Genomic DNA, 70419 nt, shown 5'->3' with positions numbered 1-70419 from the left:
GGGTAGCCGGGTAGCTTCTCTGCTCTGAAATTCCCTCCGGGTGTGGAATAGTCCCAGGGCCGGCGGTTCTCCGTGAACCCGTAGAGCTTCCGGAGCGCCACGCGAGCAGCTTCTTCTTCCGCAGCCAGCACGGTCTCCCCAGGTCCCTCCGCAATCAGCTTTCTATCACTAGACAAAACACCGAGAGTAGTCTGAAATTATCCGCGCATCATAAGACATGGGCCACAAGCCTGTTATGGTTTCTGAACCTTATTTTGGCAAGAATATCTATCAGGAGTAACACAAGAGCTTTGTATGTAGTATCTTTTGAATAGTAGGGTTTTGTACGAATTCCTTATATACAGTAGTTAGAAAAGAAATATTTACATTTCCATAGAAATATCAACAACTTAGTAGGTCCAATATTTTTTTTCAATTTTTTTAAATGTTTATTTTTGAGAGAGAGAGACCGAGAGAGACACAGCACTAACAGGGATGGGGCAGAGAGAGGGGAAGACACAGAATCTGAAGCAGGCTCTAGGCTCTGAGCTGTCAGCACAGAGCCTGACGCAGGGCTTGAACTCACGAGCCACGAGATCATGACCTGAACCAAAGTCAGACGCTTAACTGACTGAGCCACCCAGGTGCACCCAATATTTTTCAAATCAAAAACCAAGGTGCATCTAGGTAAATATGGTTTTGTTCTGTTGTTGTTAGTGATGAAAGAATATATAAAAATCTTCCTACAAAAACTCAAAACTATTAAAACTAAATTCATGGAGGGCGCCTGGTGGCTCAGTCGTTAAGCATCTGACTTCAGTTCAGGTCATGATCTCATGGTTCGTGAGCTCGAGCCCTGCTTTGGGTGAACGTGAGCCCGTTCTGGGTGAGTCCCACTTTTCCGTCTCCCTCTCTCTCTTCTCCTCCTGGGATTCTCTCTCTCTGCCCCTTATTGACTTGTGCCCTCTTTCTCAAAAACAAAAAAAAGACTCTTCATGGAAAATTGACATTATTTTTAATTTATCTTGAACCTGTAATGTGAGGAAAAATTTTACGGAACTAAATTGTGCCTTTCTGGTTTCTCATCTAAACTTTAAAACAAATAAGACAGTAGTTCTATACATATACTTTTTAAAGTTTTATTTATTTTGAGAGTGTGCACACGTTGAGGGGCAGAGAGAGGGAGGGAAACAGAATCCCAACCACAGAGCTTGATCTCATGAACCATGAGATCACGACCTGAGCCAAAATCAAAAGTCAGACGCTCAACTGACTGAGCTACCCCAGTTCTAGATTTTACAATAAGAGCTTTAGATCTTTAAAACTTGCTAAGATCTAAAAAAATTTATATATTATAATCCACTTTAATTTATTCCCAAAGGATACTGAAGTAGCACAGTGAACACTTAAGTCTATTGGTGTTCTATTAAAACCAAATTACAACAAAAATAGGTATTCTGCTTTACTGACATCTGTCTTACTATAACTAGCAATCTCTTCTCCAAAAGTGTAAAAAATGATCCAGCAAGGGAGGAAAGGATGTGCACTGAACAAGTGTGGTATGGATGTGCTACTTCTCAATTATCTTTAACTACTTCCTGGAAATTTCCTGACCCCAAACTGGACCTATCCAACTAAAAGAAGCATCTCTGAAAATTTCATGAACAGCAACTCCACTTAGTAGCTTTGATTCGATATAAATTGACCTGAAAGCTAAGGAAGACTCAAATCAAAGAAAGACAAGCAAGAACTGTGCAGATAAAAGAAAAACAATGTGGAAGGAATTTGCTCAGAAACACTTGCTGTGGTAATAATATGGAATGAAACAAAGCTTAATCATATAAGTTACACTTTACCATAATAATTACACAGCACATATTTGTACAAAATAAAGGATAGAGAAAATCATCTAAGTGAATTTCAACTATACAATGTTTATTTATCATGTTTCTACCTCAATGATGGTGGCAATGTATCACTGTTCATTTTTTTAAAAACCATTATGCAAAATCTAGGTTTTGTCCTAGATAATAATAGTAATTATTAATAATTCTACTACCTGATGACAACAATTTTAGTAACAGGGCAAACTCCTTTTTTTGTTTAAATATAAGAGATCATTCTTCAAACTTTCCATGTATCATTAAAAATCCTTTAAGAACATCACCTGTCCTAGCTGTACTATATTCCGTCATGTGTATCTGTCATTTCCCTCTTGCTGGATACCAAAGTTTATACTAACTTTTTGCCTTATTTAAAAACTATTAGCTCAACAACTGTTTACTGACTATGTCAGTTCCTATGTCTTAGGAACTGTTGTAGGTATGGGGGATAAAGGGTAAGCCACAAATGAACACCTTTGTTTACACATTTTGATGTTCAGAAGGAGACACACCCAAAAGTGAGAACACCAAATCAAAGAACGTGAAAAATTTAAAGACTGTTGGCGTTTTGTCAGAATTCCGAAATATTGCACCACTGTGTTCTTCTGCCAGGAGTATATGAACTGCAGATAAAGGACGTGTTTAAGACTTTTCAATCTGATAAGCAGAAGTATCTCATCGTTGTGCTGTGCACTTCAAGTTGAAACTTTTTACATTATCCATTTTCTCCTTTGTGATGCCTTCCATCGCCTTTAACTTAGAAAATTCTTCGTCACATAAAGATTAGGAAAACATTTACCTAATTTAATCAAGGTCGCTTATTCAATCAGTGTGAGGCAAGTCAACTGTTTACTAACAAAACTAAGACCTGTTCAATGTGGGTTGATTTATATATTTTGATGGACAACTAAACCCTTCCTTTTCCAGTCCTAGGCTCAGCTGAAGCTGTTATAAGTGTGGATTATGGTTCAATCGGTAACACTTTTGAATCAGAACTTTTCTTTTTCTACAGAAATAGTTAGAATAAGATGAAGTTCTTACCTCCAAGTATACAACGTATACTTGGTTAGCATAAAGCTACTATTAGCAAACCCCAGATTACTTGGCTTCCCCTAAGAATAACCAGCAGGAAAAGAAGTAGTAAATAGATAATCGTGGGAATGAGATTTTAAAAATCTTCTAATGCAGGGGTGCCTGGGTGGCTCGGTCGGTTAAGCGTCCGACTTTGGCTCAGGTCATGATCTCACTGCTCGTGAGTTCGAGCCCCGCGTCGGGCTCTGTGCTGACAGCTCAGAGCCTGAAGCCTGCTTTGGATTCTGTGTCTCCCTCTCTCTCTGACCCTCCCCCATTCATGTTCTCTCTGTCTCAAAAATAAATAAACGTTAAAAAAAAAAATTTTAGAAATCTTCCAATGCAATTAGAGGTTATATTAAGGAATTGTGAAGTCAGTTTTTAAGGCTTCCAATCAATGTTATGAAACTAAGATTAAAATTTTACTAACCAGTACAAGCCAACAAAAAACACAGGCAAAGCTGTGGTGCTTCCAGACTGCCTGGTAAGTCTAGATTCAGGAGCTGAAATATTCCTTTTCTTCAGTTCTTCTACCAGTAGCCCCATGGGATTTATTATCTTCCAAATCTCAAAGAGTTCTCTTCCAGTCATCTGAGTAATTAAGAAGTCCTGCGCATAAAAATATAATTTATACATTGAAATTAGTATGATGAAAATAAGGACCATAATTCAAAGTACACTTTTAAGAGAATTTAAAAACTTACTGGGAATTGAAAAAGACAAAATGTACTATTCTTTTTCATTTCTGTGTAGTTTTTCACGTAAGTTTTACTACAAAAATCATAGTTGTCGCAGACGACATGATACTCTATGTAGAAAACCCAATAGATTCCACCAAAAAATTGCTAGAACTGATACACGAATTCAGTAGTCACAGGATACAAAATCAACATATAGAAATGTTACATTTCTATACACCAATAATGAAACGGCAGAAGGATAAATCAAGGAATCGATCCCATTTAAGATTATACCGAAAACCATCAGATATCCAGGAATAAACCTAACCAAAGAGGTAAAAGATCTGTACTCTGAAACCCATAGAACACTTGTGAAAGAAACTGAAGATGACACAAAAAAATGGAAAAACATTCCATGCTATGGGTTGGAATAACAAGCATTGTTAAAACGTCTATGCTACTCAAAGCAATGTACACATTTAATGCGATTCCTATCGAAATACCACCAGCATTTTTCACAGAGCTAGAACAAATAATCCTAAAATTTGTATGGAACCACAAAAGACCCCCCAAAACAAAGCAATTCTGAAAAAGAAAAAGCTGGAAGCATTACAATTCCGGACTTCAAGCTATGTTACAAAGCTGTAGTCATCACGACAATATGGTACTGACACAAAAAGAGACACACGTATCAATGGAATAGAAGAGAAAACCCAGAAATGGACCCACAACTATATGGCCAACTAATCTTAAACAAAGCAGGAAAGAATACCCAATGGAAAAAAGACAGTCTCTTTAACAAATGGTGTTGGGAAAACTGGACAGCAACATGCAGAAGAATGAAACTGGACCACTTTCTTACACTATACACAAAAGTTAAGTACAGGAAACACTAAAAATCCTAGAGAAGATCACAGACAGAAACCTCTTTGAATCTGGCCATAGAGACTTCTTACTAGATACATTTCTGGACGTAAGGGAAACAAAAGTAAAAATAAACTACTGGAACTTCACAAGATAAAAAGCTTCTGGGGCGCCCGGGTTACTCAGTCGTTTAAGTGTCAGACTTCAGCTCAGGTCATGGTCTTGAGGTCCGTGAGCTCAAGCACCGCGTCGGGCTCTGTGCTGACAGCTCGGAGCCTGGAGCCTGCTTCAGATTCTGTGTCTCCCTCTGTCTCTAACCCTCCCTGACTCACTCGTGCACTCGTGCACACGTACGTGCACGCACGCTCTCTCAAAAATAAACATTAAAAAAAATTAAAACAAAAAAGATAAAAAGCTTCCGCACAGCAAAGGGAAATCAACAAAACTAAAAGGCAACCTTCAGAATGAGAGAAAATATTTGCAAATGACATATCTGATAAAGGGTTAGTATCCAAAATCTATAAAGAACTTACCAACAATACCCAAAACACAAATAATCCAGTTAAGAAATGGGCAGAAGACATGAACATTTTTCCAAAGATATATACAGATGGCTAACAGTCACATGAAAAGATGCTCCATATCACTCATCATCAGGGAAATACAAATCGAAACCACAATGAGATACCACCTCACGCCTGTCAGAATGGCTCACATTGACAACTCAGGCGACAGGTGACGGTGAGGATGCGGAGAAAGAGGAACCCTCTTACACTGTTGGTGGGAATGCAAACTGGTACACCTGCTCTGGAAAACAGTGTGGAGCGTCCTCAAAAAATTAAAACTATTACTACCCTACAACCCAGTAATTGCACTACTAGGTATTTACCCAAAGAATACAAAACTGCTGATGTGAAGGGGGACACCCCGATGTTTACAGCAGCACTATCAACATCAGCCGAACTATGGAGAGAGCCCAAGTGTCCCTAGATTGATGAAGATGTGGTATATATCTGCAAAGCAGTATTACTCAGACGTCAAAAACAATAAAATCTTGCCATCTGCAACAACGTGGATGGAGCTAGAGTGTATTATGCTAAGGGAAATGAGTCAGAAAAAAACAAATACCACATGATTTCGCTCATATGTGGAATTTAAGAAACAAAAGAGAAGACCGTACGGGGGACAAAGAGGCAAACCATAAAACACTCTTAACTACAGAGAACTAGCTGACGGTTGCTGGAGGGGAGGTGGAGGAGATGGGTTAAATGAGGGATGGGTAGTAAGGAGGGCACTTGTCAGGATGAACACTGGGTGTCATATGTAAGTAATAAGTCACTAAATTCTACTCCTGAAACTACTATTACACTATATGTTAAATAGAATTTAAATAAAAACTTGAAGAAAAAAATAAAAATAATAGTTGAAGGTGAAATCTTATCTTAGAAATATATCTTTATCAGTAAGAAAAAGATTTTTAAAGCAAATGAATTAATGAATAAATGGTAGAAACTTCCAGCAGAAACTCGTTTAAGAAACTACTATGGGAGGCAGCTAGTGGCTGTTAAGTGATGCTTCAGCTCAGGTTATCATCTCAGGATACTGAGATCAAGCCCTGGGCTCTGCACTGGTTGTGGAGCCTGCTTAAGATTCTCTCTCTCCTAGAGCACCCGGGTGGCTTAGTCGGTTAAGCGTCTGACTTCGGCTCAGGTCACGATCTCATAGTTTGTGGGTTCAAGCCCCGTGTCGGGCTCTGTGCTGACAGCCTGGAGCCTGCTTCAGAGTCTGTGTCTCCCTCTCTCTCTGCCCCTCCCCTGCTCACTTTCTGTTTCTCAAAAATAAATAAATGTTAAAAAAAAAAAACCAAAAAACCTCTAGAGGGTAGTACTTCACTGTCTAAATTTATGATTTAAAAAAATCATTTAAATAATTTCACGTTGTGTCTTTTGAACCTATTTAAGACCTGATATTTTCAATCTATGAGACTAAGAAAACTGAAAAATTATGAACAAAGAATTTTGCCAATAAAACAACTATCAATATTGACAGAAAATAAGGGAACATAAATTTTCATTAAAATATACTGCAAGTAACTCATGTTAACAAACACAGGATAGGGCACCTGGCTAGCTTAGTGGGTTGAGCATCCAAGTCTTGGTTTCGGGCTCAGGTCATGTCGTCACGATTCATGGGTTCAAGCCTCGCATAAGGCTCTGCACTGACAGTGAGAAGTCTGCTTGAGATTCTTTCTTTCCCTCTCTCTGCCCCTCCCCTGCTCACGCTCTCTCTCAAAAAATAAACTTTTTAAAAAAAGATTAAAAAAAACCCAGTATATAATAAACGATGGGTAAATGGGGATAGGAGGGGAGAAACTTAAAAAACACCTTAGTTCATAAAACAGTCAATTTCATTACAACACTTGCCCAAGCACCAGAACTCTATTTCAGCTTCATTAGTAAAAAAATATTCATCACCTGAAACCAACATAACACTGTACATTAATAACACTGGAATTAAAAAAGTTTTTTTTAATTTGTAAGTCCTTATTGGGGATTTTGAATTTTTTAATGTATAGAGTTGCCTTATGAGACACATATGTTAATTACACCTATATATGAATCCCTGGGATTATCTGCAATATAAAATAACCCAACGGTAGGGTAAGGAAAAACAATCTGAATGCCTAAGATATTAGTAGGAATATAAAAAGAAATCTAGATTTTTCTGGTGATTACCTATGCCTCCTATTTTTTCCCGATAGGTTCCTGGTCTTATTAGTTTATTATTAGAACTTCCAGTGGAAGTGGAGGTTGAACATTCCAATCTCACCTCCCCAGAACAGGGAGACAGTATGAAGACATGCTTCTAAAATGCACCTATGATCATGGAAATCTATCAAAACTCCTCCAGGTTTCTCTAGAGCAGTCTTAACAAGACCATCCACTATGTACTCCTCAATACGCTTCCCCACACACAAGCCTGTCCTCAAGGTTTCTTCCTGGAATGTCCTTCCTAGGGGCAAGCATCACTTTCACGAACTTTCCCTAACCCTGTTATAACTGACTGTTGCCTCCCGAGTTCCCTCTGCACCTTTATAACACATCTTTGAGAGCAATGGCCACTCGAGCCGCCTAATGAGCAGACTAGAACCCTGGAGGCAAGGATCATATTCCATGTTGCTCCGGCTCCAGTGCTCAGCAAAGTGTTTAGCACACAGTAAACAACAGATCCTAGGTGGACAAATGAATGGAATAAACACAGATATTTGACCTACTTATCTTTAACAGGATCTATAAATAGAACTGTCAACAGAGTCACTACGACACAGAAAACATGAATTTCCAAAATGGTCTCAGGACTACCTTGTGGAAGTATCAAAGCAAAGCGACCAAAATTTGTTTAGACAGTTCTAAGACTCCACAGAAGCTAAAGGGACAAAGAGAATGGAAATCAAGGGAGGACTCAGTGAGGATTTCTTTAGAAAAAGCTATTTTACTGGGAGAGGAGAGGGCAAAGGAGAGGATTTCCTTTTCACCTCAAGCCGCGAGGACTTCAAAGAGTCCAGTGGCCTCCAAATCTGAGACGAGAAACATACAGTCACCTGGCTGCCAACACACATTCTCTGCTTACAGGCCAACAGGCTGGCAGAGGTTGCCAGTAGCAGAAGCCTGCAACTCATGTCAAAGGTATAAATATCCTTGAGACCTAGTGTGGAACTCACAGAAGGGGTATCATTTGTAAGGGAATCCTATCCAGGAAACCGGAAGCTGATGTGGGAAAAAGAGTCAATACCCAGGTCAAGGAAGATGGCTGGAAGGTTCCAGCCGGGGACACAATGCCCCGTAGAGTCTGTTTTGAACATCAACCAGACTCAGAAAGCACTAGACCAGCTGACGGCCACCAGGTCAAGTAAAAATATTCTGTTCTCCTTTTTCCTTCTCTGAGCTCCCACTCCAGAAGGGCCGTTAATATACCTGCTTCCCAAAGGCAGAGAGGTGGCCCACCTGTTACAGGCCCTAGTTGGGGAAGGAGGAAGACGGATATGAACAAAGCCTGAATGTTGGCCAATGCAGGTATTCTTCTGTATCAAAGTGATCAAAACGAAATGATATCCCAACAGTTAAGGGATGCTGATTTCAAGGACCCGACATTCAGATGTCTGAATCAAGACTGTTTCTTGACTTAAAGTAATTGTGTGGATTTGCCATTATGTAAAGGTGACCAAAAACTCGTGCATTCATCCAATGCAGGGGATAAAAATCCTCCCAGTTAAATTCTAAAAGAACAGGGGGAGTCAAGGAATCCCAATTATGTATTTTCATTAGCTAAGCTACTGGCTAACAAGGAATTAGGTATACATCAACGAGACTCAGAAATCCAAGATTTTACTACTTGTAAAAGTAGAACAGCAGCCGGTGCCTCAGCACGAAGCTCCCTAACCACTCCAGGCCTTTGAATAGTTGGTGTCATTCATTCACTAAACACCTACTGAACATGTACCATGCAGGCACTGCCTGTGGACCTAATGATGGAAAGCTGAAGACAGGCTTGCAGTCCTGGGAACTCACAACCTAGCACTTGATATGCACCTCTGATGATGCCCTCAATAATGAGACACTACCATAAGCTTTAGGGCTTTCTCAGAATTTGGTAGGGAGAAAAATTCACATATAAGCTTCCAAGATCATTTAACAAAGGAACGAATCATGAAACAGTTTTTTCAGGGGCGCCTGGGTGGCTCAGTTGGTTAAGCTCCAAGCTTCTCAGGTCGTGATCTCACGGTTCGTGGGTTTGAGCCCCGAGTCAGGCTCTGTGCTGACAGCTCGGAGCCTGGAGCCTGCTTCGCGTTCTGTGTCCCCCTCTCGCCCCGCCCCTTCCCCCACTTGCGCTCTCTCCCAAAAATAAACATTAAAAAAAATTTTTTTTAAACTTCTTTTTCTTCTGCCCACCTCATGTATGTCCCAGCCTCTGCAATCAAGCATTACCTACCCTGATGAAAAGAGCAGTCCTCTCAGGGCCACTGCTCTGCAGCAAGGCTCCAACTACTGCGAAGAAAGTCTGCTGTAAAACAGGCGGGGGAACTGGAAATTCTGCACTCAGTGTTAACTGCTCCACGGCCAAGTTTCTGGCCACATGACACACCACTTCCTCACCAGTGAGAAAGTCAACGAGACTCTTAATGCCTTCGGTGGGCAAGTCTGGGTATGCATCCTCGAGACATTGTGTGAGGCAAGTTTTTGAAAAAGATGTCCCTTGTTCAGAGAGTTCTTGATTATCTTTAAGATTCAGAAGAACAGCTTCTTTCTCTATTCCAAGGTTTTGGCGCTTGGCCTCCTCACTTTTAATATAGCAGCTATTAACAAATGCAGTTTTGAGAAGATCTAAGGAAAAGGTCTCCTGTAACCGATGTCCAAACGCTTCTATTTCAGCATGGTAATCCCAGTTGGGCTTCTCTGAACTGAAAACATAGAACAGAAGATAGTAAGAGATGGTAAAGAGAACAATAAGATGTTGGAATGATGCAAGAACTTTTCATTGGGATGCAATTTGATTGATTATGTAAAGGAAATTAAAAAGACTGAGTTTCATTTTTTTTTAATTTTTTTTAATTTATTTTTGAGGCAGAGAGAGAGCATCAGCAGGAGAGGGGCAGAGAGAGGGAGAGACACAGAACCCAAAGCGAGCTCCAGGCTCTAAGCTATCAGCACAGAGCCAGATGCAGGGCTCGAACTCACGGAGTGTGAGATCATGACCTGGGCTGAAGTCGGACGCTCAACCGACTGAGCCACCCAGGCGCCCCACGGACTGAGTTTCATTTTAACACAAGGCTTTGATTTTCTAAAAGTTAAAACTTAAGTCAGATGAGTACTTGCGGTTCTTTGCTATATTCACTGGTGCACTCATTCTCCCTTTGAGCCAATGTTAAAGATGTTCTTCAACGTCAGAGACTGAGCCATTACCCTACCTTTTAGAGTCCTCATTTCTCCTATAACCACAGAATTATGCTTTATACCCAGGTATGAAATACACATTATAATTTCACAGGTTCAAGATATAAACAATAAGTACATTATATTCAGCTCTTATTTTATCAAGTTTTACAAACACCCCTTTAAATTAGCAACTAAACAATCTACTATCATAGTAAGTAGGTTAAAAGTTCGTAATCATTCCCAGGAATGACTACAAGGTCTTTCTAAAGAGACACTAAAACCAAAATGAAACTCTTTTAAGTAAAAAAGGATAGGAGGGATGCCTGGGTGGCTCAGTTAGTTAAACGTCTGAAGACTGCCTGGGATTCTCTCTCTCTCCCCTCCCTCTCTGCCTCTACCCTGCTTGCTCTCTCTCTCTCAAAATAAGTAAACTTAAAAAAAATTGTTTTTAAAATAGGAAAAGCTAAAGATTTTGGCTATAAGTCATAAAATGTATATAACCTATATAATGCTTAGTTTCTTCCAACTATAAAAGCTTAACATGACTAACCTCACAATAATCAAAGAAATGTGAATTAAGAAGAGGTAACTATTTTTTTTGCCTATTAGGAAAAGAACTTAATATTGTTTTGAAAGAAGAGAAGAATATGAACTTCTCTTCCTACTGATCTATGTTTAAATTGGTTCACCTTTCGGGGGGGGGGGGCAATATTAAAGCCGCTATGAAATTTCATACTTAATTCCAAAGGAGTAGTAACTTCCAAACTAGTCACTGCTGTAATAGCAATAATATGGAACTCAAATACCTACAGATGGAAGTCAAAAGACTGAGGTGCACACTGCCACGACTGCATGTCAAAGACACCTTATCAGAGACAAGAAGATCCGAGACCTCACGTGCAGCAGATCTCAGGTGGCGCTACCTGTGACTTTCTCTACCAGACCACTGGACTTCTCTGCCAAGCTACTGCCAGACACTATTGCAACAAGGCTAAGAACAAACAAGATAAATTAGGGCAAAACAAAAACAAAAACAAAAAACCCCTAAAGCTCAACTGTTACTGTTTTCCTTTTATTCTGGCGAGTGGACTTGTGCATACACTTAAGTTCGCTCTTGCAACGCTGTGGAACGCTTTCATCCCTCTTATCCGTACCCAAGAATTCCCAGCCATTGCAACACAGGGTCTACAACCCCCCAGGCCCGCATAAAGGTTACACTCGGGAGGCCTCATTTCTCACAACTCGCGGTTGATAGGATCGAAGGGCGAGTGCCGCGGCGCCCCAAGGCAGAAATCCATTCCCTGGGCCTCAGTCCACGCGTCCACGTTCCACCGGTGACTCTACCACACGTGTCCCAGGCTCAGGCCAGGCGCGCTTTAGCGAGGAGCCACCCTCCTCGCCGCCGCCGCCGCCGCCGCCGCCGCCCGGTCCCCCACCGCCAACCCGACCCCTTCCGAGGCGGTTCCTACCGGCGCACGGGCGGCGGCGGGCACCGGAGCAGGCGCCAGCGCTCTAACTCTTTCTGGAAGCGGAAGGCGGCGCGGAATCCCTTCTTCACGCCCCGAACAGGCGGGACGAGAGTGGGGGCGGCCGGGGCCAGGAGGCAGCGAGGCCCCCGCAACAGCAGCCTCCCCAGGCCGGATGCCATTGCTGGGGGGAAAAAAAAAAACTCAACGGAGGGCGGAAGGAAAAAAGCCGGACCGGTGCCTCGGTAACACAGACCCCGGACTTGGACGAGGAGAGCGAAACCGGGGCGGGGCTAGTACGCAGGGGGCGGGGCGGCTGCCGTTGAGTGTTTACTGCGCATGTGCGAGCTCTAGTTCCTGCTCTAGGGTTTACTCGCGGGTGATCCCGGATTGAGGGGCATTTGGCTCCAAAAATTCGTGGAAGCTGGTTCGCCCTGGCGGTTGCTTTCTTGGTCCTTCCTTTCTCATTAACGCAAAAACCTGGTTCACTCTCAGTTTGAAGAAGACACTTAAAGTCTCAGAAAAACCCATTCCTTGTCAATATATATTTAGTCCTAAGAGTTACAGACCATCAATCCAGCCACTATTTATGAACAAATATTTACCCAACGTGTCTCCAAAAGCCTTCGTTTCAGGAGCCCTCCACTAAGGGATTTTGACTTAACCAAAATTTAAATTTCTAACAGTACAAACTTTCTAAAGCATAAAAAAAAAAAAAGGATTGGGAAAAAAATGCATCAAAATGGAACAATGGAATTATGTCTTTTCCCCCTTATCTTCTCTTTGGCAGTATTATTATATTGCTTTCCTACCAAACGGTTAATATAAATGTTAATCTAATATTAATTCACAAAGGAAGACTTTTCTGAATTTCCAAGTTTGAGTTGCCTGCTGAACATCTAGATCCCCAAAGGGCAGGCACCTCTTTCTGTGGTGTCTCTATTTGTTAATGGCATCAGTGTCTCCCTCCCTTGCACCCCCCCCCCCCCAGTAACCCAGATTGGGCTCCGATGTTTTCAGTTATTTCTATTTCCATGAACACCGTCTTTTGTCCAGGAGCCAAGTCCTTTTTCAATTTATTTCCACAGCAGCTACCTGATGGCTATCCTTACCTCCTTGCCAGGCCTTGCACCTTCCTTTCTTCACCTTCATTCATCTCCCTGAAACACAGACCCAGGCATGCCACTACTTAACTCAAGAATCTCTAATATTAGGCTGTGATAAGGATTCTCCCCTTGACCAAACTATAGTCAGGATCCCCTAAGCCCTCTTCTCAACTAGGCTTCAACCTTAGGCTTCATTGTCTTTGTTAGGCCTGCATAGCCCACTTTCAGCAAGAATCCTGAGTCAGTTCAGGAAGAATTCCACACCTTCAATATCTTGATCACCCTTGATAGCTAATCAAATTCATCACCTGCCACTATCCCCACGTTATACCTGATCACCCTGGCCTGCCTTCAGAAGAATCCTGTCAAGAATCCTCGCCCCCCCCCCCCCAGCCCTGCCTTTACCCTTGATGTTTCCACTTAGTTTAATGTTCACGGACACTTCCTAGCCCCCTTGGGTATAAATTCCCACTGGTCCATGCTGTATTTGGAATTGAGCTGAATTCTACATACAGGTCTCTTTTCCCTTATTGCAATAGTTTCCGAGTAAAATCTGTCTTTAACTATTGTCTAGCTCTTGTTTTTCTTTGGCAGATCATACAACTCAATTTGGGGTCTCTTAACCTTTCAAGAGGGAAAGTCTGAATGGTTCATCATAGCCTATAAAAGTGTTCTCTTTGGGGAGGGAGAGAGGAAATGGAGGTTGGCACGTATCATAAAACAAGCTGATGGATTTTTGGGTGAAGCAAATTCTCTCAGAAGGGATGAGAGAAAATCATGATTGGTCTTTGTGTTTCAATAATTTACACTGCATGTGAACAAAATTCACTGAACATTAGTCAAATACATGGGTTAGAAGGAAGCACAGGAACTATTATTTCTGTAACAGTCCATATACTGGGAGAAATAATCTAGTAATCTAGTTGGAGCAAATAATGTTAATAGGACGGGTCTTTGAGAGTTTCTCAGTAAATACAACAATGAGAACGTAATATACAAAGCAAAAATGTAGGGTCTCAAGAAGCTTTTCCCACTAACTCACGGAGTTGAGGTATTAAGCAGTTTTTAAAATTCATTCATGAATTTGTTTATTCAATAAACATATGCTAATGGGACTACTTGGTTCTAGGACCCAGGCTCAGAAAACAGACCCCACCCAGGGTTGCCTGATGCACTTCATTTATGTCCCTTCAAATCCCAAAGTTATGTGTTCAGTCCAGACTTCTCTGCTACCCAGTTGTGTATACACAAAACTCCTGCACATAATCGTCTCCTAACAACTCCAAATGGACATGTCAAGCTTCGTACATCCAAAACTGAACTCCCCATCTTCTCGCCCAAGCATCTTCCCCAGATCGGTAAGAGGCAACTCAATTTCTTCAGTTTGTCATCCCACACACCCCGGTGTCATTCCTGATTCCTCTTTCTTTCATACCCCATATCCAACAAAGTTCATTGGTTCCACCTTCCAGAAATGTCTAGACTCTATTGTCTTCTCACCGCCTGCACTCTGTTCTAAGCCATCACTGTCTCTCGACTGCCTTATTTGATTAGCTTCCCGACTGACACCTTGCCTTTTAAGACTGAAGGCAGATCAAGGTAGTTTTCTGCACTCAAAATCCTCCACTGGCGTCCCATCTCACTTAAAGTAAAAGCCAAACTCCTGACCATGGCCTCCAGGGGCGACGTTATCTGTCCGGTGGCCCTTCTTCCTCATCTCTCTGTACCCCTCACTCACTCTGCTCCAGCCACACCGGCTGCCTTGCCGACCCTAGAAATTCCCAGGCATGCTCTCACCTCAGGGCCTTAGCACTTGCTGTGCCCTTTGGCAGGAGAGGACTTCTTCCACACTTCTGCCTGTTTTACTCCCTGTTCTCCTTCTCGGCTCAAACATCACCCTCTCCGTGAGGCCTTCCCTTGGGTTGCATTCTCTGGAAGCAGACACTGAGACAGAGATTGGTGTGCGGGATATTTATTAGGAATCCACATCTATGAAGAGAGGCGGGTGTAACAGGATTAGGGAGAAGTCGGCTGCAATACAGGCCTGACAAATTCTCATCCAACCCATAAGAGAGCTCTGGAGCAAGTTCTGCCTATTAGTGTGTCCCACACTGGACTGAAATAGCCAGCCCTCTATACTCCTCTCTCATTTAGTTACAGAATTCGGGCTGCCCCGTGAAGGGCATGGTCAAGCCTTGGTGGCTCTCTGCAGCTGAGGCAAACCCTGAAGGAGCTGAAAGCTAGAGAGCATCTGCGGCCCGCCTTCCCTCTATGAAAGTGGATCTATGCAACATATCTTGGAACGTTCCACGCCATCCTGTTTAAAATTGCCATACCCTCTATCACCCCTATCACTGTTCAGTTTTATTTTTTTCACAGCCCTTAACGTCTTCTGATATACTATGTCATCTAGTTATTTCTATTGTTTATCATCCGGTTCTTTCATTGGAATCTAAGTCCTAATGGTAGAGCAACCTTTGTGTCTTTGGAGCACAGCTACATTTAGAATGGTGTCTGGGTCATAGCACGCACTCAATAAGTGTTCGTTGTTTGAAAAAAGTTGTTCAGTCTCTAGTCATCACACTGTAAAAGCCTTGCAAGAACCATGTCTTATTCATCTTGTCAGAATATGGTGCTTGGTCGGTATACAATGCATGTTTGTTGAATAAATAAATCCATGAATAAATGTTATTAACTTCATGTAAGAAAGTACTCGTATAGCACAGTCCAATAGAAATACCAGGTGAAGCACATATGTGATTTAAAATCCATTAGCTGTATTAAATATAGTGACATTAACGTTTTAAATATCTAACTGAATGTATCTAAATTTTATCATTTCAACATGTAATCGACATAAAATTTATTAATGAAATCCCTTATTTTCTTTGTTTTGTTTTGTACTAAGCCTTTAAAATTCGGTGTGTATTTTGAACTCATACCATAACTCAGTTTGGACAAGCCACATTGAAAGTGCTGAATAGCCATGGGTACGGTACATCTCTAGTGCAAGCCTGCAGTTCATGGGTCAGAATAATATGGGGGGGAGTGTGGGTTGGAGAGGGGAGGTCTCGGAGTCAATGATTTTCTGGGTCCCCATCATGACTGTAACTTAGCAGCTCTTGATGTGCTGTAGCCAAAAGCCACCAGGAACGCACCTGTACTTGATCATGTTGGGTTGGTTGCTAACTGGCAGGAGAAGGCGTATCGTGGGAATCATGCAGCCTTAGTGATAGAACTTACTGTAGGATTTAGGTTTGTGTTTGGTGATTTTAGGGAGGATTTAAGGAAGAAGGGCTATCCTCTGGACTGGACTGGATTTTGTCAGGAAATGGGGGCCATTCTATGATTGGAGCTTTTACTAAATCTTGTCTAGAGGAAGGAAGACTAGGCAGAGGCTAAAGCTGGAACTAACTGGTAAAGAAACAGGAGTCACTCTTGTTAGCCAGCATAGAGGGATGTTTGTTCATTTGTGTGGTTTGGACAATTTCATGTTTTGGCTGTGTTTATATATGATTATGGAGTGGCATTGTTTGGTGTTTATGTTCCGCAGGAAGCAGCTGTCAGCGCTGGGCCAGCTCCCGGCAGCACTGACATCTGGATCACAGCACCACGCCATCTCCTGGAGTTTTCTCTTTCTAATAGCCGTGCGCCCTAAAGCAAGTGATTTAACTTCTTCGTGGTCCAGTTTTCTCACGGCTACAAAGAGAATACAAGAGCTCCATCTCTTAAAGTTGTTATCAGCACTAAATAAGATAATCCGTGTCAGGAAATGGGGATAGTGCCTGGTATAGAGTCACCACTCAATGAGTGTCACCGACTGTCTTTCGAGGATTCTAAAAATGGCACTGTATTTTTTCACGCTTGCCACATCTTCGAAATCTTCCAAACAATGGCTTCTAAGAAGAAGCACGACGTAGTATCATTATTTCCAGAAGGCTCTGGTTTGGGGGACAGTTCCTCGTCCCTCCAACGGCTCAATCCACTGCTGGGTGACTGCCTTTACCTTTCAACCTTTGTCACTTTCCCACTTGTTGGGAGACGGCCTCCGGGGCTCTCTCCCGGCTTCGGAGTTTTCGGCTGCGCGGCTTCCCCAGGCAATACGGGCGCGGGCGGCAGCACTCGGGAGCTTACGGCGGCGCGGCGCCCACGCGGCCCCGGGAGCCCGAGCGGAACCGGCGCGTCCCCGCCCGCCCGGCCGTCAGCTGATGGGCTTCCCGCCCGGGAGGCCGCTGCCGCCGCCGCCGTCGTGCGAACATGGCGGCCGAGATCCACTCCAGGCCGCAGAGCAGCCGCCCGGTGCTGCTGAGCAAGATCGAGGGGCACCAGGACGCCGTCACGGCCGCGCTTCTCATCCCCAAGGAGGACGGCGTCATCACGGCCAGCGAGGACAGGTAGGGCCGGCGGGTCGTGCGCCGGCGGAGGCGCGACGGGGGTGGCCCGTACTCCCGCCGGCGGCAGGGTGTGGGGATCGTGGGGTCGGCGGCCTAGTCCCTCTCCGGGAGGGGGCGTCCTCGGCCCCCGGGACCTCGACGCGCCCCTCCGGTCTGGGACCTTCACTGCACCCCTCTGGCTCGGGACCACGGTCTCACCGCCCCCTCCAGCGGGGGACCTCCTCTCGCGGTCCCATAGCGCCCTTCCAACCGAGGACCCCTGTCCCAATGCGCCCCTTCAGTCAGTGACCCCCACCGGGCCATTCTAGCCCAGGATCCACGCCCCTTCCAGCTCGGGACCCCGGACCCTCCGTGCCCATTCCAGCCGGCGACTCCCTCCCGCCGCGCCCCTCCGTAGGGGTAACCCCTTCCCGTCGCGCCTCTCCCGTCGGTGACCCCCACCGTGCCTGTCTAGCCCGGGACCCCCGTCCCTGCCTCTCCTTTGTGGGGTTTTGCTTGCCCCTCGAAAGCGTCGCGACCTCTGGGGGATTTCTTGGCCTTCCGCTGTCAGTTTCAAACCTCTGAGCCAGGAGTATTGGAGGCAGGTGACCGCGGGTCCTGCTGCGAAGGATTCCCTTCTCTCAGCAAACCTCCAGGAGCATTCACTGTCTCCCTTCTGCTTCACAGCTGCTGGGACCCGCTGAACTCTATTTACTACATAGTTTTGTTTTGTTTTTCTTTCCTAAAAGAGACTTATTTTTTAAAAGGTTGGGTGCTTTTATTTTAAAGAAAAATGTGTTTCCCACTATTAACAGAAACCCAGTATTACCTGCCATAAAGAATTAAACTAATGACTAGTGTATGTTATCCTGTGTGCACCTGAAGTCATCTCATTCTTGTACTAAGACAACTGGCATTGAAGAATGCCCTTCACACATTTGGGAAACACTGATCTGGTGCGATTTTGTCATTTTACCCAAGAGGAAGTTGAGGCCCCAGGAAAGCCCCAGAGACACTGCTGAAGCCAGAAATGCAACCCAGGACTCTTACCTTTTTGGTCTGCCCAGGGCTGTGCTATTGGATTGGAGAGATATGGTTTGTTTTAAAACTTTTGTTTTTAAAACCCTGAAAGTTTAGGTTTGTGGCTTTACAATAGGAATTTGGAAGAAATGACGGATGTTTGCTCAGTGAAATTGTGTTTCCTTGCTACAATGAGTGCTCTTAAATGGTGATATTCCAGAAGCCAGAAGGCTTTCTGGAAATGGAAGGTACTGTTCTTTGCTTAGAGCTGACAGCTTTTTGTAGTCCTATCTTTTGAAGTAAGCAACATCTGAGGGCCTGTTCTGGGCACAGAAAACTTGAAGCCTCCTGGGTTGCCTAGTTGACCTTTGTATTTTGCTTTTCGAGTCTTGATGTTATGAGCAGGCAATAGCCTCTCCTGGCTTGTATAATGTAGCCAACCTCAGAGGAGGTGGGGAGTGATTGCAAAAGACCTGGGTGTTGGTGTGCAGAGGCAGGCAGGGAATGGGAGAGAGGGATATGAGGCACAGGGAGACGAAGGGAATGTGAAAAAAAGGCAAAGGGCACAAGAATGATATTTGCGTGATAATCAACTTAGATGCAGACATTTCATAAAACTTAGCTATCTTATTCAGTAAAATATCTTATCCATGACTCATGCATGTTGGGTAAATTGCTGAATATTTGAGATTACTGACCAGGAGCAGTGCTGATAAATGTTTTATGGAAAGTGATTACTTAGCTGCTCTGGGACTGAAATGTTCTGGGGGGAGCCTTAGATCAGCTCTTTTTTTTTTTTTTTTTTTTTTTTTTTTAACTCGTACACAGCAAGGCCTTTGCTGATGACCAGACCAGATGAAGGTTGTTAGAGCCTTGTGTTTCTAATTTGTGTTTCAGGCCATGGAGCTTTCTTGAAGGTAGGACGTTTCTTAGCAGGTGCCTTTATGAGACTTATGAAAGTACGTGGCTATGGGTTTTTGTTGTTGTTGGATGTGGGGGTCTGTCTTTACATTGTCATAAATAGGTGTCTTACTGTTCAATCATTTATTCATTCATGCATTCATATATTTAGAAATACTGTACCTATTGAGTGCCAGGCTTTGGGGAATACAACAGGGATCAAAAGCCACAGCACTTGCCCTCCTAACTTCTGATTCATTGATTTTTATGGCCCTTGACCCGCTGAAACCAGCATATGGAGGAAACAGAACACTGATCGCCCTTATTTATCAAACAAGCATTTATTAGACACTTACTGTGTTGCTGGACCTGTAGTGTAGAGAGACCAGTAATGCCAAAATCTCTTGCTTCCAAAGGACTGGACAGACTGGTTGAAGAGATGCCCTGTGCTCTCGGCTTCTAGGGTGTTGGGGAGACACAGAGGAAAGAGTGTCCCTGAGGGCCAGAGTTCAAGGAAAGTCTCCTAGAGGAGATGTCACTGGATAGAGAAGTGGGCTGTGTGAAGGGAGGAGGACACACATCCCTGTTCCAGGCAGATGGAAAGAACAGGAGGGAATAAAGAACCACCGTCACTTCTAGGTGATCGGAGCAAAGTGGGGATAAGTGGCCATGGCAGGAGAGAGTACTGAGAGCCGGACGGTCCTAGTGTCTCGTTTTGGAAGGGCCTTCTTTGTATGCCACTGTTAGGAATTTGACCTTAGTTCGTAGCTAGTGAGGGACCATCAAAGACTTCAAAGCAAGCGACGTGATCAGAATTTGTACGTTGGAAATAACAATAGCTAACCTTTTAAAAGTCCCTTCTCTCTGGGCAGGGAGAGGGAGAGGGAGAGCAACCACAAGGATTGATGGAGGGAGAGGGATGGGAGGTGGGCTAGATGGGTTTGTGATGGGCACTGGGTGTTGTATGTGAGTGATGAATCACTGAATTCTACTCCTGAAGCCATTGTTGTGCTGTATGTTACTGAACGAAAATTTAAATTTAAAAAAAAAAAAGTTCCTCTCTCTGTTGGTACAGAATTGAACCCATGTATTCGGCGGCATCCAGTCCTCACATCTCCCCTTGAGGTGGGTACTACAGTCACTTCCCTCATCAGGAGCTCCAAAATTCAATACATTCTAAAAGTCAAAAGTGGTTTCTGTTTGTAAACTGGGCCCGAAAACTCACTGGTGCTACCACTTGAATAGATGAGACCGTTTGTAATCTCGGTTTATCCCATGCCGTGTGAGTGTCCCTTTGTTTTGCCGGGGAAACAGCAGTGCATGTCCCTTGCAGGTGCTACCCCGGGCCCTGCTGGGAGCCTCCGAGAACACATAGGGTATGCACCCTACCGCGGAGGGCCTTTGACAGTTTCGAAAACTGGTTCTCAGTGAGGGGTGACTTTGCTGGCCAGGGCACATTTGGCAATATCTGGAGACATTTCAGTTGTCACGACTGTAGGGGGGAATTGGTGGCATCTGGTGGGTAGAGGCCAGAGATGATGCGCCACACCTTGTAATGCACAAGGCAGCACCTCGCAGAAAGAATTACCGGCTCCAGATGTCTGTGGTGCCATGGCTGAGATACCCTGGTTTAGGCTTAATGTACTTCCTTATCTGCTCTCTCTAGACAGTGGTTCTCAAACTTGAGCATGTATCAGAATCAAATGGAGGCCTTGTTAAAACACAGATAGCTGGGCCCTGCCCCAGAGATTCTGCTTCAGCAAGGCTGCACTGGGGCCCGAGAGTTTGCCTCTCTTCCACGTTCCCAGTGCTGTTTTTGCTGCTGGCCCAGGAACCCCACTTTGAGAACCCCGGTTCTGCAAGTTCCGGGTCACGGTGCTTGCTTGTGTAGGCCCACTGGGGGGAACACTGTTTATACCTTGTCTGTCCTCTTTTACGTCAGTCTCTGGGATATATTTGCCTGGAGTCATTTGTTACATGCACGAGTTTATTTCCCATTAAAACCAAACTGTGTATATGACAAAGCTAATGCGAACAATCCGCTCAGAGTATTAAACCGGTGTGGGATACCGAGCTTAATTCCATCATGCTGGGGTCACCCACTGGTCATGGTTTTGGCAGAAACATTCGGGATTACTGGGCCGCAAAGGGTTAACAGAAAACGGCCCTACTCTTTTGTATGCATTCATGTAGATTTTGTTACAGTGGTAATTACCCTAAACTCTTCAGTTTCCAGTTGCCTGCACTTTGGAAAGGGCAGTTCTTGAGCATGCAAAACAGAAGAATGATACATGCGTGGACTTTACAAAGAAAAATTCCTCAGTGAATAAAGTATGATTGTCTCTCTAGTCTGGGAAACTGTAAAAATAAAAGCAATAACCTGAGCGGTAAGTTGAAGGGCTTGAGCTACAGCAGTCATTTTCCTGAGAGTGGAAACAGAAAATGAGACTGCTTTCAGAATAGAACTGCAATGTGGTGAGACAGCGAAAACCCATTCCCTGGACCCACTGGCCTTTTGAACTGTTTTGCTGTGGACTGCATCAAAAATTTAGAGTCAGTTGGAGGATAGAATTAAAAAAAGAAAAAAAAACCTTTGTGATAAAACCTTAGAAATAAGTTAGGGCTGTGGTCCTGAGGTCTTCAATTTTGGGAAACAGTTTGAGGATGAGCGTGCTTATGCTATTGTTGCATCAGGGGCCTGGAGGCCAGGCGATTGATTTCCTGGAGAAGAAATTTTGCTTGGCCTGAGTCAAACAAAGGCAGAGCTCCCGTGTTGTGAAATATTTTAGGATGTTGCGCTTAGGCTGGTAAGCGATAAAAATGACAGAAAACCAACTCGTAGCATATTTTTGGTGGCATCTTCTTGTTATGCCAGCTGTTTACTTTAATATGTGTATTTCCTTTTAGGCATTTCTAAGACTGAAAAGATGGTTTGAGGGAAAGAGTGTATCTTTACTAACTGTTCAGGCAGAAACAATTTCGAATAAACCACTTGATTTTTAAGTGTTATGCTTAGGAGAAAACCTGGCATAGCCGGAAGTTGTTAGCTTATACAGATAACCAGGGCGTTAACTGCTGTGTTTTTGTTGTCATGCAGTGCCTAAAAGTAGACTCTTTGATTTGTGTTAGAAAATAAAAGCAAGAAGTGAGAAGGGAAGAAGCATTTATTCCTCTCTCGTTAGAGTGGCCCTTCTTTGTGACGTTCATTTTCTTTTTATAGCATAGTTAAGAACCGATTCTGGATCCAGAATGCCAGAGTTTGAATCCCAGCCGTGTGACCTTGTGCAGGTTACTTATTCTTTCTGTGCCATAGTTTTCTCATCTGTAAAATGGGAATAGTATCTACCTCACGGTTTTGTGAGATTTAGATGAATTAGTATGCAAAGTACACTGAACAGTGCCCAGCACAGAGAAAGCACCATATATATGTTGGCTGTTATTTCCCATTTAATTACTTTAGTCTCATCAAAAGCTAATGATATCTGCTTACTGTGTGTGTGTGTGTGTGTGTGTGTGTGTGAATAAAATAGTTTTTCCTGTATAAAAGCAATACCATTTTCGGCGTGACTTACAAACCTAAGTTCTTGTAACAGTCTTTGAGTTGTGCCTTCTCATCATTTCCATATTTGGTCATTTACAAGTCATGTCAGTCATTAGTTTTTCCTCATAAAATCTTTGCCCTGCTGTGTTTGGGGGCCCCAAGATCACCCTCTCGGTTCGATGATTCACTAGGAGATGGTTGTCCTCATGGCCATGATTTATTACAAAGGACACAAAACGGAATCAGTGAAAGGAAAGGAATGGTTGAAGTCCAGAGGAAATCAGAGTCACCTTCCATGAGTCCTTGCCCTGTGGAGTCACACAGGAAGTGCTCCTGTGTTATGTCCACATCTGTAAAATATTGTCTACCAGGAAGCTCATTAGAGACTCAGGACCCACTGCTTTTATTGGGGGCTGGCCGTAGCACTTGACAAAATTCTAGACTCACAGAAGGAAAGCAGGCATGCCGTGGTCTCTCAGATGTTAGTATGAGTGAATCACTAAACAGACCTGGTAGGAATAAAGCATGGAACAGAATTGGAAACCAGGCTACTCTTCCTAGTTCCTCAAACTGTGCCTCTCTGGGGTGAGTTTAACCTTGTGTTTCAAGACTAGGCTGGGGATAGAGTTTGAACTTTTTCTTTTTTTTTGAAGTTAAGAAAGCTTTGCACAGCCCCTAAATTGACTGCATCCTGCCTGGATTGCTCCTGTTCCTAGAGGTTCTGATGGCTTTTAGTCTTCTTGATAGCACAGAGGTCACAAGAAATCATCTCGATGCTAATAGTGAACAGGTAACAGCAGGAATGGTTCCTCAAGTGAAAAAGAAAATACCTGCAGGTAGAAAAGCAGCTATCTGGCTTCTGGAGAAGCGTCCTTCCCTCAGGAGCCGGGGGAGATGCCCCACAAGGGGCCTCCCTCTTGGGATAGAGATCTGCCTGTGACAAAATCAGGAGTCATCATCGTGGGCAGTTGAATTCCTTCCCTGGAAAAGGAGATGGAAATTTAAATTTTCCTCAGCCAATCTAATTATCCTCAGTGAAAAGGGGCCGATTTCCCTGCCTTTCCGTTTAGATGGTCAATTCAATAAAAATCTAGTGTTTTCCCCTTTTGTTACCAAAGGAGAAAAGCTTTCTGTGGCAGGAATGAAGAGGGCAGAGTTCAAGAGACTTGGCTGAAAGGAAACTGCTCTTTATTTGATAAAAGCAGATTGCATTGATGACCACATCCTTTTCTTTCTCTTGCAGGCTAACATCCTAATGTTATAGAAAGCATGGAGGCTACCAGAATTACCCATTATGTCTGTAGCCCCTGAAGGTAGTCAGAGTAGGAAAAAATATCCTTTGCTGATGGTAACAGAGATGCTTGGTGGTTTATCAAGATATGAAATAGTATCAGCAGCCTTAAGAGTGACCGGAAAATCAGATTTCCTCAAACTTACTCTTGTAAGAGTTTAAAAGAAGCAGGCCTTGCGCTTAATTTGTAACATATGCTATCGTTTGTATTTTGTGTTTAATTGGTTAATTGAATAATGCTGGTATATCAGTTTATAATATGAAGATGGTTGAATTGCTTTCATTCAGCTGTTTGGGGATGATTAGGGTGTTTTTTGAGAGTTTTCAAAAAAGATCTCGTTTTATAAATGCTGCTGTGTCAAGCGAGACAGAATTTGGCCTTGTGATTTTGCCAAAGCCCTCGTGTGCTCTTTGAATCTATTTATCAAAAGTGTAGGCATGATTTTCAAGGTAATCGTACTGGAAAATAAAATGTATTGGATCCAGATGTGTGTTCTCATGGAGTTTCAGGTTAAAAAATGAAATTAATCACCACTCCCACAAGATGCCTTCTGGCTTGAGATACGTGCTCTTCACAAGGAAAACCATGCTTTGACTCTGTCTGCCTTCCTCCTCTAGTCCAGCTTAAGCAGAGGAGGCTTTATCGACTTGGTGATTTCCTAAACTATATGTTTAACTTGCTTTTTATCACTCTTTGAGGGAATCCGAGGGACCAGAAGTGATAAAAGGAGCCTCTTTACCCATTCTGATCATCAGGCAGGCATATCTTGGAGAAGATCACAGACTAAGTCTTCCTGGAATAAGTACTTCATTCTTAACCAGACTTGTGGTTTTTAGTCTGCGTTTCATGTATCTGCTATAGTAGGGCAAAAGAACATGCAGAATTATGATCCTTAATAGGATGAACAATATTGACTGATACTTAATTAAGAGAAATAACTTCATTTAGCTTTTACAGTAACTTCTTTAGTTTCTTGGGATTCAAATTAACATCTGTGTAAAGTGAAGATCCTGTATTTCAATTAAAAGTTGAAGTGGACTTATTTGTTTATTCAGTACATTTAAATCCTTGGTACTCAGTAAATGCCAAATGCTTTTTTTTTTTTTTTTTTTTTAATTTTTAAGGTCAGAATCCTAAGTATTCTTAAAGGTATTCTATTTTTGGAACAGGTAGGATTGTATCATTGGGTTATTGCTATGAAACAAACCACTTTAAAATTCAGTGGCTTAAAACAGCAAGTACAGGGGCGCCTGGGTGGCGCAGTCGGTTAAGCGTCCGACTTCAGCCAGGTCACCATCTCGCAGTCCGTGAGTTCGAGCCCTGCGTCAGGCTCTGGGCTGATGGCTCAGAGCCTGGAGCCTGTTTCCGATTCTGTGTCTCCCTCTCTCTCTGCCCCTCCCCCGTTCATGCTCTGTCTCTCTCTGTCCCAAAAATAAAATAAACGTTGAAAAAAAAAAAATTAAAAAAAAAAACAAACAGCAAGTACAGTTGACCCTTCCTTGAACAGAACAACATGACTTTGAACTGTGCAGGGCCACTTATATGTGGATTTTCTATAGTATGGTATAAATTATAAATTATTTTATATGTTTCTGGTACATATAGTTTATGGTATAAACTATAAATTATTTTCCTTATGACTTTCTTAACATTTTTTCTTTCTAGCTTATTCTACTGTAAAAATACAGTATATAATAAAATACACAGAATATGTCTTAATCGAGAGAGACTTTGTAAGAATACTGCTCCTGTTTAGCACAGAAGTCAGTGTTTCTTTGAACTACATGAGAGCTTTGAAATTAGATGTAGGCTATTCCACAGTCTGGGTTTGTTTGGAGGAAAAAAAGTAACGCTTCATGTTTCCTTATTGTTTAGGGGTTACTTACTGCTTTGGAGGACAAAATGTGGAATTTTCTGAAAAGCCTTTTTTTTTTTTTTTTTTTTTTTTACTTGTTATTTATCACGTAAAGCCTCTTGGCTTTGAATTATTTACTTTTGTAATGTTTTGAAATGCGAATTTTCATCATCCTCTGACATAAGAGCGATGGAATTGGACAAAACGGCCAAAGAAATTGACGTTGGTTTGTTTGATTTTAGGGCCTGGACTCTCCTTCCTTCTGTCTCCCTAAGTATAAAATGGAGGTCCTGGCTGTCATCTTTGCCATGAGGATGTGGCATCACGTTCTCGACTGACGTCGTCTTTCTCGAATCCGAATGTGTGTCTAGAATACAGGAAGCAGCTTTGTCTGCCGCTACAGTTCACTACTGTGAACTTAGAAGAGGTCAGGCAGGGCCACGTGTTGATCAGGAGGCATGGTTTTTTATTGCCCTGTCTCTTTCAGGCCCGGTGCCCCCGGGCCTTTGGGTGTCTTCTCTTCTCTGCCTTTCTGCATCTGATTCCTTTGTGGGGCTGTGCCCCCTGCTCACCGCTCCCGGGGCGTGACATTCTCTGTTCACCCAGTGTCTCTAACCCTCGTGTCCAGGTCCGAGTCTCCTTATGAGCTCTGGACGTCCTTGGCCCTCTGCACTGGCCTCCTGGATGCATCAGTTCCTTGACCAGACCTGGTGGGGGCATGACACGCTCCAGACTTCAGGGCCTCACCCGTGGCATGACTTCCTGTTGAGGACAGTACCAATCTCCAAGGGAGAACCTCCCGTGAGGGATGACCAGAGCCTCTTAGGATCTGCCTTACGAAAGAAAGAGAAGGCTCTGCACCCTGCTGGAAATTGCTCTGATTCTAGTGCCCGCCCTTGGCACTGGAGCTTCTAATCTGAGGCCTGTTTTACCCCTCAGCCTGGTTGGCGCTTGTTGGGAATGATTTGACAGACACATTCCTGCGGAGTGAGCAGTCTTCACATTTAGATGCTGTCTTGACGTCACACAAGATACCTCCTCCTTGTTTGATTGTTGGCTTGTTCTTCTGCTTATTGAGCGGAGGTGGGGGACCCCGCAGTTCTCTGGATGTCAGGGCTCCAGGACCACCCCCACCCCAACAAGGAGCCATAGGTCTCGGCTGTCTCACAGGTGCGTTCCTTCTCCTCTCCTACCGGTCCTGCTCAGCCCGGTTACGGAAGTTAGCTCTGTCATTTTACATTATGCTTTAAAAAAAAAAAAACTAACATTTCATAAACCTTTTCTCATGGATTCATGGTCTTGGCAACTATTTTTTTTTTTTCAACGTTTATTTATTTTTGGGACAGAGAGAGACAGAGCATGAACGGGGGAGGGGCAGAGAGAGAGGGAGACACAGAATCGGAAACAGGCTCCAGGCTCTAAGCCATCAGCCCAGAGCCTGATGCGGGGCTCGAACTCACGGACCGCGAGATCGTGACCTGGCTGAAGTCGGACGCTTAACCGACTGCGCCACCCAGGCGCCCCTTGGCAACTATTTTTAACGGCTACAACAGCCTCTTAATTCAAGTAGCTTATCACGGACCCATGGTTTTCATAACTATTTGTAATGACTGCGTAAGCCGTTGAATTAATATGCCTGGAGCCCATTTCATTATTTAACATTCCCCCCAGTTCTTACTCCTTTGAATAGTGCTCAGAGTAACTTTTTTTAAATGCGTAATTCTTTTTTTCCTATGAACCAATGTCTTCAGAATCAGTTGCCAAGCATGGAGTGTCTCAATCACTTTGTTGTTGTCATGACTGTTGGTAGCAGAACCAGCAGTGTTAGGCGGGAAATGTTTTTGCTCACCATATGGAACAAATTCTTGCCAAAGAGCTGGTTCTGATTTGCGGTGCTGACACAAAATTATGAGAACCCTAGCAATAGCGTTTTATTATTGTTTTCAGGTGTCCGTTTGCTCACCCCCACATTTTTAAACACGTTTCAGTTCGAAACCTTTAAAACAAGAAAGTACAGGCGAGCGTTGGCTTTTCGTTTGTCTAGAAAATAAGCGGACCGTCCACCTTGCTGAAGACCGGCGGACAAATAAGGCGTGGGTAGCGGCGTGCAGGCAGTGTGGCGATGCGTATGTAACATTACCGTCTCACATAAAAATACCTTTTCTCATCTATGCGCGGAAAATGCCGCAGCTGTATGGAAGTTCCGGCTTCTCTAACTAGGAGGCCGGAGGAGGTAGATGTAGGTAATCTTAGCGGGGAGAAGTCTGAAAAAAATTGTATGCAGACCCTGAAAGAAATGACACATTTCCTTTCTAAGTACCTTTCGGAAAACTGTCAAGCTATTGTTTTAAAATAGCTTAAAAATAGAGCCTCGCAAAGATCAACCTGTTTCTGAGATTTCGGTTGTAAGGAAAGACTTTTTTTTTTCCAGATTGACATGGTCTTGGAATCTCAAAGAAAATCCATCCTCTAGAAAAATGGCTAGAATAAGCAGCAAGCAAAACAGAAAATGAGTTGAGGTGCGTGGGTGTAAACTTGTCAAAATATTAAAGGAAAAGTTAAGCTGTTGTATCTTAACTCAGTAGAGAAAGCAGCTTAGACATTCGTCTAGGCAGGCAATATTGTGGTTTTGTAGAAATAAAACCATCTGATCTTGATACTCTGTGATTATATGGTCTCTTAATAACATCCTGGAGTTTTTAATAGTTTTCTCCTATAAATGTCACAAACTGTATTGTGTTGCTTAGAACTTATTGAATAGATTTTACCTCCAGTTTATTTAATAGTAAGTGTTCTCGGCCTGTGGAATTTGTTGACTTTTTTTTAATTAAAAAAAATTTTTTTTAATATTTTTATTTATTTTTGAGACAGAGAGAGACAGAGCATGAGCAGGGGAGGGGCGGAGAGAGAGGGAGACAGAGAATCCGAAGCAGGCTCCAGGCTCTGAGCTGTCAGCACAGAGCCTGACGCAGGGCTCGAACTCACAGACTGTGAGATCATGACCTGAGCTGAAGTTGGATGCCCAACCGACTGAGCCACCCAGGCGCCCCTAAATTTTTTTTTAATGTTTTATTTACTTTTGAGAGAGAGAGGGGCAGAGTACGAGTGGGGGAGGGGCAGAGAGTGAGGGACACACAGAATCCGAAGCAGGCTCCATGTTGTGAGCTGTCAGCGCAGAGCCCAACATGGGGCTTGAACCCACGGGCTGTGAGATCGTGACCTGAGCTGAAGTCGGACACTTAACCGACTGAGCCACCCACGTGCCCCATTTGTTGACTTTTTTAATAAACAGCCCAACTTAAGCCTGTTTTTGCAGTCATTCTTTAAACCAAATGAGACCTATTCTAAACACCATACAAAACACATTCCTATATTATTTAGTAGAAATTATACAACTTTGTTTAATGCATAGGTTCTTGGGAGTGCGGGAATGTTAGGGGTTAAACCTAGCATTGTCTTGATTTCATCTTGGAAGTGAGAGATTTTAGCGTTGTTGTGGAAGGAAGGGAAAGAGATTGGCTTGAAAAGAGAAGAGGCAGGGTTCCAGAGAGAAGGTGTGACTACAAAGAGACCTTGTCAAGGTCAAGTGCCAATTTTGGAACTTGATTCCCAAGAAAGGATGGGCTTCTTGCAGCCTGGATAAGATCGATTTTCAACCGAAACATCCTATGAGATCATTTAAGTCTTGCCAGTTTCCCAGTGTGTCAGCTGGGTGCAAGCCAAAGTACAGTACTAACGTTTGTCCTCCAAGGGAAATGATACTGCGTTTCACAAAATGCCGGTGTCTAGGTAGGTTCCATTTTGACCTTGGGCTGTTTTGAATATCATTCTGAGCTTTGCAGACTTAAAATTAGACCTTTCCAGGTTAGAGGATTGGCTGGAAGAGATAACCTTTAGGGTTTCCCCTTCTCCGGCCGCCTTTTCTGCCTTTGAGTATCGCTCTTCTCACGAGAGGACCCAAGGAAAAGCCTGTGGCACTGAGTCCTTCCTTCTTTGAGATGCCAGTGTGTCCATGACCCACAACTTTTGGAGTTGATTTGAAGGGTTTTAGAATGTGTCTGTACTCTGTTCTTCTTTAGGCCCTTAAAAAACCTGGCAGGTTTAACCCCTTTGTGATCCGCACGAATGAAGGCCGGTGGACTTGACGGGGCGCTGTGCGACGCTCTGATCTCCCGGTGCCTTGCCTTTTCCTATCCTGTCTTTGGAACTGGAGTAGGACCCTGGGGTAGATTTAAGGCTTCTCAAGGAGTTGGCCTTTAACTTCTTGCAGCTCCTTTGGCTTCATCCCTCATGTTGAACGTAAGTAATGAAATGTATCCGTAAAGCCTTCTGTAGCGAGTGACAGGCTGTGTCATGCTGAGATGGCACCCGTGCTGCGGTATGCCCAGATAAACTATCTGGAGAGGGAAGTTCTTGGTAGAGTGGTGAGGGTGGAGGGCTGAGGGCCTAACTGGAGATCGGGGTACTTGGGGCCCTTGAGGACGGCAGCTCGTTGAGATAGAGGTCTGGGTTGGGAAGTCATAGGCACTAAGTGTCACACGGACCCCTGATTTGAGACCGCCAACTGCTGGTGGGCTCTCAGCACGGGCAACGGAATGCGTGGCTCCTTGGGAGTTGCAGCCGCTGGTCCACCTGCCCCGGGGCGGGCCCACCGTGTCGGAGGGAAGAACCCACCAGGTGATGAGAGGAGCTGACGGAGCCAGACTGTGGTGGGTGTACCGATAACAGAGAGCAAGGGCCAGCATCACATTTTGGAATCACTGCTTACTTCTTAAAAAAACAAATAAGCAAAAATCTGCAACACCATTCTTACACCTAAAGAAATGAACGGTATTTTAATACCGTCAAATATCTAGTCAGTGTTTAGATTCTCAGTTTCACGACGATACACGTGTGTTTAACAGTTTGTTTGAGTGAGGATCCAGATAGGTCTGTGCATTGGGATTGCTAGATATATCTCTTAAAACCTCTTTAATTATAGCCTGATCCTCTATCTCTATTTTTTTCCCCATGCAAATTATTTGTAGAAGGAACTGGGTCATTGTCTGTAGCCTTGCCTGTGGTCTTGAGTTTTGCTGAATGCACCCGTGGGGTGGTGTTTACGTTCCTCTGTATTTCCTGTAAATTGGTAGTTGAATCTAGAGGTTTGATCAGATGGTATCTTCCAACAAAATTGGTATCATACTGCCGTTATTGGTTTTGTAGAGGGCTTTCACTTAACATTATAACGTGAACACTTTCTATGCCACTAGCCATTTTTCATAACTTGATTTAAATGGCTCCAAACTACAAAGGTCTGTATTATGAAAAATTTTTAACTTCTGAGGTTTGGGAAAGAAGAAGGTCGGGTAATCATGAACAGCAACCAAGGACCCCATAACAGAGAAGTCTAAATGTTACCTTGAAAAGTGTTAAATTTTGGTTTAAGATGTGGAATTACAAACTGTAAAAATTAAAGGTCTGTTTCTACATGCTTTAGTCTGTTCTCCCCTCTCTTTTAATTTTGGATGTGAACTTGGATGCTTTAGAACTTCTTTTCACGATACAGGTACCTCAAAAGAAAGTCTGCCTGGTTATCTTGCCTTGTGAACCTCGTTTAATGGCGCTCAGCTGAACAGACGGTGTTTGATATTCTTCTTGGTGTCTCTTCAGACACGGTATATGGTACTTGCTTGATTGCAAACAACAGAAATAAGTCAGACTGACTTAGGCTGCTTGATGAGGGTGTTTCTGGTAAGGATGCTGGGGTGTCTGCCTCGCAAAACCCCAGTCTCGGGAAATAGCTCTGCTTTGGGCATGAGGGACTCTCACCTGGACCGTCTGCAGCTCGTTTCTCCTTTTAATAAGTTGACTTCATACATTCTGCAATCCAAATCGCAAAACATATGACCGGAAACAGCCATTTCAACTACTGGAGACACTGATCTGTTTTTCTCGCTCCTTGTTTCTGATTTCCCAAGGGAGGAGCTGATTGGTTCAGCTAGGGTCAGACGCCCATTTCTGGTCTAGCCAGTTGTGATCAGGGGCGGGATGTGGAGAAGGTTGGCAAAGGTTCCATTGTGACCAGTTGGCAGTGGCCGGAAGACAGGGCATGTTGTACACATGGCTGTTCCTACCCCGAGGCCTGTGTTCAGTTCTTCTACAAAGTAGTAATTTGCCCACTGTGCTACTGGGTCATCTTACTTATTTGGATGAGTGAAGGTCAACGTCTAAGTCTTCCTTTATTGTGATCTAATCACACGCAGGAATCTGTACAGATCTTAATTGCAGCTGGACAAGTCCTGACAAATTCATGCACTCTGTAACCAACTCCCCAGAGCCCTGCCATCCTGTGTGTCCCTTTACATTCTATCTTCCTCCCCAAGAAGCAACACTGTTCTGATTTTTATCCTCATAGACCAGTCATACTTGCCTTGAACTTCAAACAAGATGGTGACCTGTTGAGTCAACATTTAGCCTTCTGTATTTTAGTTTAAGGTGAAAACATTTAATGAGCGCCAGCTGCGTGCCAGAGTCGGTGCTGCTGTTAGACATAGGAGAGGGATTGGGACAGAGCTCACAGGAAGGGACAGTGGGATGGCTGGGACTCACTGCAGAGGCAGAGCGTGCCTGTGCGGGAGGAGGCACGAGTGTCCCAGGGGTTCTGAAGAGGAAGAGGCCTGGAGCTTGGAGGAGGTTCTGTGAGTGGAGGAGGAAGGGTCTTAGTGTTCCTTATTGTTCTTCTGACATGAGCCAAAATACCAGTCTTTGGCTATTCTGGTCATTTGTCATTTTCCTGCCTGTGTACAGGATTTCCTCATCTCCCTGTGTGTGTTCTGATGAAAGGAGAGGCCCAGAGACCTGGCGTGGGGTGATTTCCCCCCGGGGGCAGGAAGGCTGGGACTTATCAGAAATGAGCACTGCTGTGGGCTCTGCTTCCCATGCGCATCTGTCCCGCTTCTCCAGAAGCACTGTCGTTCCGTCTGTATCTTCTGCTGTCCTCATTTGGCCCAGATGGCAAGCAACCAAATTTGCACAGTTTGTTTTTTACTAAGAAAAGCAGTGAATAGTTCTCCCGTTTTCTTGGTGTATCCTCATATAATGAGATTTTATGTATTATTAAACTCACTTGAGGGGCGCCTGGGTGGCGCAGTCGGTTAAGCGTCCGACTTCAGCCAGGTCACGATCTCGCGGTCCGTGAGTTCGAGCCCCGTGTCGGGCTCTGGGCTGATGGCTCAGAGCCTGGAGCCTGTTTCCGATTCTGTGACTCCCTCTCTCTCTGCCCCTCCCCCGTTCATGCTCTGTCTCTCTCTGTCCCAAAAATAAATAAACGTTGAAAAAAAAAAAAAATTAAAAAAAAAAAAACTCACTTGAAATCCTGACTCTGAGCTACTACATAACTTGCCATATGTGGTCATATATATGTAACTGTAGATCACGTGTGTGTGTGTGTGTGTGTGTGTGTGTGTGTGAATAGTGTATGGACTACATATAATGTACTATGTGCTGTACTTGTGGGTCCTGGTGTATTTCTCTAGTTTGTCCACCTGATTAACCTTATGAGGTCATTTGGGAAATACTACTGAAAATAAAATAAATAGTTACATTTCCCTGGAGCACAAAAGAAGATAAAATTACTAAAAAGTACTCTTTCGTTCTTTTCTCCACAGAACCATTCGAGTATGGCTGAAAAGAGACAGCGGTCAGTACTGGCCCAGCATTTACCACACAATGGCCTGTGAGTAGCTGAGCTGTTCCACTTGAGGAAAGTGTGTCTGATGCCTTTGATGATTCATATTTCAAATACTTATTTTTTTGAGAGCAAGAAAAGTGTGTCTAATGCTTTGATGATTCAAATTTCAAATATAATTTTTATTTTTGAGAGGGAGAGAGCGTGCCAGGAAATGGGGGGTGGGGGGGAGGGGGAAGAGAGAGGGAGAGCACCTTAAGTGGGCTCCGTGCCCAGTACGGAGCTCCATCCATGACGCTAGGATCATGACCTGAGCCGAAAGCAGGAGTTTGACACTCAACCAATTGAGCCAGCTAGGCGCCCCCGATGAATCAAATTTCAATATGCCTGAATAAAAGGTACTACTAGGGGCCCCTGGGTGGCTCAGTCGGTGAAGCACCTAACGCTTGATCTCAGCTCAGGTCAGGATCTCACAGTTCATGCCCCACATCAGGCTCACGCTGATGGCACAGAGCCTGCTTGGGATCCTCCTCTCCCTCTCCCCCTCCCCCTCCCTCACTCTCACTCCCCCCTCTCTTTCTCAAAATCTATAAACATTAAAAAAAATTTTTAAACAGTGCTACTAGATTTCAAAATGAATTTCTTAGTTGCCTCATACCCCAACAGACTATGCTAAATCGCAGGAAGACTTCTTTTCTTTTGCAAAGGAAGTTGGGTCTGCTGGCTTAACTGAAAAAAGAAAGGAGAGGTGGGGGGGGAAGGGCATGCCCGCCACCCCCAGGTTTTCCTCTGTTTTTATTTTGCCAACTTGCATTATTAGTGACCGTGTACTTGGTAATAGCTGATCCTGACACTAAAAACGAGCTCTGTGCACCCCCCCTGCCTTCATAACCAGCCTCCGGCCCGGCCTTTTCACAAACTTCCGGTACTACTGAGAGATTGGGTCCAAAGTACAACCCTTTCTACGCAGAGAACTTTCTCAGGAGTTAAATGTGTTCAAAAACTCAATCTAGAAGATAAAGCCTTTGCACTGGGATTTTGAAATCGCCCTGGGATGCAGTGACTTAAAATTACACTTAAGTTCCAGCCCTTTGTGCAGATGTCAGCAGCACTGCCTTCCTCCCCCCCCCCCCCCCACTCCTTCTCTTCATCCTTTCTCGAAAAGGAAGCCCCACAGCAGAGGCCTGGGTGCCACCCGGGCCCAAGCTGGGCTTGGATCCTGCCGTCCCAAACGGCCACATAGAAGCCATCCTTGGCTGCTAATTCCTTAATGAGGCATTTTCCTCGGTTAAGGGTTCCAGTATTCAGAGGACCCCCTAGGAAAAGAAAAAAGGCTTTGGGGCCTGCTTGATGCTGTGTTACGTCCGAACACCGCTGTAAAGTCCTTGCCACTCGCTGCACACACTGTTGACTGCGTTCACAGCTTTCTTAAGAGTTAGCCCAGAGCCAGTGGGGCGTGTTAGACACCGATTCCGAGTAATCAGTCGGGGTCATCCTTCCGAGGGCCTCTTTCCTTGGCTGCGCTTCCTCCTTTGTACGTCTCTTGCAGTGTGTGTGTGTGTGTGTGTGTGTGTGTGTGTATGCGCGTGTGCAAGCATTCGGGTCCTGCAGTCGTGCTCAGAAACAATTAGTAGTCCGTCAGGAGTTTCCTTTTTTCTGCCTGCCTGGGACAGCTTGGGCAGGCTGCGCACCTCCTCTGTCTTGGTGGTTAGTCACTGAAAGCGAAGATACTGGGACAAAGATAACCATTACAAAAGGAACCATAAGACTGTATGAGACGTAGCACCTTAGAGGTCTCCGCGAAAAGCTAATCATAATTGAGGACTATGGACTGACTGTTGCCCGCGTCCGCACACATAGGGAGCGTGCGTCACCTTGCCTGCCCCCTCTCAGCGGTGATGACCGATGGCTTGGCAGATGTACTCATGGAGCCCGTTTGGGAAATTTTGGGGGGGGGGGTGTTGGAGCAGGGCAGAGGCATCTCTCAGACGGGTAACTCCTCACCTGCAGTGGCCCAGTGATGGCCCTGACGGCCGGCAGTAGCCACAGCCCGAGGAGGTCCTGCCAGTGCCGGGGAACATTTGTCATCTTCGTGGACAGTCTTGTTAATGCTGCCACTCTTATTCCTCCCATCCCCTCCTCTCCCCCACACCCCGCACTTCACATTTTGGGCACAGCTTCACATCCCCGAGTCCTCAACCTTGGAGTCGTTCGTGCTCCTTGGAATAGAGACTTTGTCCTGTATTTTGCTCACTTACTCCTCGGTTTGTGTGTATCCCAGATATTTAGTACAGCTTTGTAATTTCTCTCCCCAAACCTGGCAGTGGAAGTGTGCACTCTTTCTTGGCTTTTAGGTCTCGGGCCCGTGGCGTGGGCTCTCTCTGTTGCCATCCCTTGCTAACCTGGCTTAAGTGTCCCCCCTGGAAAGTAGCTCCCAGAATGCTGTGGCTGGAAAGACCAGTGACAGCTGGAGAGAACAGGCCCAGCCTCTCCGTTGTCGGTGGCTGCCGCCCACATGTTTGCACCCAAACACATTCAGCTTGGTGCTTCCGGATGCTTCTGTGTTGTACTCCATCTGGAACTGCATCCCTGGTGAAACTGTGAGAACACCGCCGGCAGAAAACAGGGCGAATGAATGACGAGACATGACTGTTTCGCGATGACTTTTGTTCCCAAACGGGTTTCAAAATGTGAGAAGTGGCAGTTGGTTCTGAACACCGTCTGCGGGTTGTCCGGTCGAGGACACGCGAGCGGCCATCCACCAGGTGAAACTCTTTCTTGGGGCCTGACAGAGCGAAGGGAGCCGCCCCTTAGCGTGCCGCTCTGTGCACTCGAGTCACTCTGTCACTTTACCTCACCGAGCAAAAAGAACTTTCAGAATCTGCTCTAGCCAAGGGGAAAACGGTCCCTCCTAGTGTCCACATCTACCCGGTGACTTGTGCCTCATTTTTTTGGGTAGGACCTTTCTATGAAATCACACAGCTCTGCAAGGGATGGGGTCTTTTCACCGTTTGGTCAACAAGGGAACCGATGCCAGAGGGGTTAAACCCATGGCTTGTGGTTGGGATTCCAGTCCCTGCCGTCTGGCTCCAGAGTGACGCCACCCACCGCAGTCACGGGGTGGGCACTGACTTTTCCTGCAAAGGGCCAGCCAGCTAACATCTAGACATTGAAGGCCACACAGCCTCTGTGGCAGCTGCTCAGCTCTGCCGCTGTGGCATGAAAGCAACCATAAACAATGCATAAATGAAGGGAAAAACCAAAAATACCTTTATTTACAAAACTAGAGTTGGAAGCATATGAGTTTGGATGGCAGTGATGCCTTTTTAAAAGGCCACTGAGTTAAAGATGGTATGTGTTTTGCATGTTTATAAAACCGTGTGAATATCCAAACTTTTTTTTTTTTTTAATTAATATTGCTTATCTCACTAGAACCTTCCCTTCTAGAAAAAAGCCAGGACAGGGGCGCCTGGGTGGCTCAGTCGGTTAAGCGTTCCACTTCAGCTCGGGTCATGATCTCATGGTTCCTGAGTTTGAGCCCTGCGTTGGCTCTGTGCTGACAGCTTGGAGCCTGGAGCCTGTTTTGGATTCTGTGTCTCCCTCTCTCTCTGCCCCTCCCCTGCTCACTTTCTCTCTCTCTCTCTCTCTCTCTCTCTCTCTCTCTCTCTCTCTGTGTGTGTCTCTCTCAAAAATAAAACTTGAAAAAAAATTAAAAAAGAAAAAAGCCAGGACATCTTTAGATGCCAAACAAATAAGTTAGGGAAGGTTTTTTCTTCCTTTTTTAAATGTAAGAGTTCTCTAGCCTCATAAAACTACTCAGCACGTTGTAAATTTTACACAAGGGAGGATTTTACATATTTATGGACAGTTTGTTATGGGGGGGTTGGACATAAAAAGAGTCGAAAGAAGCTTAAAACTAAAGTGTTAAGATTTTGTTCCAACCTAGAAGTAAGCAAAAATGACGACAGTGAATCTGAAATCATCAACGCATGTTTGGTTTGCCAAAGATAATTTTATGATGGCTATTGAAGAGCACAGTGAAACCTTGGATTGCAGATACCTTGTTCTGTGAGTGTTCTGTAAGATGAGCAAACATTTCTCATGAGTTTTTAAAATTTTTTTTAATGTTTACTTATTTTTGAGAGAGAGAGAGAGAGCAAGCAGGGGAGGAGCAGAGAGAGAGAAGGAGACACAGAATCCGAAACAGGCTCCAGGCTCTGAGCTGCCAGCACAGAGCCCGACATGAGGCTCGAACTCACGAGCCCTGAGATCATGACCTGAGCCGAAATCGGACACTCAGCCGACTGAGCCACCCAGGCGCCACATCTCATGAATTTTAACTTGATAAACAAGCGATATCTTGTGGTACAAGCAGTAGGTGATGCCAGACATCACATCACAACTGAGCCGATGGTTCTTGAAATTCGCTTTGATATATGAGTGCTTTGGATTACGAGCACGTTTCCAGAATGAATTATGCTTGCAAATCAAGGTTTTACTGTACATTACACTAAGATACATATACCTTTGGGGCTATAATTCTTAAACTCGATTGTTCTTTTTTTTTTTTTTTTTAAATTTTTTAAGAACTTTTATTTGTCTGAGAGAGACAGGCACAGCATGAGTTGGGGACTGGCAGAGAGAGAGAGGGAGAGAGAGAATCGCAAGCTGGCCCCACGCCGCCAGCACAGGGCCTGACGTGGGGCTCTTGCTCACGAAACCACAAGATCGTGACCTGGTTCGAAACCGAGAGTCGGATGCCCAGCTGACTGAGCCACCCAGGTGGCCCTAAACTTGGTCATTCTTTCTAGTCCCCCAGTTCAGTGTGGTGGATGAGGGGTACGGACTTCAGTCAAGTGTGATTGTCGTGTGCGCGCTGCGGTAACACCTGCCTTCCAGCTGGGTAGTTTTCTGCACTTGAAAAAGCCTCTTTCCGTCATCTCATCATGCAGCTATCTGTGTCTTTGCCTTCAGGTGCAGTCCAGGGTTCGAGTTTACTTTTGTCCTTCAGGGGAAAATGTCAGCCCTTTCTAGAGAGAGAACCTTAAATTAACCCAGTTTCAAATGGTAATGCCGTTTATAAGATATTTTTTCTTTTACTTTTTTGTAAGAAGGGTTACCTCAAAGTAAGCTCAAGTTTGTTTCACGGTGCGTATTCCCTCATGGTGGTTCTCGCGTGGTCAATAGAAATTCTTTAGGCTGCAGCGAATCCAAACATTTCAAGTGTTCCATTTCACAAATCATTTTAATTCTGATTTTTAGCAGAAGGAGATGATTTGGAGTTTCTCCTCTCTGTGACTCATTCTCTGGAATGAGAAGGAAGGGAGAAGGGAGGAAGGGAGGGAGGGAGGAAGGAAGGAAAGAAGGAAGACAGATAGGTAGAACCTGGAAAGGGCTGTGGATGTGAGAAGCAGCAGGTGCTAGCCCAGTCACATAACACCACTGTGCACCTTACCACTGCAGTACTCCAAACTGAGGCTGTGTGTGTCATCGCAAAGGGACCCCCCTCCCCGGCTTTTTTTGTTTTTTGACCGTCGGAAGAGAAAACATAATCCCAAAGTGGCTTTCCTAACTTGGCTCACATATGCTGTGGAATCGGAATTCTGGCGCTGGGAACCCCTTTTCCATGATTCCAGCCACTCTGTTAGCTGTGATGGGGAAGGGGGGTGGGGCAGGACGGCCTGCTGAGTTTAGAGAACAGATTTCTCACTCCGAGCACCGAGCACCAGTCTGTGGACTCCGTAGCCTACAGGTGGACATTACAGCCAGATGAATCCGCATGCCCGCTTGCTCCGTTCAAAGATGCAAAACAATTGAGGAGATTTTTTTGAGTTGGAATTTTATTTATTTTTTTATTTAAAAAAAAATTTTTTTTTAACGTTTATTTATTTTTGAGACAGAGAGAGACAGAGCATGAACGGGGGAGGGGCAGAGAGAGAGGAGACACAGAATCTGAAGCAGGCTCCAGGCTCTGAGCGGTCAGCACAGAGCCCGACGCGGGGCTCGAACTCACGGACTGTGAGATCGTGACCTGAGCCGAAGCCGGCCGCTCAACCGACTGAGCCACCCAGGCGCCCCTGAGTTGGAATTTTAAACTGCAGCAGCAGAAAGAACTTCAATAGGAACTTCAGTAATGGTTAATAACCATTAACTTTTCCGTTTACATCATTATTTTCTACAGAACATTCTTGCCCTCTTTTTTAAACCTAAATCGTGTATGCTTTTTAAATAACGTGTTTTGAACAATGACTTAGAATGCGTAGCTTTGCCTTTAATATGGTCTTTGTCTTTCTGGCAGCTCCTTGCTCTGCTATGGCTTACCATCACGACAGCAGACGGATATTTGTGGGCCAGGATAATGGAGCCGTCATGGTAGGTCGCTTCCAGAGTGCATGCGTTACATTGACCCCCCCCACACCCAGCGTTCACGCCTGTTGGACGGTTGGAATAAAGAACGATGGATGCCTGATGGTTTGGCATCAAAGATTTTTTTACTTCAGTATGGGTATTAGGCCTAAACATGGATTAATTTTAATTAGTGCTTATTTTTAAACTAGTCACGGAGCTCAGAATGTTTTCATGATTGATAGTTTGGTGTTCAGCCTAAGCCACAAAGCACAGCTTTCCTAAGGTGAATGTGAGGCCTACAGCAGCCCCATCCTTGAACCGTGAAGGGGGCCAGGCGGGGGGTGGGCAGACGGCCTGTGTGCACACGTGTGCACGTGTATGTAAGTGTAACCGTGGAGAGGGACAGAGGGCAAGGTTGGTGACTGGTCACTGAGTCAACAGCTCATATGACCGTTTAAGGCAGCGCTTCTCAAACTATCTGTGGCGAAGGGCTAGATATTCAAAATTTCAAGTTAGTGTAGATTGTAGGTATTTTTATGATTCTAATTGCGTGGGTGTGTGTACGTGTATTTTCTTAATGGAGGTATAATTTGCGTGAAATTTCACCAATTTAAAGTATGTAATTCACTGGTTTTGTAGTATATTCACAAGATTATACAACCATTAACCTTCTCTAATTCCAGAACATTCTCACCACCCCCACCAAAGAAACCCGTACCCTTTAGCAGTCACTCCCACGCCTCCTTCTCCCAGCTCCTGGTAATCACAAATCTGCTTTCCGAGTGCAGAGATTTGCCTGTTATAGACATTTTATGTAAACAGTCGCATAGGATGCGTTGCCTTTCGTGTCTGGCTGCTTTCACTCAGCATGTTTCCAAGGTTCATCTGTGTTGCGTTTGAATTAGCGCCTCATTCCTTTTATGGTGGAATGGGATTCTGTCACGTGGGCATAGCAGCGCTTCACGAGCCTTTGTGTTTCTTCTGCAAGGCTGGCGGTCGTGTCCCCCTTCCGTTGCTGGATTTAGTGGTTGGAGTCCTCGCTGTTTCTTCCTGGCTCCAGCTGAATGGGTGTCCATTTCCTTGATCTTTTCAAAGAACCAGTTTTGGTTTCAGTGTTTTTTTTTTTCTTTTGTTTTTCCTATTGTCCGCTTATTTATTTCAACTCTAATTTTATTATTTTCTTCCTTCTGTTTGCTCTGGGTTTAGCTTGCTGGATTGATATTTTTGACACCACCTTGGAGCAAGTGAGAACATCCACGATTTCATCCTTGGGTGTGATAACGATATGCTCAGCACCAGGGCGGGGCTGGGGGGCGATGGGAGAAGCAGTCTGAGGCCGGGTCGTGTCGGGCCTGGTAGGTCTGGATAAAGTTTTAAGTTTTGCTGTAGACTCTGTGGGAAGCTCTACGGGGCTTTCAGCAGGCAAGTGACAGGATATCATTTATGCGCTCAAATGATCCCTGTGGCTGCTTGGTGGAGGATGATCAGTTCGGGGGGGCAGCAGGAATGGAAGCTGGATGGTCAGGCTGTGACCCTGGGAGAGAGGACGCTGACGGGGACAGTGGACAGAAGTGGGTGGATTTTTTTTTTTTTTTTTAATTTTTTTTTTTTTTTTCAACGTTTATTTATTTTTGGGACAGAGAGAGACAGAGCATGAACGGGGGAGGGGCAGAGAGAGGGAGACACAGAATCGGAAACAGGCTCCAGGCTCCGAGCCATCAGCCCAGAGCCCGATGCGGGGCTCGAACTCACGGACCGCGAGATCGTGACCTGGCTGAAGTCGGACGCTCAACCGACTGCGCCACCCAGGCGCCCCAGAAGTGGGTGGATTTGAGGTGCGTCTGGGAAAGATTGGTTGTGGCGAGGGGAAGAAGAGGAGGCTGGTGATAGCCAGGTTTCTGGCTCGAGTCACTGGGTACACAGTGGTGTCATTTACTGAGAAGACAAAGGCTTGGGGGCGTGTGAGGAGGGGACATTTGGAGGGAGAGAGGACAACGAGGAACCCAGCCGTACAGTTGAGAGACCAGGGGGATAAGCAGTGGCCGCCCATGCGAAGTTAGCATCAGATATGCAAGCCTGGAGCCCATTGGGAGCCTCAGCTGTAGTCCTCAGCATCGAGGGTGGTTTTTTTTTCAGCGGTAAGAATGGCTGTGTTCACCTGGGGGAGAGAATGGGCAGAAGGTAGGGAGAGATCGAAGAAAGAGGTGAGCCATTCCAGAGCGGTGGGGAGCAGGTTTAAGAAGCCAGGGGGCTACGTACAAGGCTTGTCTTGAATGGCTGCGAGATGAGGAAGTCTCTGCCCCACCCCCCGCCCCCGAATCTTAAAAGTTTTAAATAGTGGCCCTCACTGGGTTCAGTCATGTATACTGTCCAGATGGTCCCAACAGCACGTCGCCATCAAGGCTGTGTCCTTGGGACAGCCTCTGGGAACAGGGGACGCCAAGTGACACACGCTTACCAGAGACCAGGGAAAAGGGTGAGGGACCTCTGACTGCTGATTGCCAGGGCCCCAGTTCACGGGCCAGCTGGTGGTCATGTCCTCTCAGTGACCTCTCTCGACAGCGAACCTCAGGGTCAAGTACATTAGGTAATCACTGCACGAAGGGGAGCCATTGAAGAGCAGTAAGCCGGGGAGCATAGACTCATCAGGTTTCTATTTTTGTGAGCTTAGCGTGCCTGTATGTGGAGTTCGGGGGGACAAGGCTGAAACTGAGGTGGCCCAGCTAAGAGGCTACTTCAGGACCCTGACATGAGACTGCGAAACACTGGGGGTAGTGCTGGAGAAGAGGTGATGGCTTCGAGAACTGTCTGGGCAGCAGGCTTGATGTCTGGTGGGATGTGGGTGCTTAACAGAGAGCTGTGTGAAAATGGCTTCCAGGTTTTTAGCCAGGATGGTGGTGGTGAGCGGTCAGCTGCCCTCTAAGAAAAGATGCTGATACAGAGGGGAAGTTGATGAGGTCCGTTTTGACAGTTGGGTCCGTGGGCCTGAACCTCAAGGGTTTGGTCTGGAATTGGGAGTTCTCTGAACATAGGTGTCAGCGGAAACTGCTAACAGTGGCCGGGCGGCTCCAACTGGGGATAGCAGGTGGATTGCGAAGAGCCAAGGGCCAAGGTCACATTCCCTGGGAATAACAGGAAGGAAATCAGAGGGCTCGGAGCCCATGGGGGAGACGGGGGCAGAATGGGCAGAGCTGGAGGACAGCCAGCGAGGACGCTGTGGCCGTGGAAGCCAGAGGGGCAGGGAAATTCACATGGGGGTGAGTAACTGTCAGGTGCAGCAGAGAGAGGATGAGGTCAGGCCTGGAAGATGACCCTGGGGACATCCCAGGAAGGGAAAGCCCTTTCTCTGTAGTGGTGGCAGTGCCGTGAGGGCGGTGGGTGGAAGAATGACCAGGAGAGAGCAGCTGGAGGGCCCGAGGGCAGCCAGTGTGGGCTGATCTCAGAGAAGGGGCCGAAGAAAGTCGGAGGATTGTTAAAAACAGTTTTGTTGGTTTTTTGCTTGTTTTGGTTTTGAAACGAAAAGATAAGAGGCCTCGAGTGTGTGGAAGAGCCAGGGAGGAAGAAGCCGGTGGAAAGGACAGGCCCCCTGCCCAAGCAGTTCACTCAGCGGCGGGCAGGGTCAGGCTTGCTCAGCTCCTCGCCCGTCAGTCTGGGGCTGCGGTGAATGCCTCACGGAGCCGTAAATGCAAATGTTCTCGTTTCTGTCCTGAAAATTTTATAGGAATACCGTGGCAATGGGCATGCACGTGTGTAACCAGAAGCCACGAAGCACAAATAATTTCTCCAGTGGTGGCAGTGGTTGCACATTGATTTCTCCAGGGACCCTTCTTGTGGCTCCCGGTTCAGGGGTAGATTATAGAACAGCACAGAAAAAACACACACCTCTTCAGTGCAAAGGGGCAATGTGAATCCGGTTTACTGTTCATTAGCACATGATCTGTTGATTATCCACCCAATACAGATGAGTATATATACAGTGATATATACTAGTACATTTATACTGGGCATATATACTGTATATTACATATATTATCTTACATCTGAGGATATATAATATATATTATAGTACATATATGAACACACACACACACACATATATGGTAATATATACTGGTACATTTTTGTACTTTCCAATACCAAGATGGAGAGCAAGGGATCAGTATTCCTTTGTGAGTTTTTTTTTCTCTTTGTCAACAATTCACAATGTCCATGTTACTTAGAGCCTTAGAAACTTATCACTTAGCATCGATCAGTAGAATTCATAGTGCTTTCTCTTTAGAGTTGTGTCTTCGTTTTATGCTGAAGGTGATTTTTTCATTAACAAGTATATACTTTTATTTTTTCCTACTTATAAAGTATTGCCCTGTCTATAAAAAATTAGGAAGATACAGGGTATTTTAAAAAAGCAAACCACCCACAACCTCTACACTTCCTTTTTGTTTGTACGTGTTCTATATGAAATATATGTAATTTCCCCCTTACGTTGGTGAGGTACCCAATGCCATATTTTCAGTGTAGCTGAGAACTCTGTTCATAATGGGTCTTTGTAATTTTGCTTTACGGACGTCATCTTGAGGAATGCTCAGCGTAACCAGGACTGCAAAATTAACAAGCCCTCCTCTGTGGAGGGAGAAGGAATACAAAACTCTCACTCGCAGAGGGAGAACTGCAGAAAAATACTGTGCTGGTCCGCAGCACCTTCCGTATTCGGTCTGCTCCCCAAAAGAACTAGTGGCTTGAGGACAAGCCCGATGAAAGAAGCAGTTCCATAGTATTCTTCTAGAGTTAATCTTGAGTCCCACCTCTGGCCATAGCTAGGTTTGGATTTTCCTTTGTTTTGAAAGTTAAGTTCCTGTTTTTAAAACCATGACTGTTTTCTTATTGCATGTGTTTACTTTTAGGAATTTCATGTTTCTGAAGATTTTAATAAAATGAACTTTATCAAGACTTACCCAGGTAATTATGATACACACACATACTTACATATATATGTGTGTAGATAGACGCACACAAAACTAGAACACTGCCTCTTATGATCAAAATTAGGTTTCACGTGAACTTTTTAGTGGTGTTTCCCCAGTTATACAGGAGGCTATTAACTCTTAGAGATGTTTACCATCCTTTCCTGCTTATCACCGTTCAAAATTTTCTATACTGTTCCATTGGGTGCATGACCAGGTTTAATTTACCCATTCTTCTATTTTGGAGCATGGGTAGTGCTTCCATTTTTTGCTAACACACACTGACCTGTATGACAGTGTATATATACGTAGGTGAGCGTATGAAACATTCACATGCACACACACACACACACACACACACACACACACACACAGGTATGTGTGCGTGTGTGTGTGTGTGTGTGTGTGCGCGTGTCTTGACTATTATTCTGACGCTAATCCCCTAGCCCTGGGTTACTTCTATTTAAGACAAATGCCTAAAAATGGAGTAGCTGGCTCAAACAAGTTTTTTAATGCTCTAGATTTCTTTTACAAACTTCTTCCCAGCAATAGTGTGAATTTTTACAATCCCATGAGTAGCTGAAAGTATCTGCTCATCAAGTCTGTACAACATTGCTCTTACAAATGTTTTTTGCCAGTTTGATAGTCAAAAAGTTCTCAATTTAAAAGTTACTTAAGCTTTATTTAGGGTTGATCATTTGTGATCTTTTATGAATGTCTGTTGATGATTTTGCCCATATACTCATAGAGTTGTAGTGTTTTCGAATTAATGTATGAGAAAGAGTCCCTCAATTCTTTTGAAGCAGCCTGTACAGCTGAGAGCAAGGTCAAACAGTTTCTCTGTCCAGCCTCTAACTTCATTCATCAGACTGGGCATTTATTAAACACCTGCTGCATGCCAGGTCCTATACTAGATGAAGTAGACTAGACAGGTTACTGCCCTAGTGTGGCTTACAATCAAGCTGGAAACGAAAGTATTTGACAGGTCACATGATAGAATGCCTTCCTTTTTCTCAGCTGTTACTTTGGAATACAGAACTCCACAACACTTTGTCTTTATAAATAACAAAAAGTTTCAGACAAACAGAAAATATTCCAGAATCAAAATGCTTGCACTATTTTTTAATTTCAGAAAATGGAACTTCTCCTGCTCACAATGTCAGTGTTTTCTAAAAGGTCAAAGTACTAAAGTGATAGACTATAAAAAAAAACATTGTTCCTTTAAGAAAAGACTACCACATTCCATATGGGACTGATAATTAATAGCAAAGGAAAAATGTTTGTTCTCTCGAGTACAGCCAAAAAAAAAAAAAAGTCTGTTCTTTGATCTGTTGTTGGAATCCCTCTTGAGCACCAGTCTTCAGTGAGCTGTGCTTCCCATCGTCCACCCAAGTAGGGACACAGGGCAGCTGGGCCACGGAAAGAAAGTGTGTGGTGCTGAGCTGGGGCTGGGAAGGTCATCTGAAAGCTGGCTCACGGAGCCCGGGTGTTTCCGTGGTAGGGTAATTGAGACCGTGAGCCCCCAGGCCAGCCGGCTGGAGAAGGCGCGCGCCTCCGTTCAGATTCGGAAGGTCACGTTTCTTCGTGAAGGGCGCAGGCTTCCCTTTGTGTTCCCGCAGCTCATCAGAACCGAGTGTCTGCGATTATCTTCAGCGTGGCTGCCGAGTGGGTGATCAGCACCGGCCACGACAAGTGCGTCAGCTGGATGTGCACCCGCAGCGGGAACATGCTCGGGAGGCACTTCTTCACTTCCTGGGCTTCGTGTTTACAGTATCCTTCAGCAGGCGGGCCCTTCCCCTGCCCGGCGCCTCCTTGTCGCGGCAGTTCGTTTCGAATCTGATCGTGAATTGGCGGTTGAGATCCAGAGATTGAGCGATTCCTGCGTACTTCGCATAAAATCCAAGAAGTTCTGTGTCCGCGTTTCTTTGGTATAGAGTTGGGTGGTTTACTAAAAATCATTATCAGATGAATTGCCGTTCTCTGCCGGGAAGTACTGTCTGTTTTTAATACAAAACCTTGGAAACCTAAACCTCCTTAATCAACCCCCCTCACCCCCTCATTCCTTTGCATTTCAAGGTGAGAATAAAGACCTTTTTGTTGAATAAAGAAAAACAAAAAGGGGGTCGATCTTTTATTCGATCATTTGCAGACCCTGAAAGAATATAATAAGGATTTGTGACCCTGGAGTTCATAAATGGACTTAAGGGAGGTTTATAGTTGGTCAGCGTGTATGTGGAGGGGGTTCATAATCCATTTAATATTCTCAGAGATGCCTTAGGGTCCTCAGAACGCTAACAAATTGCTGCTTTCACAGTTTTCTACTACTGTCTGGGACTTGTTTCCTGTAGAATTTGCCCTTACAGGCGACCCGTGGCAGCGGTGTATCTCAGGGATGGTGCGCTCAAGGCTGTCAACAGGCAAATACCCCATAGTAGTTCCTTTTCCAGAGTTGGATGTCTGGCGCAGTAAATCCCTTTTTTCCACGGAAAGCCTTTATGAAAAATGTTTGCTACAAATGAACACACAGCATGAGGTCTTTAAAATAAGCATTCAAAGCAGTCCCATACATTTGAGATTCAGATAAGGGAAAAATACTTTGATTCATCCTGTGCTAAGGAAGTGTTTCTGTCATGGGTAGTCTTCTCATATGGATTGCGAGAAAATGGTGCAGAAGCACAAAGGCACAGCCCAGGCTGTGCTGTTCTTCTTGACCTGTGTTTTGGCACTGAAGCAATGGGCAGCCTGATGTGTTTTAAACTACTGCTCGGCCACCGGTTTCTATGGCCATTAAGTGACCGAGAAAGTAGTGAGTTGCTGTCAATGGTTTGTGTATTTTTAAAATTTAAATTTACTACTGTTCAAATAACTGCATTTTGGATGATTAAAACTCTCCACGGCGATTTAAAATGAATCATCCTCTGCACTTCAAGCTGTCTCATCCAGGCCAAAAGAAAGATGGGTTTGTGTCCGTATTTGCTACCAGTTTTACATTATTTCCAGAGATATTTCATAAATAGCCATTTTGTTCCAGTTCTTTCTTGCTGTTTTCATTATTGAGTGTTTCCCTTTTTGTACTTAATTGCAGTTTGATTATGACTACTTGTTTTGATGTCTGTCTTCTCTGTCAGCTCTTATCTTTTTTTTTTTTTTCAATACCCTAGAGTATTGGCTGGAATAGTAACAGGTACTCAGTGAATTCTTGTCAAATGAGTGAGTATTAATTTTCCCAAGAATTCCGCCTTGAAAAGCCTTTTTTTTTTTTTAAATATGTGTTGCCCGAATTTCAGTTGGGTATTTCTTTGTCTCATAGTTTTAGGCTTGTGCTTACTTCCTTAAAGGGCACATTGTTCAATTTTACAACTTTCGGATGGATTGTGTTATATATCCTTGACTGCTTCTCCACAGATATGATTATGATACTCAGTATGCTTTTGTTGGCGATTACTCTGGGCAGATCACCCTGCTGAAGCTTGAACAGAACTCCTGTTCAGTTATTACAACCCTCAAAGGACATGAAGGTAGGCTGGGGCTTCATGAATGATCAGCTCCTATGACCTGTCGGTTCCGGTTTGATTAGCCAGATGTGGGATATAGATCTAAAAGAGTGAAGGCTAACTGTAAGTAGCCTCTTGGGCTGGGTTCCGTGTCGTCAAAACCCTGTCCAGATGGTTCATGTGGATAATACTGTCTATTTTGTGTGTCTTTTTAAATTAAATTATTTTCGGAAGATCTTTTAAAATTCTTATAAATGGTAAGACCTTTGGAAGAATGTTGTTTTTTTTTTGTTTTTTTTTTTTAATTTGTCAGTTTCTAGGACACTGAACAAGAGCTGGGAGACAATACAATTAGGAGAGATGTCTGGGCTGTTCTGCTTCTGCTTGGTTAGCGACGGAGGGGAAAGGATGGGTGGGATTTTATCATTTCTACAGTGCGGTGAGTTGGTCAGGCTCTAGGAAGAGTTCTAAAACTCACTTGGCCATTTTGGGTAACATATTAGACACTCGAGCACCGTCTGGTTTCGATGGAAGAATGGGGGATCCGTTGAAAGAACTAATGATGAACTTACTTATGAAAATAGTGTTTTAGGTATCCTACGTTAAATATACTCTATACTCTGTGCTTTCTAGCGAATGTATTTGAGTGAAAACGAGTCTGTCAGATGGGGGATCTTGTAGAGCAAAGGGGGGTAAGTAAGTTAGAACGTATTCGGGCAGGAAGGCACAGCCCCTAAGGAAACCACTTGTGTTTATGACTAATGGTCTCATGGTCCCCAGGCTCCTGAGTGTTCTCTGGGTTGCTAAGGACAGACGGGGTTCTGGGGACTGCTTAGTAGCGTTTATAGCGAAGGACCATGTTTATCTGCTGTCAGGCCTCCAGTGAAGTGTACAGGGCACAGCATTAAATAGGGTCAGGAGTTGTGCACAATTGTTCCCTGAAGCCAGTTTTGCAGAACGCTTCTTTTTTTCCCTTATGCTAAGTCTCTGTGAGAAACTAGTTTCCGTTGTTTGCTTTTGAATGGGACTTCGTCGGTTTTCTCTATACGTGCCAGAAGCGTTAACTTGGGTGACTGGCTCGGTTTTATTAAGTTTGTTGACAACTTTTTCTAGGCAAGCAGTAATCAATAGAACCGCCGAGAGAGAAATCTGTTGAAAGAGAAAACTGTAGAAAGATTTCTCAAGGGTATCAAATTTGTTAAGTTTAGCCAATATAGAAGGCATAATTGTGTGCAGACCATTTTGTTTTCTGAGACCCTTAACTTAATTTCCTTACACATATGCATCTTGAGGTGAAACACCTGCAAGGCCCCGGCAACCTGGAATAATCTAGACGTTTATCTTCCCTAAGTTGACCACAGTGATCTTCACTGTCTCTTCTCATTGAATATTGTCCGCTTTTATTTTTTCCCCTCAAAAGCTTTTTCTGAACTAACCCTTCATAAATATGTATCTTTTTTTTTTTTTTTTTGGTACAGAACGAAGAAAAATTCTTTAAACATCTTTGTGTTCAAAGTAGTTTGATGTGCAACTGCAGATCACTGTCTTGTAACTCTGGGTGATAGGTGTGCCGTGTCTTCTCCGTGACTCATGATAAAGTGTTGAAGGCCCTTTCGCACAACAAAGATACGGTTTTACTCGGGGGCTCAGCCGGGCCTAGTTCGGTCTGGCTGTTGAACGTGTATGTGCAGGTGCAGGGCTGTACTTCACCTCTCCTCTTTCTCACCGTAGGTAGCATCGCCTGCCTCTGGTGGGACCCTATTCAGCGGTTACTCTTCTCGGGAGCCTCTGACAACAGCATCATCATGTGGGACATCGGAGGAAGGAAAGGCCGCACACTGCTGCTGCAGGGCCACCAGTGCGTGACTGTTGGTGGGGGTGGGGAAAGAATCTGAGAGTGGGGGAGGCGGGGCAGTATTAGTATTCTGATACTCTGTTTTCCAAACTCCCATCTGTGAAGGCAGCCATATGCTGGGGCTCACTCTGTCCACTTTTAACTTGGACTGCTTTTCTGTTAGCCCTGCGTGTCTGGTGTTATAGACGCACCCCCCCCCAAAAAAAAAAAGAGCCCAGAGTCTTCTTCCTTCTTTGTCCAAAGAACACTTGCCACCTGTCTGACCCAAGGAGTCACCCTCTTGAAATACCTGCTTAGGGCACGGGTGGGTTAAGGACTGCGGGTGAGAACTTTGGCCGGGGAAGCTTGCACGGAATGCCATGCTAAGCCAGTCTGGAACTGGATGCCTAACCGGTTTGGTTATTCTGAAAAGTAATGTGCGGGTGTGGTTTGACACAGGCCCCGTCACCTGAGCCATGATGTTGCATTACTCAGGTTCTTGCCTTCTAGTGTTCAGAGGAAGAGGACATTGGCCTTTCCTTTCCTCGCTCTCGGGTAGGCTGTTGCTGTCCACTGTAAGCAGAGTCAGGTAGCAAAGTAGCCGAGGAATGATCCTTCACACAAGTCTGTAGGTCAGGAGATTGTTTCCGGGTTGCGTTCCAGTAAGGGCGTCACCCCTCCTTGCTCTTCGTTATGAACAAGTAGGTGAATCTTGCGCCCCCGAAAAGGAATGGACCACAGGGATTGGCCCAGAGGACTGTAGCCATCGTCTTCTCTGTGGCCTGCGATGCTGAATGACTGATTTGAAAGTAGTGTTTCTTTTGTGGAAACTCTGATGCCGTATAGTAAGTTACAGAGTCATTACACATCATCTGACTAAAGTGTATGCCAGAGGCCACATTACTGTACCTGAAAGTGGCAAAATGCCGGTTGCTGGTTCCAACAAGGGGCGAGATTTGAGCCTGTGTTTTTCCACGTCGAGACAAATGACCGATGTGTATTGTTTGCAGTGACAGGGTGCAGTCCCTGTGTTACCTTCAGCTCACGAGGCAGCTCGTCTCCTGTTCGTCGGATGGTGGAATCGCAGTGTGGAACATGGACGTTAGCAGAGAGGAGGTAAGGGAACGAGCAAGACGAGGCTGATGTGGAGGGCCCCCCCCCCCCCCACAACCTGGCTTCTTGGGTTCCCACCCTGCCGGCTGTCAGTGCCGACTAGCACAGCCCCGCTCTGCGCCCTCGTGCTCGTTGGTTGTCGCCTGATGGGCTCCCGTGTGTCACTTTGCACTGCACCCCTGCCCGTTAGAGGGTTTCCACGGCGACCAGCACTGCCCGCAGACTGCACGAAGGCTGTTTTCAGCCTGGAGACGGTCCCCGGTGCCGCTGGGCTCGAAGTGGGCGCCACAGCGTCCCTGTCAGTGGATGCTGGGAGAGGGATGCAGCAAGGTGCTTTTCGTCTCCCTGGGAAGTAGGTCACTGTTCTCTGCTTTTATTTTCTACCGGGTGGTGTCCACGTAGTGTTCTTTTCAGCAGACCTGAATTCTGATTGGTTTGCGCGGTTAACGAGTTATGGGGCCTCATTTAGAGGAGTGTCGTCGTTTCTCTGTCCACTCTTCCGTGAAGTAGAGTCATCCAAAGACACCTTCTAAAGCCGCTTCTGGTTCTTTAGACGGATACTCTCTCTAAACAAACTCGCTGTCTTTTTTTTTTTTTTTTTAATTGAGAAATAGTCAACGTATATCACTGTATTAGCTTCAGGGGTACAGTGTAGTGATTCGGCATTCGCACATATCGGGAACGATCACCGCACTGAGTCCGGTTAGCATCCGCCACCGCAGTTGCAAATCTTTGTTTCTTGTGATGAGAACTTGCGCGAGTCACCCTGTCAGTGACTTCAAAGTACCCAGCGCGGTTTCAGCCTCCTGGCTGTACCTCAACTCCCCAGGACTTGCTTCTTTGACAACCTGGAAGTTGGTACCTTTTGACCCCCGTCACCCGTCGCACCCTCCCTCCACCACCTCCTCTGGCAACCGCCAGTCTGTCCTCTCACCTGTGGGCAACTCTGTCTTTTTTTTTCTATTTTAAACAATGCTGCAGTGAGCATTCATGACCTTGTCATTGTATGATTGTTCAGCTATTTCGTTCAGACAAATTTCTGAAAGTAGACCCTGCGGGACAGGAGATGTGTACGTTCTTAATGCTTTTTATGGATGTTGTCAGATGACTTCCAGGCAGGATTTCCATTCTCACGTCTGCCAGCGTGGGTATTACCTGTCTTTTCCAACCTGTGATGTAGGTAGCAGAAGAGCTGACTTTTTGTTGACTCAAAAGAGAAGATTTTAGAGTTGAGGGACCGAGGACTCCGTTTCAACTTCAGAAACATTTACTGAGCCCCTCAAGGGTGGCTCTGATGCCTGGAAACGAGGGCTTGCCGCTCCTGCATGGCACTGCCTACTGCGTGGTGTGGGGTCACGTGGTTTGCTCAGGGCGCTGTCCTGGATGCAGCGCGGAGGCCCGCGTGCTGGGCCCCGTTGGTTGGGATGCCACCGTCCCACCAGATTCTGCACGTGACTTGTACCACACGTGCCACAGAAGACGTAATCTGGGGGGTTCGGTTTATTAAAAAAACAGTCACGACGTGACTCATTTCCAGACTTTACGGCTACCATGCTCTCGATGCCTTCTTGCCTGCAAGAAGCTTGTAATCTCCTGAAGGAAACAGACTATCCCCGTAAATAATAAAACGAAGTTCGTAACGTGAAGTAGTGATTGTCACCTTTTTTAGTAAACTTGTGAGACCAAACAGAAAATCTTAAGAGTCGGCAAAATATTTTGGTAAGGCTTAAGCTGACTTGTTATTAATTATCTATAACGTTGGCATAATATTACATACAGTTTTCCTTGCAAAGATTTATTTTAACTGTGTTTTCCAGTAGCTGCTCTCGCAGGCATCAAGAGCAAACACCTAGCATACTGCTCAATTTCCTGGACTCTTGGCCCGTTGTATTTCAGTCTTATTCTGAGCGCACAGACCAGAGGCTGTGTTCCCAGGGTCGCGTGGGAGGGCGACGCCTGGGGCCAGTGCTGCTGGAGCGTCTTCTAAGAGCTCACCCGCTTGGATTTCAGTCCACTATTCTCATCCTTGGCAAATTCTTTTAGAAAAAAGTAGTTAACAAAATAAAAGCAGGATTCCCCCCTTCAAGGGTACACGATTGTGGAGTTCATTTGTACGTCTAGGGAAAGAAAAGACATCGCCCAGGATGCTTCCTTTGTAGGTGCGTCTCTTTTCAGTCATTTGTGGAAGATTCCCCCCCCCCCCCCCCCCCCGATCACATGCATGCTGGCGGGTTCCACGTCACGCTCTGCAGGCTTCTGTCTCTCAGTAGTTGACAGTGGTGGTGGGGAAGCAAATTGGGTCAAAAAGATGCATTGTTTTTAGTAGTGTCTCTGTCTCTGTCTCTCTCTCTTTTTTTTTTTTTTTTTTTTAAACCAGCTGAGTATAGTGCAAAGGGAAACAGCCCACACACAGATACAGAAGGTTCTGGCCTAGGAGTTAGGGTTTGTACAATTTATGGGTCTTCCTTAGGCAAGGGCACACAGAATTAGTCCCAGATTCTCTAGCCCCACGCTGCTTGGAATTTCTTACTGAGTCACTGGGAAATACTGATTGGGGCAGGCTGAAAGCAGATTTGCCCCCTTGCTAGCTCATAATTAGCGGGGCTCCTTTTTGGAAGTTGACCTGCAATAGAAATGAGTAAGTAATAATTAGAATGAACCCACTTCAAAAGACAACCTTATTTTAAACTAGTAGATCGCAGGATGTTCAATATGGTGCACATTAGTACCATGCAGATTATTGCAACAGTTGGTAATAGCTGTGCGGGGGATTATTCTCGTTACGTCGCCCCTTTTGTGCAGCATAGGCAGATGGAACAGTATGTAAGGAAGAGCGAAACGGTGCTTGATTAGCGTTCTCTTCTGCTCTTCTCAGGAAAGAAAAAAAAAAATCCCTTTAGAGAATAAGCACAGAACAGGATGGTTCCTGATAGCTTGGAGCATAGCACTGTATCCTATTAAAAGAAAGAAAGTTGCGGGTGCTTCTTACAACAAAACGCTCCAGAAAGCCTGTTTACTTCCGATTGTGTCTTTTGTGTGTCATCTGAAGTTACGGAAAGCATACCTTTCTTCCCTGGAGCCCCTCTCCCCACCCCAGCTCAGTCAAGGAATGTTCTTTCCTAAGCCCCTAAACGGAATTGTATGTTCCTGAGGGTAAGGGCTCGGCTGGAGTGTGGCCACGCCCCAGAACCACGTGCGGAGAGCCTCACGTTCAAAGAGAGAAGACCCATTCGGGGATGCTGTGTCGAGTGCGGCGGGCGAGCTAGGGTCTCCTAGATGGCCAAGCTACACACTAGTCCCCTACGGCCGCTTTGCCGCCAGAGCCACGGTCTCTTTGCTCGCACCGTGGGGGTGTCGCTGCTGCATGTCTCCTCGGGTTGTGTTGAAAATCAGGTGGCGTCAGGCACAAGAATTACTTGGTGCCCCGCCCGGACTCCTGGGGCACTTGGGACGCCAGGCCCCATGCACACGCTTCCCACTCGTGGACTCGCCCCCCTCCCCCACCTCACAAGGCGGGTGCTCCTGCTGGGATATTGGATATTGCTGCTGTCAAGACATCCTGAGCTTTCTTCCACGTGTGTGTGGTGCCGCGTGCGTCCCGGACCCGAGCCCAGGCAGCGGCACCTGCTTCCCCTCCCCGTGGACAGACATCGCCATGCCGTGGGTGGCATGACCTGCCGTGTTGCCCGTTTTCTCCCTCAGGGGCCTTGTTCCCGAGCAGTGTTCCCCAGCCACCGTACCCCCACCCCCGACTTCTGTTGATCACAGAAGCGGAAGAGGTAATTCTGCAGCAAGGCCGTCCTCCTTCCCATGTGGGTGCACGTCTCTGTCACCCTTTTCTTCACCTTCCCTTCTTTCCAGTATTTCTCCGGTTATCCAGAGGAACCTGTCTTCTGTCCGAGCCCACTTCGTGCTATTTGTGGTGCTCCCCACCCCCCAGAAAGTCCTTTGCAGAAGTTATTTCTCGTGACGTATCTAAAGTAAGAAACAGGAAAGCCCAAAGTCCTGAAGCAATAGGAAGCAAAAGAAGGACGCAGAGGCACTTGTTCTTAGCCCCCAGAAGTCCCGGCTTCAATCTTGGAGGCTCTCCGTCTTACTGACTGCTTTAGAAGGGTCAGTGGGGCCGGTGCAATGCGGTGTCCGCCATTCTCCCGTCATGGTCACCTCTCACCAGGTGTATTTTTCTGGAGTGTGCACTTTCAAGATCAAGAAAGAATCATTTTTTCGCAGTCTTTGGCCTGACAGAAATTCGTGTTCTCTCCTATTTGTATCGCACATATGTAATGACAAGTGATTGAGGTTCATAAATGGCTTTTAACAGTTTCATCTTGTAATCGGGTACAATCTAATGGTTTGTGTAGAGCAGTGCTTTCTAAGTTCTGGCTAAAGTGACATCAAGACTGTTAACTGTCCTGTTTGAATAAAAATTCATTGGGGACCTGCTCTGGGACAGGCTGTCCATACATCAGGATGAGTAAGAGCAGTGAATGACAGGCTCGTGGGGAGAAACGAGACGTGCATATAGGATTACAGTCCAGAGAGCACGGTGCTGGGGCGGAGGTGTGCCGACGGTGCGTGTGCCTGCGGGAGGGTAGCCGCTCACGGGAGCCGGAGGGGCCGGCTGGCAAATCTGCCTGACAGGAGCTGCCCCCGGAAGATGTGACCCCACAAGACTTCCCAGGTGGTCATCCCCCAGATTCTGCAACAAGTGGGTTTTCACTCAGTGGGATTTCGATATTCAGCAACTCTGGCACAGAAATCTACGAAGACATCCCTTAGGAGTTCCCAGTGAAAACTGAATTACCCCGTCCTGTCTACAGATTAAAAACCGGACAGTCCTGTAAACATTGCCAAGATGATAAAGATTACTGAACACAGGTAGTATTGAATATGGCAACCGCTATGATGTATTGAGGAATTTTTTTTAAATTCCTTGTTGGCCAGCACCAACAAGGTCTAGAACTGTTGTATCAGTAACCTGAGAAATCCTAGTCAACATGGAGATGCTCTAATGGTGGCTTTGACTTTCTCCTCCCCCAGGCTCCTCAGTGGTTAGAGAGCGATTCTTGTCAGAAATGCGAGCAGCCCTTTTTCTGGAACATAAAACAGATGTGGGACACAAAGACACTGGGGTTGAGACAGGTGAGTAGCCAACGTTGAGTTGTCGCTAGGTTAATCGTGCACCTTGTTATTTGCGGTATTAGTCCGTCATTTTGTTTGGAATCCTTCTTCCTGTAAACGCTGCGAACCCCTGTGTTTTTGATATCACGGTCTCTGTGTAACTCACAGCGAGTGGGACCTTTCCTGGGGCCAGCTGTGCTGTTGCTTTATCCTGCGTTGGAAAATCAGGAATGCACAAGAAAACACTGAGTGCCTCTTGCAGCTACACGAGAGATCCTTCAGTCTAGGAGAATTGCTTGTTAACGTCAGCATCCCATGCGAGCCACGCACAGAATTAGAATGAAGCAGGTCATATGACTGGAAGCCTTATGCTTCTGCGGTTTGTTAAAGACATGTGACAGTTTGGCCCTCATTGGAATACTCTGACACTAGGAATTTAAATTAGTCATAAATTGTCCCATATAAGTGTACCCGAACATTTTTACTAAACATGTTTCTGGTACTTTTTTTTTTTTTTTCTAATTAAAGAAACATGTCCTGAGTAGCCTATAGCTTTCAAAGATGCTCTTATCACTGAGTATTCATGTAATTCTAAAGTTCTACCAAAAAAACCATATTTCTACAGCAACCATGAAGGTAGTGCACTAAGATTGAATATGAATTTGTGCAGGTAAGTAAAAAAGAATGCTGATTTTATTTCTTAGCACCTCTATGAGGGATTGGCCTAAAGTTTGTGTGTATTAATGAACTTTCTTTAATTTTACTTAGAGAACTAAGCTGCCGCAAGGTCTAATATGAGACTGGCAGGTAACACAGGGGTGATTTTAGCACCTGGATAACATTCTGATGCTTTGAAATGGAATCTGAATTCCATCTTTGGCCTGTTTCCTACAACATGTGTCTGGTGGTAACAAGTGCGTTGTAACTGATGGGGGAGATAACCCCTCCTTCTACAGGAAACGTGAAGAAATTAATTTCCATCTTATGATTGGAGAGAGGAAAGGTACAGGTCACTAAACTTTTAGTAGGAAGAGAATATGTCGAAGTTAATAATAACTGGTCTGTTTTGAATGTTCTCGAGCCTTATTTCCAGAATCACAGTTTGGAAGATTAAAAGAAATAGTAAAACATATGATTATGGATATTTATTTCTTAATGAGGGCACGTTACCTTATTTCAAAGCTTTTCTCTGACTGACGTAGGGATAGATTTTGTTTTTCCTCCGAAACCTCTAGTCGTTTAAGCTCCTAAACGAACTTGAAGTTGGTTTTAGTAATGTCGTTTGTTGACATCCAGACAGATGTTATGAGTGAATCGAAAGCTGTATTTGACCAGTAAAGCAAGGAGATTTGGGATTCCTTGACAAGTGTTGAGATTGGCCCGTCTACCCCGCTCCCATCCCCCTCCCCTGAAGGGAAACCGGGAGCCCCGAAGCGGAAGCAAACGTTAACCTCCTCCTTTTCCTCCTCCCGGTCCCCCCCTCCCCAAGCATCACTGCAGGAAGTGCGGGCAGGCTGTCTGCGGCAAGTGCAGCAGCAAGCGCTCCAGCTACCCCGTCATGGGCTTCGAGTTCCAAGTCCGCGTGTGCGATTCCTGCTACGACTCCATCAAAGACGAGGAGTGAGTGTTCGCGTGTCTCTGTCTTACTGTGCACCTGCAGGGGGAAGCAGCCTGAGAGATGTTCGCCCCTTCCCAGCTCCGTGAAGAGTTTCTGAGGAGGCACATCGGCCCTCGCCCTACGACCCTAGGCAGATTTCTCCCAAACACCGTGGGAGTTGAGCAGTTGAGCAGAAGGACGTTCTCGAGCCCCCGCACCACGAAGGGCGGTGCGCAGGGTCAAGGCCACGCGTGCACTGATGCGGTGGCTGAGCCGGTTCATCCCGTGCCCCGAGCTTTTTTCTCCTGTGCTTGGAAATTTAATTTTCTTTCCCTTACCTTTGAATCATCTTAGAAAGTTCTAGACTGGCAAACCGTGGCAGAGCCCCAAGTTGAAAGGCGAGTGCAGCATTGCTGGGGTCAGTTCGTTCCCGAGGAGACTGAGGCTGCGGGCGCAGGGGCAGAGTGAGAGCCAGCGCCCGAGGGCTGCTCCCGGTCGCAGAGAAGCTTCGACCCCTGCAGCCTCCCTGCCAGGGTCTTACCCACAGGACAGGATCTCATGCAGTGTAGTCCCTCTGCGTTATTTAAAAAAAATAATAATAAATTTTAACGTATATTCATTTTTGAGAGACGGTGACAGAGCGTGAGTGGGGGAGGGGCAAAGAGAGAGGGAGACACAGAGTCCGAAGCAGGTTCCAGGCTCCGAGCGGTCGGCACAGAGCCCCACGCGGGGCTTGAACCCACGCACCGTGAGATCCTGACCTGAGCTGAAGTCAGACGCCCAACCGAGGTGCCCCTAGTTCCTCTGCCGTTATTAAAAGTGCTTTTTTAGTGCCTAGGAATATATAAGCCTTCCCACTAAAACAATACATATCCATTATCTGGGGAGTTCTGCCAAACCTTCTATAGAACAGTCTTGCAGCTGATCGTGCCTTCTGTCGTCCTTTAATTATAAACTTCACTGTAGGCACATTTTGAGGAGCAAACGTGGACACTATCATTGTGTTTCCTTTATGTTGCTAAGAAGACTCTTTCCTTAGCTCTAGAAACAGCTGAGCTTTCAGTGGTCTCTTTTCTCTTGGTCAGTCGGACTTCTCTAGCAACCTTCCATGAAGGAAAGCATAACATTACCCACATGTCCATGGACGTTGCCAGGGGACTGATGGTGACCTGTGGGACCGACCGCATCGTAAAGGTAACCTGCCTGGTTGTCCCGACGAGCGTGTGCGTGCAGATGGCTCCGTGGTTGTGCCGTGGACGGAAGACTTCTAGTCCGTCCCATTTCTGGTCGGCCGGCTCGCCTTCCCTTTTTACAAGCAGCCATGCCACCTGCAGCCGGTTGAAAACCCTGAGTAACAAGTCACGTGTTTGTGAGTCCCCAGGCCCTTGGTGGTAGCTCCTTCCGGTGGTGTTTCCCTGTACCACATCCGTCCTCGGGGTAGCTGGTGGGGCCTGGCACCCAGTGTGGCCATCTGCCCAGGGTTCCTGCCTCGCAGCTCGTCTGCGCCTTAGCCGACCCCTTAGCCGACCCCTGCCGCCGGTCGTCCTTCCCTTGCTGGTGGTCCTGGGATCCTGGACAGAAGGTTTCCTACTTGTAAGCAATAACCACACGTTGTTTCTTTCGATCCCTCGGTCACTAACACAGATACTAAAAGCTAGCGTTTTAGACTCAGTGCCACTCTGGAGTTGTGAAATCATGACACGCTTTATCTCTTAATTCTTCAGAATAGGGGCTTTCCCCAGTTGGCTTTTTATTAAAAATGAAAATAAATGTCTAGCAAACATTGTGATGGAATCTTCAGGTGACAGGATAGCGCTTACAAGCTTTTTTCACATTTTAGTGAACGGTTTGTGTGCTTTTGTCACTGTAGATCTTGAGAAGGTTTTATAGCAGAAGAACGAGAGAGTGAGTTCCTTTGACCCCTTTTCCAGTTCAACAGCCGTTTGCAGCGTGAGCTCTGCTTTCGGAGCCCGTGACAAGCACTGCCTCACTGGCGTCTTCTCTCTCTTGCAGATTTGGGACATGACGCCTGTGGTGGGCTGCAGTCTGGCAACTGGGTTTTCTCCGTGTTGATCCGGGAGCCGGGCAAGGCCTGCACCTTCCCAGAGGCGCCCTTCACCAAATGCAGCCGTTCCCCATGGCGCCACCGTCCCCGTCACGGGAATGGCCAGTAGCCGCCAAAATGACAAAGCAACATTTTTTTAAAAAAGAAAAACATGTCACCTGTGTTTGGGGGCACTTGTGGCACGACCTGTGGGGACGAAGTGACCTCGGTAAGGCTCCCTCGTGAATAGGGAGCTCGTGTGTGCTGAAGGAGCGACTGGGCAAATGCGAGTTTCAGAGGAAAAACTATTGAACAAAAGAGCGCCAATGCTTAGAACTTTGTTAAAGCAGTTCTGGGTGCAAGCCCCCTTCCGTCAGACTCGTGGGCCCTCCACGGGCTTCGGTGGCTCTGTCGGCTTCGGTGGCTCTGTCGTCAGAGCAGGGAGCAGGGGGAGGAGAACATGGTCTCTCCGTCTTGAGGGGCGCAGCAGGAGCTCAAGAGCCCAGAGGGCCCCTCCTTCCTTACTGTCTGCGTGGGAGGATCCTGTGCACTTAGTTATGGACAAACTTCTGAAGGATCCCTGTTCTGGGCGGGTAGGGCCGTTATCTGCCCTCAGTGTTTGGCACATTCGTTGCTTCCTCTTCCCAGACCGTATACCACGGCCAACCTTCACGGTTGTTACTAAGCGAGCTGTAAAATTTCTAGATTAACCCGGGCAGCCCACCTTCTTCCCTTTCCCCCAGACGTGCTCTGAGGACAAAACGTATTTATGGTGCTGTTAACGTGGGAGTCACACGAGCCGCCTGACTCCCTCACTACAGTCAGAAACGACCAATGGAAAATGGAAAACCCCACCCAGCTACCAGCATGACTGCGAAGGGAAGCGATCGTTCTGTTCCACGGAACGGCGCAGTCCTCCGAAAAGACACATGCATTCGGTTTGTAGTTCCAAGATGAGCCCCTGTGCTATTGTGGCAATTTGATATACACCGCAGAAAAGAACTCCAGAGCTTTTTAAACTGTGTTGACTCTTTGCTGTGAGGAATATCGTTAATATTTCATAGGAGGGAATGGGCAACCCAGAGCAGCAATTGTTCACCAGGTCCTGCACAGTCATTCCTACCTTGTAAATCACGTTCATAACAACCAGTGAATTCTCTCGTGTCAAATGGCATTTTAAAAGTTTGTGGCCACTTAGTACCGGGATGGGGAAGAGGTGGGGAAGGGGGAGCCTGTCTTTTAATATTCCAGTATTTATTTCTTGGACTGTTTGTTTTTACAGTAGTACACGTACCTGTTCAGGTCTGTGCAAGTGAGTGGAGAGAGGCCTACTTTTCTGAAAGACAGATTTTAAAGTAGAGAGCAACAGTGTTTTTGTTAGTCTTACTGGTGGATACTGATAAAAACTACTGCGTCACTGTGTTGGGATCATATCAAGACAGCGTGGTTGTTCTGAGCGATACCATGAAGGGACTAAATCTGTTTTTTCACAACGGCTGAGAGGGACTATAATGTTTAAGGCAGGCAGTTAAACTAAGATATCTTAATGGCCAAGTGACGCAAATAATAAGGAAAGGATTCTAGAATGATCTAGAATGGTCTGCATTAAAAATTGACTTGCCTTCAGAAATACGACTGAAGGATTTTGTTGCTCCTTATAATTTTTGTGTTATATCACCTTTAATAACATTTCTTAAGCTCTTTACAAAACATATGATACTCACACAGCCTGGAAGAAAGCTTGAGGGGTGGGATCTTAAAGGGCAGCATTGAATGTTAGATTTCGTTCAGTTAATGGTCCAGCTCGTACAAAGGTGCTATCCTGGGGATTTCATGAAGTCCTGAAAGGAAAATAGTATATGATCTGTTTCTGGCCGTGTTAAAGAGTACTGAGCTGTGGTTCTGTTCGCCTTTAACTTCTGTCCGATGTGATTTTATCGTGTCCGTGGTAGACAGCACAATATCACGCCATAGCTTTCAGCCCTTTTTTTACGGTAAAAAATTCTTAATGGAAAACCCAGTGTTCTATAGAGAATATAAGGTTGTGAGAGCACCTGCTAAGGGGTTAAGCTAATATACACCAAGGAGGAAAGGCATATATAACAAAGAACTAGAGAGGGGTATCCAGAAAAGGAAGGAATGTTTCGATTGACTTCTGTCTCCATCAGAGCCTGTTAATCACTTTTCTTTTTAAAAACACACATGGCAAGCTTGTCTTGTCTCTACTACTTACTAGGGAGCAAATGGGGTAATATTTTTATAGAGGTGGGCAAAAATTATTTTCTCAATTCTGCTGACTGGGCACATAAGGAAAATACCGCTAGACTTCTAGTTATTGCCTTATTTTGACTGCGTTGCTCTTAAACAGGTCATTTAAAATAGTTCTTCAAGTAACAGTTTGTGGTTTTTCCATTCCTGAATACTCACGCTAATTTCTACAAATAGGGATTAAAAAGTACAGAATGTTAGAGAAAATCCTCACGTTTAGATCTAGTTATGTATGTGATAAGGAAATGTCAATTCTTCATTCTAGATGTGTTCTAAAATTGCCCTTTTTAACGCAAATGATAGAAACACCAGCGTAGCATTAGCCGGAAACGTTATTCAGTACGCTGTAAATCTCTGTTTATGTCCTGCTTCTGTCCTGCTGCCTGGGGGATGTAAACAAAAAATAGTGCTCTCGAATGCGTCACTTGGTTCTCTCCCTAAAGAATTCAGTTTGCTAGTACCTACATTTTTCAACTGTTGAAACTGGCCTGAATATGTAATAAATACCATAGTGACTCAGACCCAAGGAAATATTTTCTTAAATGAGTTTTCATTAAATTACTTTCTACTTCCGTTACTGGATCTGGTGTCTCCTAAAATGTAAGGAACCAGTTACTATTCATGATAAAGCATCTGCTCATTATCAGTGTGAGGTTTAACAAATAAGTAATACATGCTGTATTTATTTGAGTGTCTATTGCTTAATTGTTAATTGTGAGCAGATTATTTGAATGCCTACTCTATTTTCTGTAGTTTACTATACAGTAACTCTTTGAGTAAATTGAGGTTTAATTGTGCAACAAATTTATATTAGAATACAATTTAAAGTGTTTTACTCTATAGCCTTTTTGACTGGGGAAGCAAAGGGCAATGTTGATTAGTACATTTTGTCTTGTACTAGCTACGTTTCTATAAGACATGGTGCCCTGTGTGTCCCAGAGAGTTAGAAAACTTTGTCCTTTGCTCCTGTTTGTGGGTTCTGTTTTTTTGTGTTATTTTTGAGAATATGCATACACAATAAAATGTTCCTTGCTTGTTACCCTGTTGCTTAATTTAGCTTTTGTTATAGTTGATCTGGACATAGGGCAATAATGCTACTTATTAGCACACTGCGTGTGCGTGCGGGGAGCTCTGCCTACGTTACGCTCTTTGATCTGCCAACATTCCCACAGGGCGTTATTGTCCCTGCTTTACAGATGAGGAAACCGAGAAGATCCTGTCTGTCTGTCTGACTTGAAAGCACTTGCCTTCTCCATACCGCCTGCTCTGATGTGCTAGCGTGTAATGAGTGTGTCAGGTAAGCTTTAGGGGTTAGGTATCATCATCTCTTTAGAAGTTTGTGCGGCCTTGAAGTCAGATCGCTCAGCATATCTAGACTCCCTGGAGACACCGGCCTCCGTGCCGTAGTTCTCCACGTCAACAGCTCAGTTTTGCGAAGAAACAGCGTGGTTCAGACCCAAGAGAACTGATGAGTTGATTGAGAAACCAGCAAGGCATTCATTTACTGTGGTTTTTTTCAAAGCAGTATACCTTTATTGAATAAATAATATGTAATAAAATAATATATAATAAAAAGGAATAAACAGAAAAGGAAAATAAAAAGATAACACCAAAAAGTCTAACAAAGATTTTTTTCAAAAGCCTCTGTCCTACCACCGCCCAGAGAAAACACGGTCAACCTTATGCTGTAGGTCTTTCCAGTGTTGTTGTTGTTTTTTTTAAGTTTATTTATTTTGAGAGCGAGAGTGCGTGCATGCGAGCAAGCGGGGGAGGGGCAGAGAGAGAGGGAGACAGAATCCCAGGCAGGCTCTAGGCCATCAGCACAGAGTCCAACGCGGGGCTCGAACTCACGAACGCAAGATCGTGATCTGAGCCGAAGTCAAGAGTCCCGACCCTTCGCTGACCGGGCCACCCATTTTCAAGGGGCCCTGCCATTTTCCCACCTGCTGTACTGTGTTACGGACAGCTTATTGTATCAAAAGCGGAGTCCCACGTTAGCCTTTTTACTTGCTGCACAGTTGGGGTGGACGGGCGCTCTGGGCCGTGGGACACGTGGGACACGCCCCACGACCGCGGCCTAGGTGAGGCCGCGTGACCTGCCTCAGCTGGCAAAGTGCTTGCAGAAGCATGGGACTGCAGGTAAGCGGTTCAGCCCCCGTGGGTGGCCCACGGTGGTCGCGGAAGTACGTGTTGACGGAGAACGTCCCGTGGAACCATTTTATGAGGGAAAAATAAATCCTTGTTTTAGTCCACTGAGGTGGGTGGGGGGGGTGCGCGCGTGTGCAGTGGAACATCGTCCAGCCTGGGCTGCAGTATCCCCTTGTTCCATCATGCGGCTGTCTAACCAATGTTTACCACGCTGAAGTTACGGTACGGATTTTTAGAATAGAATTTTCATGAATACGCTATTTAAAAACTTTCAGGCACCTGGGTGGCTCCGTCAGTTGAGCATCTGACTTCAGCTCAGGTCATGATCTCGTGGTTCCTGAAGGTGAGCCCTGCCTGGACTCTGTGCTGACAGCTCGGAGCCTGCTTCCTACGTCCTACCCTCCCCCCCACCCCCCAATGGCTCACTCTCAAAAAATAAAACATGAAAAAAAAAAAAAATACTAAACTCCGCACGCTTGTATGCTCGTTTTTGCCCACTTTTGCAAGTATTTTCCCAGGATAAATGCTTAAAAGTAGGAATTACTAGGTCAAAGAAGATGCATATATATTCTTTTAAGTTCACCTATTTTGAGAGAGAGAGAGACAGCATGGGGGAGAGAGGCAGAAAGAGAGAGGGAAAGAGAGGGAATCCCGAGCAGGCTCCACGCTGTCAGCACAGAGCCTGACGTGGGGCTCAAACCCGTGAGACAGAAATCATGACCTGAGTGGAAACCGAGAGTTGGACACTTAACCTTGACTGAGGCACCCATGTGCCCCGAAAGAAGATGTAGATTTTAAGCTTTTTATGCTTTTTTTTAAGTTTGTTTATTTTGAGAGAGAGAGAGAGGAGGAGGGGCAGAGAAAGAATCCCAAGCAGGCTCTGAGCTGTCAGCGTGGAGCCCAACTTGGGACTCGATCCCATGAACCGTGAGCCCATGACCTGAGCAGAGATCAAGAGTCGGACACAACTGACTGAGCCACCCAGGCGCCCCGTTATTTTAGTCCTATTGCTAATATCCTCACGCCATTGCCAACATTTGATTTTTTTTCCCCCTTTGAATAGGGAATAAAAACATGTATCTTAGTGGCTTAATGTGTGGAATTTCAGTTTGTTTACAATGAGAATTCTGTCTGCCAAGCAGACCATCTTTCTTTAGGACGGTCTAGTTAGAACCCACATCACCACTGAAGGCTGCTTAGCAGCCAAGGGCACAGAGGAAGAGAGGTCGGCTGGGATGACTGTAATGCCATCACGACAAGCTGATGTCACGGCTGCTGGGGAGTCGACTGATCTCTTCGCACTGGGAAAGTAGAGACACCAGCCCGTTTTCGTTTCTGGCCTCTTTGGACTTCACCTAGCTTACCGTTATGTCAAAAGCATTCTCAGGCGGGTAGTTCAAGTACCTGATTTCCGGCCTTCCTCTCCTTGACTCTTCAGGCCCTGAGTCTCCTTGGCCATACCTGAGATCTCTCTCTAAATCTTTGCGCTGGGCATACAAACCATCCCTCAGGAGGCTCATTACATACTGGCCCATACGGTTTCTCATGAAAACCGAAAAGCACATTCTGGGACCACCTTCAGGGTCATCATCTGTGGTATAAAGTGGGGCCTGGGACGATGCCCCAAGGCAAACCCGGGTGCAAAACTGAAGGTTGCAGCCCAGTGTGTCTGACCTCAAAGCCCAGGCTCCTTTTGTCTTACCCCATCTGGCTCTTTCAGATTTGAAGACATTTTAGATCCTGAATTCGACATTCTGGAGAAGGAGTAATGGAAATTTCTTTACAGCATCAGCAGGGCAATGTGGCATATCTTCCCACAGCCTAGAGTCCAAGTGGAACTCTATAACAGATAGTGACATCTAATATCTTGCTTCTGGAGTTCTATCAGCTATTAATCTATCAAATGGATCCCAACTTGCACATGTGCGCTGGAAACATGGGCAAGTTTGCAAACGCAAACCTCGGTACAAGCTTATGGGCTGTACCTTCAGAATGTATCCCAACATGGTCCCTTTGCATCACTGAGCTGCTATTGCCATGGTTCAGTCCAAGGTCATCTGGATGATTCCAGTAGCCTCCTAACCAGTCTCCCTGCTCCTGCCCCGGCCCCTGTCGGCCTGTTCCCGACACACTTGTTAAAACGTGACAAGTTTTATCATGCCATTCCTGTGCCCAAAACCCTCACAGCTCTTCACTCAGTAGAAGCCCAGGTTCTAAGTCCAGGTCCCGTCATTCCTCCCCCGGTGTCTGTGTTCTTGCTTACTCCCATCTGCCCCCACAGTTCTTGCTTTCCTCCTCGTTTCTGTTGGGACGAGGAAGTTGCTCATACAATAGTCTTGAGCTCAGTGTCAGGCGCATAGTAGGCACTTAGCAAAGGAATGCCCGTATGTGTACAATTGGGGAATTATGTGCAAAAATGAAAAGGAACGTGTGTGAATCATCCTCGTGAGTTCGTGGTGGGGGATGGCTGTTCCCTCCACCACCCTCACCTGTACCCACCCCATCCCATCTACCTAGCCACTGTTCAGTTTCCACAGGCTGAAAGGAGCAGATGGAGAAAAGTGTAGCGAGGGTATAGTGGATATACACACAAGGGGTGCGATGCGATGTGCTTGTCTTCCTGAAACATCAAGCACTCGTTCTGGGTGTCTGATCATCCTAAGGCCTACTTTAAGACAGCCTCCTTCACAGCTTCACGGTTGATGGGTGTAGGGGTTTTAAATATTTCTGTAAATTTCTCTTATCGAGCAGTGGGACTTATGCTCCCTCCCCTTGAATCTGCGCCAAACTTAGTGACCCATTAATAGAATATGGCAAGGGCATCTGGGTGGCTCAGTCGGCTGAGCGTCTGACTTCAGCTCAGGTCGTGAGCTCATAGTTCGTGAGTTCAAGCCCTGCATCGGACTCTCTGCTGTTAGCACAGAGCCCACTTTGGATCCTCTGTCTCCCTCTATCTCTGCCCCTCCCCGTCTCTCTCTCTCTCTCTCTCTCTCTCTCTCTCTCTCTATCTCTCTCAAGGATAAACATTAAAAAGAAAATATGTCAGAAGTGACTCCGCAATGTCTTAGGCTAGATCAGAAAATGCCAAGCAGCATCTACCTGGTTCTCTGTGGGAAACCAGCCGCCTGAGGGGTTCTGGTCAGCAGCTGCACTGACCTTGCTGTGAGTGCGCCATCTTGGATGTTCAGCCCAGTTGAGCTTTCAGATGCCTGCAGATCCAGCCCACAGCTGCGGGTGAGGCCCCAAGCTGCCCAGGTGAGCCCTTCCTGAATTTCTGACCCACCCAAATTCCAAACAAAATAAAATGGCTGTTTTAAGCTGCTAACCTGTGGAATGGTTTGTTACATGGCAATGGTAACCTGAGCAGAGGGCCACCCACTGGACTCAACTCATCCGGGAGCCAAAGGGCAGAGCACGGCCCTTCCCCACCATCTCCAAGCAAGAGAAGTGATGTGAACACAAGGCGATATCCTACCGGTGAGCTTCTTCAGAAGCAAGTGATTTTTCCATAAGGGTACTCTAAGAGCCCAAAGCCAATGGGTCATGGTCCTCATTATCCACTTCAGACTTCCTCCATGTTTCTGTCCACCAAGGCCACCCCCCTACCTCCTCTACAAGTTTTTGTTTGAGCGTTTCCTTTTGGCCACATTGAATTTGGTTTGAACTAACCCAATCTGGACTAAGCATATTAGATTCTTATTTAGGCCATATTTAAGGGTGCTCAATTTTTTCCACATTTCTGCCCATTATGTAGATGCAAGTTGTGTACCATGGTTAGGGCACGGAAACTTCTGAGTTGTGGAAATTTTCAGCTTCCAAGCATTGATGTATATGATGTGTATTATTTCGTTTATAGTGCTTTTGTTGATGTAACGCCATTCATTGAAAGATTATCAAGAACTTATATATAGGTACCGTTTGAGATTCGTAAGAGAACATCAATGAACAAAACAGATCCTCATTCTGGTGGCGTTCGCATTCTCGCACAGGGAGGAGGGCAATACGCCATAAGCCTAGGAAAAAGACAAATTATGTAGTGTGTCAGAAGGTTATGAGTGCTATGGAGAAAAGAAAAAGCAGGCTACCGTGAGTGGGGCCAGTTTGCCGAATAGAGAGATCGGGGTGATACGTGCTCTAAGAATTTGGAAGAGGTGAAGAAGATAACTGAGTGAAAATCAAGGAAAGAGGCCCCAGGCGAAGAGAATAGCTACACAAAAATGCTCCAAGACAGGAGTGGGCTTGATGCGTCTGAGGAAAAACAAGGAGACCAGAGTGGCTATAGGAGAGTGAGGGAAGGCAAGAGTTTTAGCACAGAGTATGAGACCTCAGTGGGGGCTGGATCATGTAGAACCTGGTAGGCCATTGGAAGGACCTTGGCTTTTACTAAGAGTGAAGGGGGGAGCCATGCAAAGGCTGTGAGTATTGGGGTGACATTATCTGACTTGCACGTTAGGAAGGTCCCTCTGCCCTGCTGTGCATACCTCGTAGAGGCAGGAGTAGAAGCAGGATGCCCGCTGGAGAGGCTGTGGGGGTAACCCAGGAGACATGATTGCAGCTTGGCCAGGAGTAGTGATGGCAGAGAGGGTGAGAAGTGGTCATCTTCTGGACATACTTTGACGGAAGAGCCAGCGTGACTATTCATGCCCAGGGTGTGAGGTACAGGGGAAATCAGCAAGTCAAAACCGATTCCAAGGTTTGCCCCAAGCACCCGGAAGGGTGGAGCCGCCATATAGCTCAGAATGATTACAAAGATCAGTTGTTGAGCTAAGTAGATGCCTTGGAACTCTGGTCTCAACCTGTACTAGGAAAAGAAACCAGCAAATCCAGAACCGGTCAAACACCAAGCTAACATTCCACTTCTCCACACGCATTTTTTTTCTTTCTTTCACCCAATGAATGAATGAGGCTGGATCTACCATTTACAGTGAAGGAAAACTACAGTTTAGTTTTCTGATACATTCAAGCTCAGAGAACTTGCCTGACCTGGTACGTGGAGGGACCAGGACTCGATTCCATTTGTTCCCCAGCATCTGTTATTCTTCACTCCTTGTTACTATTCGCTTGTTTGTTTCCATAATATGTCACTTAACTGTCTAGCTGCTGTAGAAGACAAAATTATTTCTGTCTCTCAAAGAGTGTCACTGCTTTCTAAAGTTCCTCTCCTGAGTCAATAGATACTTCAGTACAAATCCACTTGACTTGGTTTTCCTTAATCATTCAATCTGAATGGCCTCTGTTCTTTTGTTTATCATCTGATATAGCTTGAACACCGTTGCCGCCAAAGACGGTTAAGGCAGATAGCTTTCGGTCCTACCTATAGTTTTCTAGTTATAGATACAGAATTTCTAATTCCTGGTAAGTCCTTATGGTTTCCAAGCATAGGTATGTGAGTTACCTATAGTTTCTCTGTGTCTTTGTTGTGTTGACTTTGGAACCATTTTATATTTGGATTCACAGAGGCGCCAAATGATCTGTTAATTAGGAATGCTTGAGACACTACATTTTTACATCTTGCTAGACTTCTATTATATGCAGATATCCACAGAAGAAGGAAACTGGTGAAATGTGGAAATGCCAGCACTATTACTGCGGTGTAATCCCTATGCCTGCTGGAATGTCAGCCCTAGGGAAGGAGTGGGGGTGGGGACTTCTCCGGACTATTTTCTTAGAGGCCTCAGTTGGAGAAGAGGGAGCTGCGGGTGTTTAATTATCCCATTGTGGAATAGCCATTCCAAATATACTGTTTGTTTGGTCTCCTCTCCTCTCCTCTCCTCTCCTCTCCTCTCCTCTCCTCTCCTCTCCTCTCCTCTCGCAAGCACAAGCAAGGGGGGGACGGAGGGAAAGAGAGAATCTTAAGCA

The 70419-nt window shown here is 45.4% G+C and overlaps 2 protein-coding genes across 7 annotated transcripts in view; one reads left to right on the top strand and one right to left on the bottom strand.

Annotated features, from left to right (window-relative positions):
* The window catches only part of MRPL44 (mitochondrial ribosomal protein L44), a 12439-nt gene extending 350 nt beyond the window's left edge, over nucleotides 1-12089 (bottom strand). The window contains exons 1-4 of one of the 2 annotated variants that reach the window (XM_030325853.1): nucleotides 11880-12089; nucleotides 9467-9935; nucleotides 3364-3542; nucleotides 1-168 (exon numbers count right to left, since the gene is read on the bottom strand). The exon at nucleotides 1-168 is cut by the window's left edge and continues 350 nt beyond it. In XM_030325853.1, coding sequence (XP_030181713.1) covers nucleotides 1-168; nucleotides 3364-3542; nucleotides 9467-9935; nucleotides 11880-12058 — 995 coding nt within the window. In that variant the 5' untranslated portion in view covers nucleotides 12059-12089. Of the gene's footprint in view, nucleotides 169-3363; nucleotides 3543-9466; nucleotides 9936-11649; nucleotides 11734-11879 lie in introns of those variants that run through there. The other variant, XM_030325854.1, reaches the window with a different exon arrangement.
* Nucleotides 12090-17187: 5098 nt separating this feature from the next.
* WDFY1 (WD repeat and FYVE domain containing 1) lies at nucleotides 17188-63451 on the top strand. 5 transcript variants are annotated; one of them, XM_030324082.1, is made up of 13 exons: nucleotides 30383-30672; nucleotides 31512-31620; nucleotides 33613-33680; nucleotides 39931-40004; nucleotides 44882-44936; nucleotides 46561-46711; nucleotides 48347-48459; nucleotides 50167-50293; nucleotides 51280-51385; nucleotides 56423-56524; nucleotides 57993-58123; nucleotides 59186-59294; nucleotides 60114-63451. In XM_030324082.1, exons 3-13 carry the CDS (start codon nucleotides 33674-33676, stop codon nucleotides 60171-60173), a joined length of 1035 nt encoding a protein of 344 aa, XP_030179942.1. In that variant the 5' UTR covers nucleotides 30383-30672; nucleotides 31512-31620; nucleotides 33613-33673; the 3' UTR covers nucleotides 60174-63451. The 5 variants fall into 5 exon arrangements, with proteins under 5 accessions (XP_030179940.1, XP_030179942.1, XP_030179943.1 ...); XM_030324080.2 differs by lacking the exons at nucleotides 30383-30672; nucleotides 31512-31620 and adding an exon at nucleotides 17188-17376; XM_030324083.1 differs by lacking the exon at nucleotides 31512-31620 and having other exon boundaries at nucleotides 30383-30640.
* The last annotated feature ends 6968 nt before the right edge of the window (nucleotides 63452-70419 follow it).

Source organism: Lynx canadensis, chromosome C1 (assembly GCF_007474595.2).
Source record: "Lynx canadensis isolate LIC74 chromosome C1, mLynCan4.pri.v2, whole genome shotgun sequence".
Lineage (NCBI taxonomy): Eukaryota > Metazoa > Chordata > Mammalia > Carnivora > Felidae > Lynx > Lynx canadensis.
Note: the sequence above shows the minus strand (reverse complement) of the source record. Positions and strands in the feature narration are given on the sequence as shown.

What these genes read in the sequence shown, in the direction of transcription:
- WDFY1 (XM_030324080.2), top strand. Translation starts at nt 17,240, where the DNA reads ATGGCGGCCGAGATCCACTCCAGGCCGCAGAGCAGCCGCCCGGTGCTG. An exon ending in TCCTGGGCTTCGTGTTTACA is followed by an intron (nt 46,712 to 48,346) that starts GTATCCTTCAGC and finishes GCTTCTCCACAG; the next exon opens with ATATGATTATGATACTCAGT. An exon ending in GGACCGACCGCATCGTAAAG is followed by an intron (nt 59,295 to 60,113) that starts GTAACCTGCCTG and finishes TCTCTCTTGCAG; the next exon opens with ATTTGGGACATGACGCCTGT.